The sequence below is a fragment of the Pristiophorus japonicus genome, chromosome 16 (assembly GCF_044704955.1).
Source record: "Pristiophorus japonicus isolate sPriJap1 chromosome 16, sPriJap1.hap1, whole genome shotgun sequence".
In the NCBI taxonomy this organism is placed as follows: domain Eukaryota; kingdom Metazoa; phylum Chordata; class Chondrichthyes; family Pristiophoridae; genus Pristiophorus; species Pristiophorus japonicus.
In genome coordinates, this window is record NC_091992.1 from 88,682,001 (window position 1) to 88,754,089 (window position 72,089).

A 72,089-nucleotide genomic window follows, 5' to 3' on the forward strand; every position below is an offset into this window, starting at 1 on the left:
ATACTAACCTTTCCATATAATTCTGTAATGTAATGTCATTCAGGGAATAATATGGGTAAATTCCATTGATTCTTTCTCATTAAGTAACTAAAACCTAGTTCCAGTAGAGTATATCCAATGGGAGTTGTTGCTTTTCATGTTTTATTTCTGATCATTCAACATGTGGGGCTAGATTTTCCACTTTTTTTGCATGCTTAACGCCCATTTTACCGCTGAAATGACGTATAACGCCCATATATCGCCCATTTAGCCACAAAATGGAAACCGACGGGCATTTTTCGGAAACTTATCGCTGAGTGTTACTTTTCCCATGGGAAAAAATAATACCACCCGTCCACTTTTTTTGGGCGGAATTATCAGAATGGGCAAAATCAATGCCCATAATATCACCCAGCATTAATTTCCGCACTGATTTAACGCCGAGACTCAATAATACTGCCTGCCCACTTTTTTTGTCGTAAAGAGCATATTTACCAAAACTAGCAGCTTTGAGATCGTTCAGCATCACTTTCACCACCTTGCACACATATCGCCCACAATATCGCTCGCCCAAAAAACCGCCCACAAATAGTGGAACTAACCGGAACGAATCACAGCGTTATAGACGCCATGTTCTACATCACATGTTGCATCCTTTAAAAGGCTGCTGTGCTTCAACCTCGAGGGAGTTCGGATGTACTCTGGAGGTCGTTGGAGTTGATGTGAACATTTGTACAAACATCTTGACCATAATGTGACTGATTGGAATTTAATAGGTGTCTTCGTCGGGACATTCATTGTTTGTGGAAAACAGAGAGCTATTGCAATGGGGCCTGTCCTTTCTCACCCTCTCTATATGCAGCAGACTCGAGATCACCGAAGGTACGCTCCACAGCATTATGTGTCCAATGTAAGACGTGCCAGACTGATGAGGAAAACCAGATGTTACACCCCCTGCAAGTACAGGGAGAAGCAATCATACCTCGGCTTGCCCGACACCACTTGCCTTCGGAGACAATGCTTCCACAAAGAGGTTATCACTGAGGTATGCCAGCTGAAAAGGGGAGATCTGCAGCCTGCCAGCACCATCAGTACTGTACTGTCCATCGAGGTCAAAGTCACCACGGCACTGTCGTTCTACGCGTCGGGTTCTTTTCAGGCCACAGCTGCCGACATTTGCGGACTATCTCAGCATGCCACACATTGCTGCATTAGACAGGTCACTGAAGCCCTGTACGCACACAGTTTCCCTATGACCAGGGAGGCACAGAGTGAGAGGGCCCTAGAGTTCTCCAGAATTGCAAACTTCCCCAAGGTGCAGGGAGCAATAGACTCTACGCACATCGCGATGTGGGCACCTTTTCAGGATGCAGAAGTTTTCAGGAACCGTAGGGATTCCACTCCCTGAATGTCCAATTCGCTGTCGACCACCAGCAAATTATTATGGCAGTGAATGCTCAATTTCCAGGCAGCACCATGATGCTCACATCCTGCATGAGAGCACTGTATCTGATTAGTTTAACAATCAGCCACAAGGTCAATGCTGGCTGCTTGGTGACAAAAGATATGGCCTCGCCATATCTGGCCATCTGGCTGATGACCCCACTGCGTGACACCCACACTGAAGCCGAGAGGCGATACAATGAGAGCCACAGAGCCACTCGCAATATCATGGAGAAAACCATTGGAGTGCTTAAGCAACGCTTTAGATGCCTGGACCACTCAGGAGGCGACCTCCAATACTACCCTGAGCAGGTAGCTCAATTTGTGGTGGTGTGCTCCATGCTGCACAACTTGGCTATCAGGAGGGGACAAGAATTGCCTGATGAGTCTGACTGTCCACCTCACCAGAGAGAGGAAGAGGAGGACGAGGAGGTGGACGCTGACATCGGCCCAGACAATCAGGCTGATGCTGAAGCCATGCCCCTGCCCCCCTGTAAACCACATGAAAGGATCCATGGTGGCATGATAGCTGCAAGAGCCTTACGTCCGGAGCTCATCAATGATCACTTTGCCTGAAAGAACGTTGGTGTTATTTACAAGGCTGAACTACTGTTGGGTGTGCAGGTCATACATCAATGGTGGGCATCACCTTGGTGACAGTTAAAGTTTAAGTTGATTGAAGTTAAGTGTCATTATACCCTTTGATGTTAAGGAATCACCAGCGTGTAACGGTGCAGCTATCTGAGCCAATGTGCAACAAGGTTTTGTTAAATAAAAAACATTTAAACTGAACATAGTCTGAAATCATCAGTTTTTCTGTAAAAAACAATCCTTACCCGCCTCCCCCACCCCCCCCCCCCCCCCCCGCTTCTCCTCCCCACCTCTATCCCTTCCCCTTCCCCTCCAGACTCCAAGCCTCCTGGCCGAGGAGCTCCTCAGGCGATGCTTCATTGGGGTGGGGGGGTTGACGGCCGAAACGCTGCTTGGACGGATACAGGGGAGGATGGTCCAGAGGTGGGAACATTCTCTGAGCCAGAAGCAAGATGTTGCCCTCTGCCACCAATGTTCCTGGCTACCAGCTCCAGGGCCTCCACCATCCCTTCCATGTTATATCTTATTTGTTGGACATAAACTTGGTGCCAACTATGTTCTTGGTTCTTAGTAGGCTTTTTGCTGCTGGTGAATCTCCCTTGTGCCTCCCACAGCAGCCAAAGCAGCCACACCACACCCACACATGCCTTCAGTCCCTCTCAGCTCCCTCATTCTCTGTCTCCTCTTTTGCACATGTCATGATGACCGTTGATCTCCTGAATCGCGGGAATCGAGCATTGCCATGCCGTTGCTAAGGACGGCGACACTTTAGGCAGAAGGTCAGCGAGATTTAACGCTACCGCCCATTTCATATCGCTCGCGGTAAATCCCATTTTCAAAAATGGAGATTAGGTACTTTGAGAATGGGCGAGAAGCCGACGATTTGAAAACCCATTTTTAGCATCCACGATGGAAATAATGCCCATTTTTGGGCGATATGACAAAAGTGGAAAATTTAGCCCGTGAACCCTCCATATCGTCGTTTATGAAAAGAGTGTTATAGTTTTCCATTTCTGCCACCTCTCCATTGATACCTAATTGCCTAGTTAACAGTTTGTGCCATAGAGCCATTTGTTTTAGCCACAACTGTAATTTTAATAATGTCATTACCATTCCTATTTTTCCCTGTAGTTAGCATCATAACCCAATTCTGTTTGTCATAAGATATTACAATGTCTTCTTTCTTCATAATTTCACATGCTTTTGAAATGGAATATTTTATACTCAGGTTCAAAATTAACAGTCACTTGGACAAGTGTGGATTAATTAAGGAAAACCAGCATGGACTTGTTAAAAGCTAATTGTGTTGAACCAACTTGATCGAAGTTTTTGATGAGGTAACAGAGAGGGTTGATGAGAGCAATGCGGTTGATGGACTTCCAAAAAGCATTCAAAAAAGTGTCACATAATAGGCTTGCCAGCAAAGTTGAAGCCCATGGAATAAAAGAGACAATGGTAGCAAAGATACAAAATTGGCTAAGTTGTAAGAAACAGAACGTGTCGGTGAATGGTTGTTTTTCGGACTGGAGGAAGGTATACCGTGGTGTTCCCCAGGGGTTGGTCACTGCTTTTCTTTATATATTTAAATGATTGGATATGGGTGTGCGGGCACAATTTCAAAATTTGTAAATTACACAAAACGTGGAAGTATGTCAACAGTGAGGAGGACAGTAATAGACTTCAAGAGGACATAGACAGGCTCGTGGAATGGGCAGACTCATGGTAGATGAAATTTAGTGCAGAAAAGTGCAAAGTGATATATTTTGATAGAAAGAATGAGGAGAGATGAGGTATATTCTCTATGACATCATAAGCCCACACGAACAAGATGGCTTCAACTCAGGAACTTGTCAGGTGACCTGACATTTTATTATTTTACACGAGCAATTGCATTACCACAGTAGTCCCCTAGGGGGAGTAGTAGACCACTAGATGGAGCTATATATTACACTTTTCCCTCCTTAATGAAGAAGTAATTATAACAAAATAATCAGCATACATAACTTGCATGGTTATACATAACAAAAGATATTGACTTATTTTGCCATATTTACAAATCAAACTTAACCACTTGTTTTCTGTTTCGAAGATGATACCTTCGTTCTCGAACAGAACTTTCCAAACATGGTAGCGAACATAGATTCATTCTAGGCTGAGCCTGAGTTTTCCTCCAAGAGATACCCTTGATTTACATTTGGACTCTCTACAACTTCAGACTCGGACTCAGACTTAAATTCTGACTTTCTCTTGGACTTAGAAGCATAGAAACATAGACGATAGGTGCAGGAGTAGGCCATTTGGCCCTTCGATCCTGCACCACCATTCAATATGATCGTGGCTGATCATGCATTTCAGTACCCATTCCTGCTTTCTCTCCATACCCCTTGATCCCTTTAGTCGTGAGGGCCACATCTAACTCCCTTTTGAATATATCTAACAAACTGGCCCCAACAACTTTCTGTGGTAGAGAATTCAACATGCCCACAATTCCCTGAGTGAAGAAGTTTCTCCTCATCTCGGTCTTAACTGGCTTACCCCTTATCCTTAGACTGTGACCCCTGGTTCTGGACTTCCCCAAAATCAGGAACATTCTTCCTGGATCTAACCCGTCCAATCCCGTCAGTATTTTATATGTTTCTATGAGATCCCCTCTCATTCTTCTAAATTCCATTGAATACAAGCCTAGTCGATTCAGTCTTTCTTCATATGTCAGTCCTGTCATCCTGGGAATCAGTCTGCAGAACCTTCGCTGCACTCCCTCAATAGCAAGAATGTCCTTCCTCAGATTAGGAGACCAAAACTGTACACAATATTCAAGGTGTGGCCTCACCAAGGCCCTGTACAACTGCAGTAAGACCTCCCTGCTCCTATACTCGAATCCTCTCGCTATGAAGACCAACATGCCATTTGCCTTCTTCACCGCCTGCTGCACCTGTATGCTAACCTTCAATGATTGATGTACCATGACACCCAGGTCTCGATGTACCTCCCCCTTTACCAATCTGTCACCATTCAGATAATAATCAGCCCTCCTATTTTTACCATCAAAGTGGATAACCTCACAATATCCACATTATACCGCATCTGCCATGTATTTGCCCACTCACCTAACCTGTCCAAGACACCCTGCAGCCTCTTGACATCCTCTTCACAGCTCACACTGCCACCCAGCTTAGTGTCATCTGCAAACTTGGAGATATTAGATTCAATTCCTTTGTCTAAATCATTAATGTATATTGTAAATAGCTGGAGTCCCAGCACTGAACCATGCGGTACCCTACTAGTCACTGCCTACCATTCTGAAAAGGACCCATTTATTCCTACTCTCTGCTTCCTGTCTGCCAACCAGTTCTCTATCCACGTCAGTACATTACCCCCAATACCATGTGCTTTAATTTTGCACACTTTTCTCTTATGTGGGACCTTGTCAAAAGCCTTTTGAAAGTCTAAATACACCACATCCACTGGCTCCCCCTTGTCCACTCTACAAGTTACATCCTCAAAAATTTCTAGAAGATTTGTCAAGCATGATTTCCCTTTCATAAATCCATGCTGACTTGGACCGATCCTGTCACTGCTTTCCAAATACGCTGCTATTACATTTTTAATAATTGATTCCAACATTTTCTCCACCACCGCTGACCAGTCTATAATTCTCTGTTTACTCTCTCCATCCTTTTTTTAAAAGTGGGGTTACATTAGCTATCCTCCAGTCCATAGGAACTGATCCAGAGTCTATAGAATGTGGAAAAATGACCACCAATGCATCCACTATTTCTAGGGCCACTTCCTTAAGTACATCTGAGGTAGGATTTGCTACTGGTACTCTACTTATAACAAAACTCTGAATCTTCAGCAATAATCGAATAATTCCAACTTTCAACTCCTTCCACATCTGTAGGTAAAATTTGAGTAATATGAACAAACCTAACCTGTCCACGATCAAACATCTTGACCAAATATGTGCGAGGACCACATATCATAGAATCATAGAAATTTACAGCACAGAATGAGGCCATTTCGGTCCATCGTGTCCGCGCCAGCTGACCAAGAGCTATCCAACCTAATCCTACTTTCCAGCTCTTGGTCCGTAGCCCTGCAGGTTATGACTCTTCAAGTGCACATCCAAGTATTTTTTAAATGTGGTGAGGTTTTCTGCCTCTACCACTCTTTCAGGCAGAGAGTTCCAGACCCCCACTACCCTCTGGGTAAAGAAATTTCCCCTCATATCTCCTCTAAACTTCCCCCCAATTACTTTAAATCTATGTTCCCTGGTTGTTGACCCCTCTGCCAAGGAGACAGGTCCTTCCTATTCACTCTATGCAGTCCCCTCATAATTTTATACACCTCAATCAGGTCTCCCTTCGGTCTCCTCTGTTCCAAAGAAAATAGATTCAGCATCTCCAATCTTTCCTCATAGCCAAAATTCTCCAGTCCAGGCAACATTTTTGTAAATCTCCTCTGCACCCTTCCCAGTGCAATCACATCTTTCCTGTAATGTGGTGACCAGAACTGCATGTAGTGCTCCAGCTGCGGCCTAACCAGTGTTTTATACAGTTCAAGCATAACGTCCTTGCTCTTGTATTCCATGCCTCGACTAATAAAGACAAGTATTCCATATGCTTTCTTAACCACCTTATCTACCTGGTCAGCTACCTTCAGGGATCTGTGGACCTGCACTCTAAAGTCCCTTTGTTCCTCTACACTTTTCAATGTCGTACCATTTAATATGCATTCCCTTGCCTTGTTAGCCCTCCCCAAATTCATTACCTCACACTTATCTGGATTGAATTCCATTTGCCACTGTTTCACCCACCTGACCAGTACATTGATATCTTCCTGCAATCCGCAGCTTTCTTCTTCATTATCAACCACACAGCTTATTTTAGTGTCATCTGCAAACTTCTTAATCATACCCCTAACATTCAAGTTTTCACTGCTCTTCCTGGTAACCACTTTAACCAGTTATGGTGATGGTTCTTCACTCTCACCTTCTGATTTAATTTCACACCTCTCTCTCTTACTCTACCTCTATCATTATTCTCTTTCTGTCTTAATTGTTTCTGTATTGGTTGGAGCTAGTTTAATTCTAGACACAGTAGGTGTCATGAAGTACTCTAGCCACATAGTGGTGTCTTTCTGGTTGGATAGAAAAGAACAAAGAGAAAGCAAAACCAAAGAGAAAACCAGCTGCAGCAAAGAAGCCACAAGCATCCATTTTAGCTTACACTGTCTGTAGTTTTAGTGATTAAAAATGAATCTCCTGCAATATTAATCCTTCCCAGAATTACAGTGATGTAAGTAACTTCTTCTCATCCAATTGATCTGGAATTGTTCTATTTGTATGTGGTGTACAGAAAGAGATAAGTAACTTCTCTTGATTACTGCTTATATTTGATTGTTAATGTTGAGTTACAAGAATGTTAGATCTATCTTTTATTCTTTATCAACAGTTTTCACACTACATTATTAAAGGATTTGGATTCTGAAGCTCTGACCTTTGGCCATATTTCTTGGTGTAGTGTTGAAGCTAGCTGGAGAATCAGAGCTACACTCACGGTGTTCTATCCTCTGACTGAAACCAATACAGTTTCTCTTCTATGGACCGTGCCAAGTTTGGCTTTAACGACGAGAACCTGGTTCATGGCTGTCGTTTGAGAAACAACTCTGCTGGTGTTCTACCAGTAATTGTATGAAGAGTATTATGATATGTAATTAGAAAATTAGCCAATTTGTGGTCCACGACAACTGTCATTTCTTTGGATTTGGATCCAACATTTGCTTGATGAGAGCAGGTTTTACAATTTGTACTGTGTGCTCTGCTGCACCATTTGAAGCAGGGTGGTATGGTGGAACCTTGGTATGCTTCACACCATTTCTGCTCATGAATTGTGCAAATTCCTCTGAACAAAATTGTGGCCCATTATCAGACACGATTTCTTCTGGGAGTTCATCTGAAGAAAATAATCTTCACAAATTTTCTAGTGTTTTACTTGTTATTTTCCGCATCAGAAACACCTCTACCCACTTTGAATGGCCATCAATCACAATGAATACTTGTTGTCCTTCTAACTCAGCAACATCTATTTGTAACCTTTGCCACACCCAGGGAGGCTATTTCCATGGCTGTAATGATGCCAGTGTTGGTTGCTTGCTTACCGATTCACATGATGTACACTGACTAATTATGTACTCTATATCTTTATCTCGACCTGGCCACCATAAGTAACTGTGTTCAAAACTCTTGGTCAAGCTCATTCCCAGGTGCCAGTCATAAAGATCTCCTGATAATTTGGACCTGAATTTATTTGGAATAACTACTCTTGCACCCCACATGATACAATCTTTATCTACTGATAATTCATTCCTACGAACAAAGTATGGATGAATATCTTTCTCTGGTACCTGGTTTGACCAGCCATTTGCAAAGTAATCATACACCTTTGACATAACTGGGGCACGTTTGGTTGCTCTACCAATTTTGTCAGCTGTGACTGGCAGTTCATCAATGTATGAAAAATAGAACAATTCTTCCCTATTTGGTGTAATGTGATGGGGATGACAACCTAGACATAGCATCAGCATTACTGTGACAGCTGATCGTCTCAATGTCACACAAATATGCTGACAAAATAGAAACATAGAAAATAGGTGCAGGAGTAGGCCATTCGGCCCTTCTAGCCTGCATCGCCATTCAATTAGTTCATGGCTGAACATTCAACTTCAGTACCCCATTCCTGCTTTCTCGCCATACCCCTTGATCCCCCTAGTAGTAAGGACCTCATCTAACTCCTTTTTGAATATATTTAGTGAATTGGCCTCAACAACTTTCTGTGGTAGAGAATTCCACAGGTTCACCACTCTCTGGGTGAAGAAGTTCCTCCGCATCTCGGTCCTAAATGGCTTACCCCTTATCCTTAGACTGTGACCTCTGGTTCTGGACTTCCCCAACATTGGGAACATTCTTCCTGCATCCAACCTGTCTAACCCCGTCAGAATTTTAAATGTTTCTATGAGGTCCCCTCTCATTCTTCTGAACTCCAGTGAATACAAGCCCAGTTGATCCAGTCTTTCTTGATAGGTCAGTCCCGCCATCCCGGGAATCAGTCTGGTGAACCTTCGCTGCACTCCCTCAATAGCAAGAATGTCCTTCCTCAGGTTAGGAGACCAAAACTGTACACAATACTCCAGGTGTGGCCTCACCAATGCCCTGTACAACTGTAGCAACACCTCCCTGCCCCTGTACTCAAATCCCCTCGCTATGAAGGCCAACATGCCATTTGCTAAATAAAAGCCCATCTCTGCATTCGAGCTGCAGCTAAGGTTGGAACTGGATGGAAGATTGCTGTTCGGGGCTTATGGTCCGTAACTATGGTAAATTTATGACCATACAAGTATTTGTGGAACTTCTTGACCCCAAAAATTAATGCCAAAGCTTCCCTATCGATCTGTGCATAATTACGCTCACTGGCACTGAGAGTGCATGAAGCAAAAGCAATTGGTCTCTCCTCCCCACTTCGTAGTACATGAGAGATCACTGCCCCAACTCAATATGGAGAGGCATCACATGTTATCTTGATCTCCTTAGAAACATCATAGTGAACTAACATGGTGCTCTCTACCAACTGGCTTTTACATTCCTTGAATGCTGCGTCGCATTCTTCTGACTACTTCCAATGGACGTGTTTTATCAACAGCTCATTCAGTGGATATAACATTGTAGCCAAATTTGGTAGGAACTTCCCATAATCGTTCAAAAGACCCAAAATGATTGAAGTTCAGTGACATTCTTGGGAGTGGGTGCATTTCTAATTGCATCCAGCGTTCCCATCTTTGTCCACTCTGCGACCTAAGTACTCCACTGAGTTTTGAAATAACTCACACTTGTGAGCAGTCACTTGTGCTCAGTGCTTCTCTAGCCATTTGAGCACTTAATTCAATATGTTATTGTGAATTTGCCTGCTGAAATCTAAATAACAAACCACCCCTTCAATGCTTTGCAGAATCTGGTTCATCACTCCTTGGAATATAGCAGGGGCAGAAGACACTCCAAATGGTAGCCTATTAAACTGATGTAGGCCTAGATGAGTATTTATAGTCGAGCATGACTTGGACTCCTCATCTAGTTCAAGTTTAAAGTAGGCATTTGTGACATCTAACTTTGAGAAGATCTGACCACCTGTCAGTATTATGAACAAATCTTCTACATTTGGCAATGTATTGGGGAGATTACCCTCTAGAACCTGATTTACGATTACTTTATAATCACCACACAACCTTTCCTTACTATCAGACTTAGGTACAACAACAATGGGTGTAGCCCAATTACATTGATCTATCTTAGAGATTATATTCAGTCTCTAATCTTTTGAGTTCTTGCTCAACTTTCTCCTTGAGTGCGTATGGTATGGGACGTGGCTTGCAGTAAACTGGTCTAGCATCCTTCTGTGCTCTAACACTCTCCTTGAAGCCTTCGATCGGACTGCTTGTTTTACAGAACACCTTTGAATACTTCTTGATGGCATCATCCTTCGATACAAATCTTGTTTCAACACGAAAAATCTCATTCCAATCTAGCTTCAGTGATCCCAACCAATTTCTACCTAGTAAGGCAGGCTTGTCTCCTGCCACTACTAAGAGAGGCATGCTCTGAAATTGATCCTTATATTTCACTGGTACGGTGATACATCCTACCACAGGGATTTTCTCACCTGAGTGGCCTCGCAGCTCTATCTTTGACTTCTCCAGTGGAATATCACTCAACTCGTCAAGATATAGCGATTCTGGTACTACGCTCACGGATGCACCAATGTCGATTTCCATGGATATCTTGGTTCCTGCAACGTTTACTTGGATGACGATACATCACGAATCGTTGTTAGATACCCTCATGCTCCTGATGATGTGTATCTCCTTGTCTTGTTGCTTTTCATCCATGCTATGCAGTCTCTGGGAATTTCTACGAATAGCCTTGAAAGTTGGTTTACTTTTCAGTCGGCATGCCTTCGCAAATGCCTAGTTTTCTTGCAGAAGAAACACTCTGCCTTCACATATGGACAACTTTGAGCAATGTGTTGTCCCAGGCACTGATAGCACAACTTCAATGCTCTGTTACCTTAGCCAGTTGCTGAGGCCTTGGGACCCAACTGCCTTTTACTTTTAACCTGCAGGTGATTCACCTCGGTTGTCTTGATGACTAGAAATGGTATGAAATTCTCAGCAATATTGATCGGCCATATCCATCGACATAGCTGTCTGACAAGTTAAATCAAAAGTCAAGTTAGGGGTTGTCAACAACTTTCTTCTGATCATTTCATTTTTCATCCCAGAAACAAAGTGATCACGCAATGCTCGATCCTGAAAGTTTCCGAAATGACAACTTCATTAAAACTACAATTTACTCACTGATACTTTTGTCAATGAATTGATCTTGTTTTCCAAAATGATAACTTTCAGCAATTTCCATGGGCTCACACTGCAATGCTTTGGGTTAGAATCTCCATAAGTGATGTGTCCTTTGGCTTGATGGCAACAAGAACATTTTTCGGGGTTTCGTACATCTCGGGGCCTGCTTCAGTCAGGAAAATAGACTGTTTTCTTTCTAACACCATCCAGTTATGGTTTTCAACATCCGGGGACTTTGATTGTACTATTTGCAGTGAAAAACATTTTGAGCCGCTGCACATATGCTCTGAAAGTCTCTCAGTGGCATTGGAACTCCCCCAAGTGCCTATTATTCCCATAGGTGCAGCCATCTGGACTCTTTAGTTCAGCCTAGTGTACTTGTACTTTACTTTGGATTGTTAGCTGATTTGCGAAACAAAGTACCTCTCTAGTCTCTCTGTTGTTTGGCTGGATCATCCACCAACAAAAATTTCAGCTCGGGAATATAATTATCCTATCTTCATCGCCATGTGGTATATTCCCTACGACATCACAGACACACACTTACAAGATGGTTTCAACTCAGGAACTTGTCAGGTGACCTGACTTATTATTATACATGAGCAATTGGATTACCATCGTAGTCCACTAGGTGGAGCTATATATTACAAGAGGGAATATAAACTAAAGGGTGCAATTCTAAAGGGAGTGCCCGAATAGAGAGACCTAAGGGTATACACGCACAAATCATTGAAGTTGGCAGGGCAGGTTGAGAATGTGGTTAAAAAGGCTTATGGGATCCTGGGCTTCATAAATAGAGGTATAGAGTACAAAAGTGTGGAAATTATGATGAACCTGCATAAAACACTATTTCGGCCTCAACTGGAGTATTGTGTTCAATTCTGGGTACTGCACTTTAGGAAGGATGTGAAGGCTTAGAGAGGGTGCAGAAAAGATTTACAAGAAAGATTCCAGGGATGAGGAACTTCAGTAACGTGGATAGATTGGAGAAGCTGGGGTTGTTCTCCTTGGAGCAGAAATGATTGAGAGGTGATTTGATGGAGGTGTTCAAAATCATGAGGGGTCTGGACAGAGTAGATAGAGAGAAACTGTTCCCATTGGCAGAAGGGTCGAGAACCAGAGGAAACAGATTTAAGGTGATTGGCAAAAGCACCAAAGGCAACATAAGAAAAACATTGTTTACGCAGCGAGTGGTTAGGATCTGGATTGCACTTCCTGAATGGGAGGTGGAGGCAGATTTGATTACTGCTTTCAAAAGGGAGTTGGTTAAGTACCTGAAATAAAAAATTGCAGGGCTACGGGAGTGGGACTGGCTGTGATGCTCTTGCAGAGAGCAGGCACGGGATCAATGGGCTGAATGGCCTCCTTCTGTGCTGTAGCCATTTTATGATTCTATGATTCTACTCTGTAAATTTCAAAAGGCTGATGTATTGGTATCACTACATGCAATAAAAAAAATATAGAATATCCAAGGGAAGGTAGCAGCAATATCACAGGTGCAAGGCAGCTGAATACCCCAAGTTGTCAGCCTCTGGTGACATTGGTGCCGTTGGAAGGTTTATTATTAGATAAACGTAAACGGTGAGTATTTTCCTAAATAACGTGGTCATCATCATTGGCAGTCCCTCGGAATTGAGGAAGACTTGCTTCCACTCTAAAAATAAGTCCTTAGGTGGCTGAACAGTCCAATATGAGAACCACAGTCCCTCTTACAGGTGGGACAGATAGTCATTGAAGGAAGGGGTGGGTGGGACTGGTTTGCCGCACGCTCTTTCCGCTGTCTGCGCTTGGTTTCTGCATGCTCTTGGCGATGAGACTCGAGGTGCTCAGCACCCTCCCGGATGCACTTCCTCCACTTAGGGCGGTCTTTGGCCAGGGACTCCCAGGTGTCAGTGGGGATGTTGCACTTTATCAGGGAGGCTTTGATGGTGTCCATGTAATGTTTCCTCTGCCCACCTTTGGCTCGCTTGCTGTGAAGGAGTTCCGAGTAGAGCTTTTGCTTTGGGAGCCTCATGTCTGGCATGCGTTCGATGTGGCCTGCCCAGCAGAGTTGATCAAGTGTGGTCAGTGCTTCAATGCTGGGGATGTTGGCCTGGTCGAGGATGCTAACGTTGGTGCGTCTGTCCTCCCAGGGGATTTGTAGGATCTTGCGGCGACATCGTTGGTGGTATTTGTCCAGTGATTTGAAGTGTCTACTGTACATGGTCCATGTCTCGAAGCCATACAGGAGGGTGGGTATTACTACCGGTCTGTAGTCCATGAGCTTGATGCTGGATTTGAGGGCCTGGTCTTCAAACACTGTTTACCCCAGGCGGCCGTCGTCAATGTCTGCTCTTGTTGATGAGAGGCTCCCGAGGTATGGGAAATGGTCCAAGTTGTCCAGAGCCGCGCCGTGGTTCTTGATGACTGGGGGGTGGGGGGAGTGCTGTTCGGCAAGGACAGGCTGGTAGAGGACCTTTGTCTTACGGATGTTTAGCGTAAGGCCCATGCTATTGTACCCCTCAGTAAATACGTTGACTATGACTTGGAGTTCAGCCCCTGTATGTGCGCAGATGCAGGAGTCGTCCGCGTACTATAGCTTGACGACAGACGTTGGGGTCTTAGACCTGGCCTGGAGTCGACGAAAGTTGAACAGGTTCCCACTGGTTCTGTAGTTTAGTTCCACTCCAGCGGAGAGCTTGTTGACTGTGAGATGGAGCATGGCAGCGAGGAAGATTAAGAGGGTTGGGGAGATGAATCAGCCCTGTTTCACCCCGGTCCGGACGTGGATTGTGTCTGTGTGGATCCATTGGTAAGGATCACGGCCTGCATGTCATCGTGGAGCAGGCGGAGGATGGTGACGAACTTTTTGGGGCATCTGAAACGGAGGAGGATGCTCCATAGGCCCTTGCAGTTGACAGTGTCAAAAGCCTTTTTAAGGTCGAAGAAGGCTATGTATAAGGGCTGGTGCTGTTCCCTGCAATTTTACTGCAGCTGTCGCACTGTAAAAATAAGTCCATTGTGCCCCGTAGGGGACGAAATCCGTACTGTGATACTCAGCACTGGCTTGCACCAAATGATATGTGTCCCAACTACAATTCACTGAAAGTTTTCCTTTTTTTTAGCCAATTGTATGCCATGTCCAAAAAGAGAACCTGTTGCTGAAGATCATAAATTTAACACTTACTTTATTCAGGCCTATCATCATCATCATAGGTGATCCCTTGAACGAGGATGACTTGCTTCCACAAGAGTTCACAGATGTTTCAATGAAGGACTCGATGTTCCAGTCCTGAACTCCAATTGAGGGGGTGGAAGATGCCTGTGTGTGGATTTTTTTAACATGTGGTGACTGTTGCACACCAGCCACCACACGGGCTCGACAGAGCTAGGCCTTTATCCAGTGGCAAGGGTAAACCAGGACGACTGGAAATCTGCTCTGCTGCTATAAGAACCGCAGATCAGTCAAACCAGTGCTTACAACCAACACTTTAATTTTTTATTGGAGAAAATTATTAAAGTATCATAGCTAAATCTGTGTGTTTAAAAAAAAATATTGTGGCACATCCAATATTGTAAACACTTAAAATTAATTGAACACTATAGCATTATGCTAAAGTTAATTTTGCCTTTCTCCAGCTCTCCCACGTCAAGGTAGAGAACGACTAAAACAAATTAAATGTTTGAGTTCTGAAAGATGAGGTTTAACGGTAAGATATTGTGCTAGATTATCCACAGGCAATATAACTGAATTGCTCAATGTGGTCAGTAATGAAATTTTTTTTTATTTTCTCCTTGTTTCTGACTCTGACAATAAGAACATCTTTTTTGGGGCTTAAGAGGAACAAGAAAAGGTTCAAAGCAGCAGTGCAAACAGTGAAGAAAGATCACCAAGGTTTCATTCAAGGAAAAGTTTAGAGTCTAGAGTGAAGGATCATCAATAGATGGCATTTTAATGGATTTGAGCACATAACCTAGGTTGACACTTCAGTGCAGTACTGAGTGCTGCCTTATTGGAGGTATGTCAGCCAATTGAGATGTTGACTAAGACTCCATCTATCTGCCCAAGTGAATGTTATGGATCCCATGGCACTCTGAAGAGCAGAAGTTCTGGCCAACATTTCTTTCTTAACCAGATCAACAAAAACAGAATATTTGGTGATTCATTCATTTGCTGTTTGTGGGACTTTGCGTGGCACAAATTGACTGCTGCATTTGGTCACTGAACAGTAATGACGACACTTCACAAATAAAGTGATTTGTGGATGTCCTGAGGTTGTTACAATGTTGTATTTAGGTAGAAGTTTTTTATTTTCTTTCTAAAAGAACTTCCCAAATAAGAAGCAGCAGTCAAGTCTTGGACGGACTTGGACTTTATATGGAACTGTTGACAGAAAAGAAAGAACACTCAACTATGAAATGGGAATGGCACCGCGGTGAAGTATGACATGTCCTTCTGATGTTGCGATTGGGTTTGGCGTCTGATATGAGGTTTCTAGTTCTGGTACAAGTTACAGAGAAAACTTAGATTCATTTCATTTGAATATATACAAAATTCAGAAACAAATAATTCAAATGAGATTAACTTGCATCCACTATTTCATGGAAGTATGCTACTAACACTAGTTCATTTCCCATGGTTGAAGGAAAAAAAATAACAAAAACAGTGGGCTGGGTTTTGCAGGGGGGTCAGCAGGCGTGATCAGTGGCAGGTTGGGTGGGAAAGTGTTGTTTTTCCCCAGCAGGTCGGAACCCCGCTCTGAACCCACCACCGCGTGCCTTTCCCCGATGTCGGGTCTGTCAGCGCTGAGCAGACCAGATACACAGCGGTGGGTTCACAGCAGGGACTCAATTCAGGTAATTAGTGGCTTGTTTAGAGCCAATTAAGAATAAATTTCAGCTCACCTTCTGCATTTGACAGCTCACCCACGGGATCCAAGCTGGTCGTGGACCACATCTGTCAAGCTGAGCTAGGAGTTCAGTGGCCATTGAATCAGCTGTTGAGTTAACAGCTTCAAATGTACAGTAAAACCTCCCACCTTACAGAGATATCTTCCCTCAACCACAAACTCTTCCTCACTGCATTTCCACAACACATTCACCATGCTGCAAGTCTTTACACAAGTCTCCATCCAGTCTGACCTCATTACCTCTCTCACCATTGACAGATCGCTCTCACCTTGGTCCTCAGAATCCTATCACAATCAGCCCCAAAACGACCAACAGCAGGCACACCAGCAGCACCAACAACACCAAACATCTCCACAATCACCTGATGCTGCACAGGGCACAGGGCATCAGCACCCAACCACATTGCTGCCTGGGATGTCAGTGATGGCCTCATCACAGCCATATTTACTTCATCTGAAGCTGTACACCCTGGCTGCCACATGATGTGCCAGATTGGCACCATCTCACAACAACACCATAAAGTATCCCATACAATGCCCATGTCATTCCTTTCATACTCATGACCATTGCAGTGGGGGTGGGGGGGTACGGTTATGTCTCATCATTCACTGCAACTCACTAGGCCACTTCCAAAGGTGCACACAAATCTCTCCAAGAACGCAAAGTGTTGAAAATAAACGCTTCAGTGTTTGACACCACATTAATAGTAACTTTACATGAACATTGCATAAAACAGCCAAGTGCCTACCCTTGTGTGTTGTTAGTTGGTATGATTGCACTAGAATGAGGGTGAGTGTGAGGGGTGGATAGTGAGATGGGGATGTGATAATGTAGAGAGGTATGGGTGGATTTGGAAGGTAAGTTGGTGTGAGTAAGGATGTGCAGGAGTAGGGTAGGGAAGGCAGAGTGATGGGGATGTGATGAGAGGGATAGCAGGATGAGATTAAGTGTGGCTTTGTACTAACGTTTTGTAATCTACTGAGATCATTGAAATGTTTGCTGCATTACTCTCAAGTCCTCCTGACCACATCTCTGCTTATGCTCTCCTTTGCAATGTGCAACCAGGTTTAATTGATCTCCTGGGGAGGTCTCTTCTGTCTATGGGAAGGGAAGAGGACCTCTCTGCGTGCTGTGACATCTCCATAAGTATATGAAGGGAGCCATGGGAAAGCCTGGGTGCAGCCCTGCGCCTCTGTGCAGTGCTTGTCAGTGTTTGCAACACCTCAATGCTGTAGAACACTGACAGCATAACTGTCAAAATAAAGTTAGCCATGGTCCCTTTAAGGAAATCAGCTGATGACGCATCATCAAATGACATCACCATACGTGCTTCCTCTAATTGGCTGGGAAATGCACTGGGTGGGTTTAACAAGCCCAATCTCTGGAAATTAATTTCAGAGGCCAGGATGGAGCCAGCAGCGGGATTGGGAACGACATCGCCCGCCATGGACCCGCTGACGTTCGTAAAATCGCAGCCTATATTTCTTCTGGCAACTTTCTCTGCTTGACGCCCAAGGTTTTTTTTACTCTTTATTTGTCTTTCTCTCACATACACATTTTTTATAGTTGTCACGTCTGTATTTCTTTGCTTCTCTCTGAATCATTCTCCTCATTCTTTCTATCCCCCTCCGCCCTTCTTTTAAATGAATCGGTAAACCTTCCTGGGATCTATAAAAAAATTGCTGTGGAAATGACTGTGTAAGTTGCTGCAAAGGGTTTCTCTTTTGGAATAACTGCAGGTAACTGGCTCAGCAGAATTTTTCTTTCAGAAGTAAGTAGTCGCCAAACATCCAGATTAGTAACGGATCAGTTGTATGCTCTTCAGCAATATTAGTTGTATGAATAAGGTAAGCACCTTGGAAAACGGCCATCCTATGGCATTGCAGCCAACCTCTTGCGAGGTGTTCTTAATAAAAAAAGAGCTACTACTTGGGGTTTGAATGGCAACAAAATCGCACAGCGCTAGAAATTTGTTATAACCAAGGACTGGGCAATGCTTAGACTAAAAATGGTTAAGTAGCACCACCTGAAAATCATCTGGGCTGCACACAAAATTCATCCTCACTCCTCATTAAAATGATTGCAGTCATGATTCTCATTTAAAATCCCAAGCTCATTGCCGTTACACTGAAAAGATGGACCGCCGCCGCCACCGACACCACCACCACCACCACCTACTACTACTACTGGAAGGTGGCAAACCACATCACAGTCAGCCTGGAGGGTAAGGTCCATTGCCAGCATGGCCCACATGACTTTGAGCAAGTGTTATTGGTTAGAACATAAGAGTTAGGATCAAGAGTAGGCCATTTGGCCCCTTGAGCCTGCTCCACCATTCAATACAATCATGGCTGACCTTCTACCTCAACTCCACTTTCCTGCATTATCCCCATATCCCTTGATTCCCTTAATATCCAAAAATCTTTCGCTCTTGTCTTGAATATACTCAACAACTGAGCCTCCCCAGCCCTCTGAGGTAGAGAATTCCAAAGGTTCACCACCCTCTGAGTGAAGAAGTTTCTCCTCATCTCAGTCCTAAATGGCCGATCCTTATTTAGAGACTGTGATCCCTGGTTCTAGACTCCTCACCCAGAGGAAACATCCTCCCTGCATCTACCCTGTCAAGCCCTGTAAGAATTTTGTATGTTTCAATGAGATCACCTCTCATTCTTCTAAATTCTAAAGAATATAGGCCTAGTCTACTCAATCTCTCCTCATAGGACAATCCCCCCATCCCAGGAATCAGTCTGGTGAATCTTCGTTGCACTCCCTCTATGGCAGGTATATCCTTCCTTGGGTAAACAGAGCAAAACTGTATACAATACTCCAGGTGCGGTCTCACTAGGGCCCTATATAATTGCAGTAAAATGTCTTTACTCTTATAATAAAAGCCAACATAACATTTGCTTTCTTAATTACTTGCTGAACGTGCGTGTTAACTTTCAGTGATTTGTGTACAAGGACACCCAGGTCCCTTGAACACCAACATTTCCCAATCTCTCACCATTTAAAAAAATATTCTGTTTTTCTATTTTTCCTACCAAAGTGGATAACTTCACATTTCTCCACATTATATTCCATTTGCCAGGTTCTTGCCGACTCACTTAGCCTGTCTATATCCCCCTTGAAGCCTCTTTGCATCCTCCTCACAACTTGTAATCCCACCTAGCTTTGTATCATTAGCAAACTTGGATATATTGGGCCATAAACTGCGGCCTCTCCGGGTGTGTACGATGTGCGCTTGCGCCCGAAGAGACCCCACAAGTTCCGGGTTTAGGCACGCAAAGAGTATGCGCCTAAACCCGGCACTTCCCCGGGAGAAAGGCCTTCGCGGGCGGAGATTTGGGCTATTTGCCCAACTCTTGCCCAGCGAATGTCCTTAAAACTCTTACGCCTAGTAAAAGCAGTCGTAAGACCTATTTTTACCAGCGTAAGAATTTTAAAAGATAGAAAAATTTAATTTTATCACTAATTTTTATATCAAAAACCCTGTCCATTAAAGTAAGCTTATTTTTAACAACACAACTTGTAGTTATATGGCGCCTTTAACGTAGTAAAACGTCACAAGGCGCTTATCCTATTAAAACATTTTTTAAACATTTTCAAAATATCAATGTTTTCCTAAAACATTTAATTTAATTCAATTTCAATTCATTTAAATATGTGCGGTGTTTTTTAAAATTTATTATGTGTGTTTCTGTGTTTTTTGGGGGTATTCTCATTGAGAGTATTGAGAGCTCGTACAAACAGAACTCACCATTATTATCAACGAGAATATTACATTTTGATTGGTATTCCAGGCCATCGTGATCCCAGAATGTGTTTACGTTCCTGGGATGCATGGGCCTCTGCGCTGGGCTGCGCATCGAGGCCTCGGACAGGAAGTGTTCGTTCCTCCAGGACCTCCAGGAACTTGCATAAACGAAATTTGATCAGCAGCATCTGTCTGTGGGAAGACTCTGACCACAATTTTTGACCCATTACATTTGGTCTCCTCATCCAAATCATTGATATAGATTGTGAATAGCTGGGGCCCAAACACCGATCCTTGCGACACCCCACTAGTTACAGTCTGCCAACCCGAAAATGACCCGTTTATTCCTACTCTCTGTTTTCTGTATTAACCAGTGCTCAATCCATGCTAGTATATTACCCCCAATCCCATAAGCCCTCATTTTGTTTAATAACCTCTTGTGTGGCACCTTATCGAAAACCTTCTGAAAATTCAAATACACCACATCCAGCGGTTCCCCTTTATCTACTCTACTCGTTATAACCTCAAAAAACTCTAACTGATTTGTCAAGCATGATTTCACTTTCATAAATCTGTGTTGTTCCCTGTTACTACGTCCTTAAAATAGATGCTAACATTTTCCCTACTACTGATGTCAGGCTAACTGGTCTGTAGTTCCTCGTTTTCTCTCTCCCTCCTTTCTTAAATAGCGGGGTTACTACCTTCCAATCTGCCGGAACCGTTCTAGAATCTATGGAATTTTGGAAGATGACAACCAATGCATCCACTATCGCTACAGTCACCTCTTTCAAAACCCTAAGATGAAGGCCATCAGGTCCAGGGGATTTATTGGCTTATAGTCCCTCTCTGCCTCTCTGCCTCTCTTTACTCTTTCACGATTCTCCTTAAAACCTACCTCTTTGACCAAGCTTTTGTTCACCTGCGCTAATTTCTACTTATGCTGCTCGGTGTCAATTTCTTTTCTCATAATACTCCTGTGAAGCGCCTTGGGACGTTTCACTATGTTAAAGGCACTACATAATTACCAGTTGTTGCTGTTAATACCAAAGAACCTTGAAATGAATAAAGAAAACTCTTCCATTAGCAGGAAGTAACACACAGCCACTCAAACTTCTAAAACCTGTCAGGTCCAATTGATTAGTGATGATCCCTTTAAAAAGCATTGCTGGAGCCGCCTTCCTGCTGCTGCATGCCACCTGAAGATGTTGTTGCTTTCTCCAGCCGGTAAGTTCATTGGCTGTAATGAAATTGGGATATCGGGCATCAAGTGAGCGTTGCACACTCACTGACGTCACAATCTGTGTGAGCTCTCCGACAATCGCGTTCATTTGGCATTAAATCTCTCAAAGGCATTTTAATGTGTAGCGCAAACTACGAAATTTCTCCCCTTTGTGTTTTACCAAGATTTTAGTTGAGTATTTTCAGTTAATTTATTGAATCTTTGATTGGGATTGTTGATCACTATTCATAACTGTACTCTAAATTTCTCCTGTGTAAAATGTGTAAAAATTGACAGATTAGAATATGGTGATATTTTCTGCTAAATCCTCAGTAGAATATTGTTTAATTGGGAAAGAAAGATTTGATATAGATATGAAAACCCCTAATATTCTACAATTTCTCTGATCTGTTGAACCATTTGAACCATTCCAGTTGTAAATCCTTTCCACAGCTCTGCATTTGCCTCCTCAGACTGCTCTGCGTTGTCACTGTGATTTTTTTTTCCACTTCCTGTAACTAATATGTTTTACTGTCCTTTCACTTTTGGCACTAGCTTCATATTGAGTCAATACTGATACCATGAATAGCTTTTCTTCTTTGCTGGCTTTGTAAGGGACCTGCATGAAATAAGTTTTGTCAGCCTCAATGTAGTTTTGGGTGGGTGCCTTTCTGAATTTGGGATTGATGTACAGTGTTGAGCAGAGTAGACATAGCTTCATGCTGTAGACAATCTGGACATGTTTGACGTTTACATGGAGTGCCCAAGTTGGAAAAAATGAAGTTGCATTTCCCCACATTTATATCCTATGCTTTCTGGAACAAAAGTACACCATTCATTTTAGGAAAAAGAGAATATCCATTATTTTTGAGTTTAGATGCTCTGCGAAATAAATACATTCTGAAAAATGTATATTATTTGTATCTTGGCCAAAAGTGACCTTTTATTCTGTCCTTATCTTTAGTTGCTGTTTCATTCCTAGTTAGTGTCAATTTATATGGGTAGCAACCCATTTCTAAATAGTAAATTTGATATATCAGGAACAGGTAAATCAATGTCACCTATTTTGCACAGCACCTTCTTTCAGAAATTGTTCCATTGTTTTCTTCTAACATATATTAAGAATATCTGAAGTATTCTCACAAGCGCTAAGGTGTGCTGTTATTTTGCTATTGCTGGACCTGTAATGGCTAGCAGTTTGTTCATTTGAATTTCAAAGCACTTACCAATACAAAATAGAAAATGATACAAATGCTTATGGTGAATATGATTTAAAATTTTGTTTACTTTCAGAATGGTCAGCATTACCATGTGAACGTGACTCGAATCATCGGCTATTGTCAGATCAGATTCTGTAGCACCATGTAGATATAATCCGAGCCATAGGCTCCAATGCTGCAGCAATGTCTTTTTAGTTAGGTCAATATAGTTCACAGATATGTGAACATAAACAAATGTAATGACTGTAATGTATGCACCTGTGAGTATGCTCAGCTTAGCCAGTCAAGTGATGGTCACAAGACTCATTAAAACCCCAGTCAATTGGTTCTAGGTCATCCACGATGAGGTATCCAGTTGTGAGCCTAGTGAATGAACTAGTAATGTGTAGTGTGATTGTTAAACCTTTGCTAATAAACCAACTAGTTCTTAACAACAATGTGTTGCTATGAATTTTTAAGCAAAGAACCCATGAAGCAAATACATTACAATGACTAATCATATTGTAACACAATATCCAATATTTGTCCCATATTAGAGCAACTAAATTCAACTTTCTCCAAATAAGGCATCAACTATTACCTTCCTCCACCTCTAGCACCCGTTCCTTCTGTCCCTTACCAAAGCTATCTCTGATAACTTCTGTGAATGCTCCTTCCCACTCTCTTCCATCCTGATGATACAGTTGCTAACTATTCTAAAGAAATAGCTGACTTTCCAACTCTATTTTCAATGATCTTGGTAAAGATCTTCACTCTTTGGCTTTATTCTGTTTGACCACTATATAACCAACATCATGTTTTAGCCTCACCAGTCTTGTTGAGTCATCTGCTCTCATAAGTAGTTCTGATTGTAAACCTTACATTGTCCTCAAGATGTGTGCATCTGGAAGAACCTCTGTCCTCCTCTACATCTTGAACTTTTACTTAACCCCTAATCAACTCTTCCTTCCCATCGAAAATCATGCTCATTTTGTTCCAAAGATAGGTGATTCTTCTTGCCTTTCTAAGTTACCGCCCTATTGCCCTTATGTTGGTACTTTTTAAAAGTTATGGTAAATTTCTGTTAATCTGAAATTATCTATCGCCTTGAAAATAATGGCCTCAATCATGATTGAGAGTACAATTTTCTACATGGTTATTCCACTAATGATATTGGTGTACCCATTATGTACCCATGGAACTCTGCTCTTGAACATTTTAATGAATAATTCATCATTGCATTCACCAAAGACTTTGACAGGGTTTGGTACAGTGCATTTCTAAACTAGCTACCAACAAAGAGCCTCCCACTAAAGCTACATTAAAAACTATCTAGTTTAGTCCCAAATTATTCTATCTGTGTTTTAGTTAATGGCTCATTCTGTGATTCATTTTCAATTAACTCAGGGCTCTCTCCCTCTGCCACTTTGTTCCTTCTTTCTATCAATTGCACCTTCCAGTCAGCATTCAACCCTATCCAGTTCCCGTTCAGAAAAAAAGGCACATAGGGCCTAATGAGCTCTAGTCCTCTCAAAGTGCAATGGTTGTACCGTGGTCATTTTAACCTAAATCACCTGGCCGGAAACTGATGCAATCGGATCAGCTGTCCATTTTACAGCTCATCGATTTTACTTTTCTTTGACTTCAATGGGCAGTATAATCGAGTGGACTGCAAAATGTATGACCGATCCCATCCCAGCAGTTTTCCGTCAGGTGGGTTAGGATTAAATGATCCCTTTTATCTTAATCTCGTCAAAGTCCTTCAACAGGACAATGAAACTACCACTTCTTTCAATTTTTCAACCCAATAAAGATTTATGAGGCAGTAGTTGCCAATTACATTGGATTCGTAGTTAAACTTGTACAGTTTTTTCAACTTGTACGTTGACTGAGAAGCACTGCAAAACATTGTACGTGTACCCAGCCTTATGTTGGTTTTACAGTATTGCCATTCTTAATACTCATAGTTTCATTGTATTATATACTAACACTACTGAATACAACTTGCTGTCTTGGGGTGCTTTTATAATGATGGAAATGTCAATATCTGGTGCTGGCTACAATCAGTTTATTTTTTTCCCTATTTTTTTACTACAACAATTGAATTTTGTTACTTTTAAGATACAACTACCACAGCAAAACATGATGAGAAATTCACACTGTGTGCATTTCGTCTTTACGTTGCTGAGCTGCAAGTTGGTATTCATCCTTCAGAATACATTATTTTCTGTGAAAGAAAATTAAACAATATGGTGTCACATACGCTAGTGAAAAGGAGATGTCAAATTAATAGCCAGAAATTCAGAACTACAATATATTGAAACTCAATCCTTTACCTTGCTGGTAATAACGCGGTTTTTAGCCCTCATTTTATTGACCTGTGATTCAGCAATATCTGCACGCTCCTCAGCTTCCTCCAGCTCGTGCTGTGTCTTCCTGAATTTGGACACGTGAACATTGGCCTGCTCCTCCTGGACAGATAATTAAACACAATACTGTTTATGTTTGACTCGAAATCCAAACTGACAAAACTACAGCTTCGTAACGATATGCTTTGCTCAAATAATGGGCCGGATTTTGCTGTGGAAATATCAACGCTCACCATTATTAAAGTGTAAATCAGACAGCAACGTCCGGTGACCACACTTGAGCAGTTAAACACAGAAATCCGGAAGATGCTGTCCAGGTTGCCCTGCCCTTCCAGAAGCTATGCAAGATGGTATCTTGCTGAGAAACTCGGCATTGAAATGCATGGAACAGTGTGACATTGTTGTACTTGCGTGATAGATGCCCACTAAACTCGCCAGAAAACATTAGGGCTTGTCCATTCCAATGTAAGTAAATGTTTCATGGCATGATGAATCTTATTTACTGCCTCTCTGACACTGAAAATTAATTTTTACAAATGTGGAGTCTCATTCCTTCAGATTTTAATTATTGTTGGAGATTGTAATAATAATAATTGTTTTCTTTTACTTTCAGTCTATTTTATCTCTCTTGTTTAATCACATCTTTCTTTCCCTCTCTTTATTTTGCATTCTGTACCTGATTTGACATTGAATTAAATATTTGAACTGACGTTTCCTGATTCAGACTCTGCGCTACTCATTAAGAATTCTTTAATCTGATTGGTTAAGGAGCTATACAGTTGTTTGTCCTGTTCACACAGGTCCCAGATCTCCTGTAGAGGGTGCGATGTTTTTTGGCTCTCTAATTTACAGTAAGTTCCAGTTGTAAACCCCGTAGAAAGTCTGTAGGCAAGTGTAAGTTTAATGAACAGCTGACAACATTTGTTTGCTACTGAGAGCAAAATCCAGCCCAATGTTTTTCGTATGATAGCAAAAGCATGTGCTGTTTTAGGGTCAAGAGGCGTAGGTTTCGAATGGCTTAGCTAATGTATTCGATATTTCTGACCCATCAGGTTATACATTTCTGTTTGGTTCAAAATGCATGTTTTGCACCCATGTTCCTAAAGAAATGGGTATAAAGCCAAAAGCAAATCTGATATAACTACATCATTTTACAAATCATTCAATGAAAATCTCATAAGTCAAGATGAGTAACTTAAAAATCCCTTTAAATTAAGATTTATCAAGTCATTTAAACTGACTGCATTTGATATGAGTTATTCACTTACAGCATCCTCGACATTCCTCTTGTAGGATTTTACTTTTAGTTGCAATTTGTCCACCAAATCCTGCAGTCTCACCACATTTTTATGGTCTTCCACTGACTGAATGTGAAAATAAAAAAGAATGAAAAGTCTCTTTGTTAAACAAGAACTCAAAATAAAATTTACTAATAAGACCTCTAAGTAGTTAGTCCTTACCTGGAATGTCATTTCTTTGACCCTTCTTTCATACTTCCGTGCACTTTTAATTGCCTCTGCTGCACGTTTCTGTTCAGCATCGAGTTCATTCTCTAATTCACGCATCTATGAGAGCAAGAAATATTCCAAAATTGCAATTCTTATTGAATCATTCTAGTTGTGTAAATCATTGAATAATGCTTCGCAATGACACTATATTTAAATAATCTCATAGATTTAAGTTGCTCAGTTATACACAATTATAGCTGCACTTACTACAGATACCAACATCTGGCCAGTACCTGTAAAGTGCACTGCAGTTATACTGCCTGCTGCACCTTGCCCTGCGAGCAATGGCAATGGAGCTTTGTGCACATGTGCTTGGATGCATGTGTGTGGCTCCACTTCTGGGTAGCTAAATTTTAATGTTGCGAGGGACTGATCAACAATTGCTTCTCTCATAATATTAGGCAGAGTCAAAAGTAAGCTTACAAAGTTCACAAGATGTCCTGTGGACCACCTGGACACTTTTAAAATATGGTTGTGCATGGGCCTGGAGTTACATTACAACCTGTGTGAGATTCCTTATCACACGTAGTATTGCACCATTAGTTATGTGTAAATGGGAAATCAACTTCAGGCGAGGGGCTGATGTACGGTTAAATGCAGATATCCAAAGGTGGCTGTCAGGTTGCGTCGCTCCGCCATTAGCTTTGCGAAAGCAGCATTTCACCGACTGGCTCACCATTGACCTGCATTGAATGGCATGAAGTTGCTATATTTGCACAGTATTTATGAACTAAACCCAACATGATTAGGGCTAGTAATTAGTAGTGTAAGTACGCTTTTATCAACTTGGTAATTATTAATTTTTGCCAATCAACCTCTCTGCCACCAAAAAGTGTGGCGTCTCAATCCTTCAGGTTTTTAATTTTTGGGGGAGATTTTAAAAATTAAATTTTTAATTTTATTTTTACTTTAGCTTTCTGTCTCTTTTTCCTCTCTCTTAATCCAATCTTTCTTTCCCTCTCTTTTATTTTTCTTTCTGTACCGGATTAGGACATTGAATTCATTCCCTTTAATCCACCCTCCTCCTCCATCCTTCCTCTGTTTATTTCCCACCCTTCAATCTCATTGGTTATGGAGATACCCCGCAGGTTGTCCTGTTCACTCCGGTCCCAGATGCCCTGCTGTCCTCGCACTTTCAGCAACTTAGTGGGCAAAACAGTTTTTGAGCTGAAGGATGCAGGGGCAAGTCTAACTAATGGCAGGCGCTGTTAGATGAGCTGCTACAGCAGAATCTGGCCCAATATCTTCTTATTTTTAACTCCAGTTTTCAGAAAACAAGCTGCCATCCTAAGGGAAAACAGTCCGCTTTTACAATTCCAAATTATAATGCTTGATGTAATGAGGTGACACAAAGCAGTTGGATTATAGGGTGCGGGTGTAGTTTGGTTCTGGACGGATGAGCGACAAGGCCAAATTACTTTCCTACACTGTACCTACCTTATGTTTCATCTCCTGCTTTCTATTACTGGTCTAAATTCATATTACATAAAATATTCCTATAGAATAAATCATAAGCTGTGGATTAAGAGTACAATTTCCTCTGTGTGTCATGTTAAAGAAAAATGATTTACTAAATGATAACTAAAAACTAATGGCACTATATTAAAGATATTTTCTTTACCTTTACACACAGAGGAAGTATGCCCAAGGGTGCAGCTATACTGCCAATTTTGCACCAATATGAAGCGGTTTTGGGTATGAGTTGGCAATATGATTCAGTAGTGGCATATCTGATTTTTGAGTGAATTAAAGCCTAATGCTGTGGACTCCCTCCAGGCAGTCACTTCATATTGAATTCACATAAGGATCAGTTTAATTCGAGCCACGTTATAAAAGTGAACGGGGTGGGTGGGGGGTATATTTGAGCTCCTAGGTACTTTATAAACGTACTTTTCCATGATTTTATTACTATAAGAAACTGAACATTGCCAACCACACTCTAACATTCAATATTAGCAACCAATGGAGCATTTGGTTTGATTCTACACAGTGACTCCTTAAATATCTTAATGGCTCACTTGTAGGTGCTTGGGCAGTTGATTAATCTGCAGGTACTGATGTACTACAAATAGACTCTAAGCAATCTTCAGTTTAAAAAATAAATATTTGCACAACTCACCCTCGCCTCCAGTTTTTGAATTTGTTTCTTTCCTCCTTTCAATGCCAGTTGCTCAGCCTCATCCAGACGGAACTGCAGGTCCTTCACTGTCTGATCGAGGTTCTTCTTCATTCTCTCAAGGTGAGAACTGGTATCCTGTTCCTTCTTCAGCTCCTCAGCCATCATTGCAGCCTGATGTCATCATTAAAATACAATGGAAATTACATAGTTATGCTCAAATGCTATTAAGTAGAACATAGGAACAGGGGTAGGCCATTCAGCCCCCTCGAGTCTGTTCCGCCATTCAGTTAGATCATGGCTGATCTGTATCTCAACTCCTTCTGCCCACCTTGGCACCATAACCCTTAATACCCTTGACTACCAAAATCTATCAATCTCAATTCTGAAATTTTCAATTGACCCCCAGCATCAACAACTGTTTGGAGAAGAGAGTTTAGATTCCCACTACCCTTTGTGTGAAGAAGTGCTTCCTGATATCATTCCTGAGTGGCCTAGCTCTAATTTTAAGATTATGCCCCCTTGTTCTGGACTCCCCCACCAGAGGAAATAGTTTCTCTCTCTTTACCCTATCAATTCTTTTAAACACCTAGGGACCGAAATTGCCCCTCTCCTTAAGGCCTGTTACCAACGCAAATCGGCAGCCACACTGCGGAGTGGAGTGGACGCCGACTTTTCGTGGAATAGCCGCTGATTGCCCTCCCGAGGTTTTCCGGTGGTGCCCCGATCCCCACCCATACTGCTCCGCTGCTGCCGATCCGTGGTAAGTGGGTCATCACCGTGCGCACCGTTGATCTACCCCTCTGATGGCAACATTCCCCTCTGAAAATCTTTGGCCCACCCGGCAGTGCCAAAACCTGTTTTTTCCCACTGGTCCAGTGAGGCTGTGGCCTTCTGCAACAGCAGTGCGGCTTCCCTTAAAGGGGAGGATGCAATGTCACTGCCGCCATTTTTTTTTTGTCGGCCAACTGCCATGTCGGCCTGGCAATTAGGCCCCCGGGTTCGGCCGGGCCGCCAACAGGCAACCTGGCACCCCCCTCTTGGGTGCCAGGCCATTGGCCCAGCTGATACCCTCCCTGGTGGCCCAATGGGCCGAAGTTTTTAAATCGCGGAGGCTCTTCCTTTTAAGTGAAGGGAAGAGCCGTGGTGATGTCATCGCGGCTGTCACTCCACACCGCCCCCAACTTCTGCCCCTCAGGTGTTGCCACCACCGTGTACCTGCCCCTGAATTGTTGCCTCCGCCCCCGTTAAGAGTGGCTTCCGGATCCAAGGAAAAAAAACAACAAAGAGCGGAATGTCGCTCAAGCAGCGACGTGAACCGCAGCTGCGGTAAAAGCCATCCAAACGGGGTGGGAGCGCCCCGTTTCAGGCGGGGGTCAATTTCTATCCCCTAATGTATTGACACAAATGTACAACTTCTTTTGGTTCTCAAAATAGCCGTCATCTTACATCAGTGATTGCCTTCTTGGCTTTCTCGTCGGCATTCCTTGCCTCCTGAACGGCATCTTCTACCTCAGCCTGTATCTGGGAAATATCAGTCTCCAGCTTCTTTTTGATGTTGATAAGGCTAATGTTCTAAAAAGTGTAACAAAGATGTCATTGGTATTATTAGTTGAATAAAACATTTAAACACAGTGACTTAAGAATGACTTGTGTTTCAAGCTACCTGAGAATGAAGTAGCTGAACACGTTCATTGATATCGAAGACCTCTTGTTCAGCAATTTTGCGAGATCTGTCCGTCTGCTCCAGAGCTACTGTAATTTCTTCCAGTTCTGCCTGTAGCAGGTTGTTTTTCCGCTCCACTGAGCTTAGATAGTCCTTCAGGTCCCCTTGAACTCTCAAAGCTTCATCCAGTTGCAGCTGTGTTTCCTGAATTGTAAAATATTCAATTATATGATTAAATGCAGTTAAAACCTCTACAATGAACGTATGTTGAAATAAGAAACTACTTAAGCAAAATACTACGGATGCTGGAAATCTGTAATAAAAACAGAAAATGCTGCAAACACTCAGCAGGTCAGGCAGCATCTGTGGAGGGAGAAACAGAGTTAACTGTAATTAGTGACTTACCTTGCAGATTTTTGTTCTCTCGTTTGAGAGTTTCAAGACGATCCAAAGACTCTTCATGAGCATTCTTCATTGACCTGAAACGTTAACTCTGTTTCTCTCTCCGCAGATGCTGCCTGACCTGCTGAGTATTTCCAGTATTTTCTGTTTTTTATTACCTAATTTTACTTACCTTGAGTACTCCTTGTACGGTCCTAAGATTTTTCTGAGCTTCTGTGGCCTGGCGGTTTGCATGACCCAACTGAATCTCCATTTCGTTGAGATCTCCTTCCATTTTCTTTTTGAGCCTCAAGGCATCATTTCTGCTCCTGGTTTCAGCATCCAGAGCACTCTGCAATGAATCTATGATTCGTTGGTGGTTTCTCTTTAGTTGATCAATTTCTTCATCTTTCTCAGCAATCTTTCTGTCAACTTCTGACTTGATCTGATTCAATTCAAGCTGAATTCGAAGCATCTTTTCCTCTTCATGTTCAAGTGATGCCTTTGGCAGGTGGTTAAGATATAAGGAATATCGATCAAAATGCATCCAATATCAACTTAGTTACTGGATTATTGATTTATTATACTGAGTTAAACTTTGCAACTGTAATCATATTTGACCATCGGCCAAATTACTATGTTAGATGTAAAAAATATACAAAGTTTACCTCTGCTTCCTCTAAAGCACAGTGAATTTCATATTTTTCATGTTCAATTTGCTTTTTTGCTTTGTCTAGCTCATGAACTGTCTTTCCATATGCACCAATTTGTTCAGTAAGATCAGAAATCTCCTCTGTTCAGAGTTCATAAAAATCAGAATCAATAAGCAATCCTTCGAACTATATTCTTTAAAAAATCAAGCGTTTCATGTTAAATATCCCTACTTAAACAATACTGTCATTAGAGACTTACGTTGCAGGTTTTTGTTCTCTCGTTTGAGAGTTTCCAGATGATCCAAAGACTCCTCATAAGCATTCTTCATCTTGAACAGCTCAGTGCTGAGAGACCGAGATTCCTTCTGTGCTCCCTCCAGCTCAGACTGACATTCCTCATATTTTTGTTTCCATTCTGCCAGAACCTATAATGAAAATGGAAAACAAGTTTTATTTTGACTACTCCTGCAAGCCTATTTAATTTACCATTTGATCCTGTGGAAGTTATCTTTCAAAATTAAATTCTGTGTACCTTGTCAAAGCTTCTCTGTTTCTTATCAAGTGCGGCTGCAGCAGCATTTGCTCTCTCCACGTCGATCATTAGATCTTCCACCTCTCCTTGCAACCGCAGCTTTGTCTTTTCCAGCGAAGCACATTTTGAGTTTACTGCCTCAATGTGCTCCTCTGCATCCTGCAGTCGCTGCGCAAGTTTTTTCCTAAATAAAAGTAGTCAAATTATTGTCCTGCCAGGACATAAAATAATGGGACTAAGAAAATAAAAACTTTTATTCATTCATGGGATGTGAGCGTCGATGGCAAAGCCAGCATTTATTGCCCATCCCTAATTGCCCTTGAGAAGGTAGTGGTGAGCCGCCACCTTGAACCGCTGCAGTCCGTGTGGTGAAGGTACTCCCACAGTGCTGTTAGAGAGGGAGTTCCAAGATTTTGACCCAGCGACGATGAAGGAACAGCCGATATATTTCCAAGTCAGGATGGTGTGTGACTTGGAGGGGAACGTGGAGGTGGTGGTGTTCCCATGTGCCGACTGTCCTTGTCCTTCTAGGTTGGTAGAGGTCGTGGGTTTGTGAGATGCTATTGAAGAAGCCTTGGCGAGTTGCTGCAATGCAACTTGTAGATGGTGCATACTACAGCCACGGTGCACTGGTGGTGGAGGGAGTGAATGTTTAAAGTGTATGGGGTGCCGATCAAGCAGGCTGCTTTGTCCTGGATGGGATTGAGCTTCTTGAGTGTTGATGAGCTGCACCCATCCAGGCAAGTGGAGCATATTCCATCACACTCCTCTCTTGAGCCTTGTACATGTTGGAAAGGCTTTGGGGGGGGGGGGGGGGGGGAGGTCAGGAGATGAGGCACTCACCACAGAATACCCAGCCTCTGACCTGCTCTTGTTGCCACAGTATTTATGTGGCTGGTCCAGTTAAGTTTCTGATCAATTGTGACCCCCAGGATGTTGATGGTGGGGATTCAGCAATGGTAATGCCGTTAAATGTCAAGGGGGGGTGGTTAGAATCTTGCTTGTTGGAGATGGTCATTGCCTGGCACTTGTGTGGCGTGAATGTTACTTGCCACTTCTCAGCCCAAGCCTGAAGGTCATCCAGGTCTTGCTGCATGTGGGCATGGACTGCTTCATTATCTAAGGAGTTTCGAATGGCACTGAACACTGCAGTAATCATATACGGTCAAAGGTTTCAAAATGAGAAAACATATATACATATTTAATATTTACTTGGCCTCCTCCAATTCCTCGGTGCGCTGGATTGCGTCAGTTTCATACTTTGTTCTCCACTGTGCAACTTCGCTGTTGGCCTTGGACATGCCACGCTGGAGCTCAGACTTTGCCTCCTGTTCCTCTTCATATTGCTCGCGGAGCAGATCACAGTCATGGCGGGAAGCTTGCAGAGCATGTGCCAAGGCATTCTTAGCCTTTCGATAGATGACACAGAAAGAAGAAATCACAAGTGCTGCCAAATGCAATACTTGAGAATGAAACTGAAAATGCTTAACATGACAGAAGTGACAGCTTTACAAGCCAATGCAGGATAACAAAAAATAATATCGATGCGTTATTTTATACATGAGTGATATCCGTATTGCCACAAAAGAGTGGCTATGAAAAGTTTCATTTTGACTGTACTGGCATTCTCTATTGAGTTGACTATGGGCCCAGGTAATTAGCACATTGGAATATGAAGGTGTCTGCAGTTCTTACATTACTCATATGTTCATTATTGTTCTTGTAAACTAGAAAAAAATGTTTTGTAAAAACAAAACGTTATTAGATTGATAATACACAGCCTTGTGTTCTTTTGAAATCTGATTTTTTTATGTGCAGTCTGCTAGAGAAATGTTGAATCTTAAACCCACAATATTACCTTCATTTCTTCTTCATATTGCCTCTTTAATTCTTCTATTTGATGCAGAAATCCCTGTTTACACCTGGTGAGTTGGGATACCATATTCTCCTTTTCTTCCATCTGTCTGGAAAGTTCACCTTCAGGGAAATAAAATGAATTCTTTATCTTTTTATTACAGGCAGTAAAAGACTATTCTCCAAGTGGTTGTTAGTAAGCAATATGAAACCTAAATGTTGCGCATGGTTAATATTATTTTAAAGACAAATCGGAAAAATTGACGAATAATACTCACTTTGCTTAATCCACACTATTCATGTTACAGCAATAACTCACCGTTTTCTGTATGTAACCGGGAAGACCGAGTAGTCAGGTCATTAATGGAACGCAAATACTCATTATTCTTTGCCTTCAATTCATTTAATTGATCTTCCTGGCTACGGCATGTTTTTTCAAGGTTGGCCTATTTTGGAAATTAAAAAAATACGTCATTTATTTTGAAACATTACATTGAGAAATGTATTCAAAACTATCTGAGGCAACAACTGTCATCGTCAGGTGGTTCCAAACTATTCCTTTGGTGTGGTTTTATCTTCACTGAGACTTCAATCATGTGACTGCCGTTCATTTTATTCGGCACATCTATCTCCCGTGGGTAATCATGGGGCTGGAGCAGGGTTGTGATGGTTAAGTGTCAAGCTAGAGCTGTGTTTTAGCTATTAAGCCTCTCTCAGGCCAGTGGGCTGGTACTCTGTGTGTGGAACTGGTCTATATAGGTGTGCACTAAGGTTCATTTGAGCCAATTGCTCAGGAAAGCTGATGTCGTTTAGTATGTCCCCGCAAATAGCCAGCTTGGGGAGAGACCAGGTTATCAGGGTCATAAAAAACAGCAGGAAAAGACTGATTACTTTCTTCTTTTTTTATAGAATGTTGGCACACATTTCGTCTTATGTGTGACAGTCGCATAGTAAATGCCAAATTTTTATATACATGAATATTTGTGAATTGATCAGATCAGATTTTCGGTATAATAAACCAATCCTCTATCATTTATTTGGACTTACTTTTGACTTTGACACAGATTCCATGTTGCTAGCAAGGTCATCGATTTCCATCTTCAGTTCATTCTTTTCCTTCTCAAGTTTCTGTTTCACACGTTGCAGGTTATCAATTTGTTCCCCAAGTTCTGCAACGCTATCAGCCTGCTTCTTACGAAGAGCAGCAGCTGTGGCTTCATGCTGCAGGGTTGATTCTTCCAGATCGCGGCGCATTTTCTGAAATTCTGCTTCACGTTTCTTGTTCATTTCAATCTGTGCTGCAGACGCACCTCCAGCTTCTTCGAGTCGCTCACTGATCTCCTCCAGTTCACGGGCATAGTCGGATCTCTGCTTCTCCACCTTCGCGCGAGCTGCACGCTCAGATTCAATCTCCTCCTCGAGTTCTTCAGTGCGGGCCTAGAAATGTGAACACGTTAACTGGCATTCTGAGAATCGTATCCAGTGAAAAGAGCTATTTATTCACACTTTCAGTTTACCTGGAGCTCTTTTATTTTTTTATATAACTGTATGCTTAGGTTTTGTTCATCTTCGACTTTGCTTTGAAGCTGGCTGATTTCAAAATCCTTCCTGTTTGGGAACATTAAAATTAAAAATAAGCAGTAAGACTGGTTAGAGAAATAGGCATTATAAAGCTACATTTATTACATTCAAATCTTCTCCATTGAAAATATGTACCTACATTTGGAAAAAAACTATAGAATCATAGATCCCGGTGTCAGTGTGTGTTACACAAGATTTTGGTTTGTATATAGGACATTGCACTACAGTGTTATCAAGGCAATTTTGGACAGATACATTACAATATTCTGATGCCTGATCATACTAATTGCGCATTATGACTAACCTGGTCCGCCAAATTAACTTTCACTTGATTACTATTTCACATTTGAACAAAGTTGTGTATGGACTTCACCATCCTAATATACAAGGAACTACAACTCTTCCAAATACAGACGTGAGAGTGTAAATGTTTCTCACTTCTTAAGCCTTTCTTCCATTTGTTGTTTGTCATTTTCCAAATCCATTATGGAATCTTGAGCCAGTTTCAGATCACCTTCAAGTTTCCTCTTGACCCGTTCAAGTTCCAAGCGAAGTTTTTTCTCTTGTTCCACAGACCCTTCAAGCTATGAAAGACAGCAGTCAAAATATATCAGAAACACAATATTATGGGATCGGTGTAAAATTTCAGAGAAAATACAGATTTTTTTTTTACTTATTTTATGGATATTTACATCATCGACTTGCTGTTCCAGCTTAGCCTTTGTTTTGGTCAGAGTGTTGACTTTTTCTTCCTCAGCCTGGAGATCATCTAGGACCTGCTGGTGGGCCTCCTGCAAGACTTTCTTCTCTTTTGTGAGCTTGACAATGGATTCATCAAGGGTCGCCATTTCCTCTGTGAGATTCTTAACCTGTGTGCAGTGACAATATATCAGAAACACATCCCACAGTTTGTGCAGCCATCAAATGTGTAAAACATCTTACTGCAGGGGTACACATTTATACAGACTTCATCCATTGTGGCTGCCTTGTTCAGAAATTCTGCCTTAAGGTGAATTGCTTTGGTGAATTGGAGTGCAGATCAAATGTGTAACAACAATTTAGACATTGTACACTAAATTCTGCTGCTTCATGCATCACAGGCCTGCGCAAGAAGCTCTTATAATAAAAGTTGGCAGTAGAATGGTGTGCAAGGCTTGGTGAATGATTTTGAGAGACATATGTCAGTTTTTCCTTCATAGAAATACATTTTTTTTTACCTGAAAATGCTATCATTTATTGTTTTTTTTCCCTTTATTTTTTGATATTCATATTTCTGCATGTATTAGCAGTGTTATTTTGTAATTTAATTTTAACCCTCTGAAATTAATTTTCCCTACCTTACACCTTGGTTTATTTTTCTGCTGAACAGTCATGGGACACAAGGAATTGAGTGTAATATCTCCAAGTTTGCAGATGACACTAAACTGGGTGGCAGTGTGAGCTGTGAGGAGGACGCTAAGAGGCTGCAGGGTGACTTGGACAGGTTAGGTGAGTGGGCAAATGCATGGCAGATGCAGTATAATGTGGATAATTGTGAGGTTATCCACTTTGCGGGCAAAAACACGAAGGCAGAATATTATCTGACTGGTGGCAGATTAGGAAAAGAGGAGGTGCAACAAGACTTGGGTGTCATGGTACATCAGTCATTGAAAGTTGGCATGCAGGTACAGCAGGCGGTGAAGAAGGCGAATGGTATGTTGGCCTTCATAGCTAGGGGTTTTGGGTATAGGAGCAGGGAGGTCTTACTGCAGTTGTACAGGGCCTTGGTGAGGCCTCACCTGGAATATTGTGCTCAGTTTTGGTCTCCTAATCTGAGGAAGGACATTCTTGCTATTGAAGGAGTGCAGCGAAGGTTCGCCAGACTGATTCCCGGGATGGCTGGACTGACATATGAGGAGAGGCTGGATCGACTGGGCCTTTATTCACTGGAGTTTAGAAGGATGAGAGGGGATCTCACAGAAACATATAAAATTCTGACTGGACTGGACAAGTTAGATGCAGGAAGAATGCTCCCGATGTTGGGGAAGTCCAGAACCATGGGATACAGTCTAAGGATAAGGGGTAAGCCATTTAGGACTGAGATGAGGAGAAACTTCTTCACTCAGAGAGTTGTTAACTTGTGGAATTCCCTACCGCAGAGAGCTGTTGATGCCAATTCATTGGATATATCCAAGAGGGAGTTAGATATGGCTCTTACAGCTAAAGGGATCAAGGGATATGGAGAGAAAGCAAGAAAGGGGTACTGAGGTGAATGATCAGCCATGATCTTATTGAATGGTGGTGCAGGCTTGAAGAGCGAATGGACTACTCCTGCACCTATTTTCTATGTTTCTATGTTTTTATTCCCATGAAGCCGGAAGAGTTGATCATAGGTAGCAATAGTTTCATGCTCATGAAATCTAATTTCATTGGAATCTGTCTATAATTGCCATTATGCAATCCAGGGGATATATTGTTAAAGCACGTTGAAATAGGGACAGTCCTCAAGAAAGCTGCAGCTAACTGAGGCAATCTGCTGCAAGAAACTTACAGCTATGTTCATCAGTCTGCACAGTACAGCCAGCAGCAGTTCCAGTCATAACTTTACATTAACTTTTATGCTACTGGTACTTTGCAATTCCCCACAGGTGCAACATCAGTCAGTTTGCTGCCCACCACTGCATCAAGAAAATTAGTGACCCCCTAATGCATCATGCAGCCAACTACATCAGCTCCTTCCACCCCCAGAGCCGCAACAGAAATATTGGAGGGAAATAGGCATTTACTACACACTTAGCTTACCAAGAGTATGGGGAATGATTGATTTCACTTGCATAGTCTATAAAGCTCCATTCACAACCACAAGAAATTCTGCTGTCTCCACATCCAGATGGTTTGTGATATTCAACAGTGAATCACACGCGCCAATGTGTAATTCCCTGGCAGTTGGCGCAGTGGGGGTAATTTTAACCTCAAGGAGTGCGTGGGTTTGGGTATGGGTCGGGGGTGAAGACCGGGAAAAATGCGAGCGGGTCAAGAAGCCGGCTCCAACCCGACTTCCTCGTTTAACTGGAGCCTGTTAGTCCGCTTGCACACAAACCCCTCAGGACAGACTGGTTACCTATTAACATATGCTAATCGCTCAATTGGAGCAATATTTCAACTGACTTTCAAATTTAATGGTGCATCCATGGGTTTCCCGGGCTTCCTGAAACTCGCCACTGAAAGCAAGGCGAAAAAACAGCGCCAACTGAGGGGGCTGACTCGTAACTCATGGAAATACTGCACCAAATAATCAGTACTCGCAGCTGCTTGCCTACCTACTACTGGGAAAGGGTTGGTTCACAGTCTGTTTGCTGAGCATTTACTTTCTACACGTTGGAGGTTTCTTGAATCAGATCAGGTGGCACTTTGGCTGCCTTAGATGGCACCTCAGACAAGGAGCAATATGACCAACACCATCAGCAGCACCAGAGGCATCCTGCTTTTGCACACATCCTGTAGTTGGACATCAGAGAGGGGAGCATACGAGGAGTGCAGCTCGCAGGAGGCACTACCCGTGACACGGTGGATGGGCAGAGGCTGAATTTCCTTGAAATGTTGGAACACCAGTATGTCAGGAGGCTCAGGTTGTTGGGTCAGGTGTTGGCAGACCAATGGCTCATGTCCCCATTAAGAAGCCTACTTACTGAGCCAGAGAAACAATACAGTGAAGCACACATCAAAATGAAGACCATAATGGAGAAGGTAGGGTCTCCCTGGATGAGTCAGGGGTGCCTGACAATATACCCTCAGTCAGCGAAGCGCTAAGGGAGGCGTTGCACATCTCTTTTAGGGCGCTAAGTTGACTGAGCAAATGAAAATCCTGAGTTAAACAGCTGGCTGGGGGGGGGGGGGGGGTGGTGGAGTCTGAAATAAAGCCTACCAAAAACATTTTCAACAAATAACTGGCCACCACAACATAAATTGCAAAAAAGAAAAATCAATCGCACTTACCTCAGGTCGATATTTCTTACCTCACTGTGGCTGCTACAGCTTGGAACGTCAGTTTCCATAGAGGTTCCCGCCAGGGTACTCTACGAAACGCTACAGGTCAGGCCTGATCCAAATATCGAGCCAGTGTCGCAACCAGGGGCGTTACACACTGGCTCGCCACTTTCGGGCAGTAATGCTCTGCACCCTCTTGAAACCAGCACCGGCTGACCAGGCAGGGCGCCGGAGGCTGGCCGCCCACCCAAAAGTGTTTACCGGCGCTATTGCCACCCCCCTCCCTAACAGGGGCGGCAAAAGACTGAAAATCCAGCCCAAAGTGTTCATGAAATATGCTAATGCTTAACTATAGCAAACAAAAATGATCGTGCGTACTTTGTTTTCGGTGGAATGCATCTCTTTTTCCACTTTGGCCAATGTGAGCTCCAAGTCGTCAATGTCTTTCTTCAAAGTTGTGCACTCATCTTCAAGTTTCCTTTTCTTGGCTGTCACCTCCGCATTCATTTCCTCTTCATCCTCCAGTCGTTCATTCATCTCTTTAACCTTAGCTTCAGCCTGAATTTTGTTTTTTATTAGCTGGTCACACCTTTCCTCAGCATCTGCCAAACTTTCTATTTCCTTAAAAATATAAAATATATACTTTCAGTGCAACTAATTTTTGATTACCACAGAGGTAATTTAACTTTGTAAAATGTTAATTTACATACCGCTTGCACTTGCATCTGTAGGTCATTCTTTTCCTGCAGGAGGCCAACCATTTTCTCTTCTAATTCCTTTCTTCTTCCTTCAGATTTTGAATATGCTTCTTTAAGCTTCTCAAACTCCTCTTTCATGTTTTGCATGTCCTTTTCAGCCTGTGCGCTTTTCAGAAGAGGTTTGATCTTGAAATACAGTTTCATCCAAGGCCAATGCTTGACATTCATAAAGGAACGGATGTTGTACTGGAGAGTGAAGATAGCTTCCCTGTGGAAAGCAATTAATAAGGAATTTGTCTTAACAAAGTTTATTCATTATTTAAGTTAAGGCTATCACGGGTTGTGAACAGTTCTCTTGTACCTTCTTTGCATCATCCTCTGAAATTCTACTCGCATTAAGTAACCACGGCATATAGCTTGTGTGCGGGTAATAAGTGAAGCCAACCTCATGTCTCTCATCTCTTCAAGAGTACCCAAGATACCAGCTTTAAAGAATACCTGAAAGTGCAGAAAATATCTTCAGGAGTTACATTTATTTTTTTTTATTATACAGCTATTTATGAAGTTTAGTTATTTTACTAATCTAAATTAGGACTTTACCTTAGTGTGCCCAAATTTGTATTGGCTGTGATCAACATCAATGGAGCTTAGGAGTTTCTCCGAAGCCTTCTTGCTGTCAATAAACTGACCCTCTGGAATAGCACTTGCATTCAGTACTCTGTACCTGTTTATTTTAAAATAAATATAGTCATATTCCTACATTTACAAGTGTAGCCTTTTTCACATTTAATATATGTCCAACAGATCTTTGGGTGCAAAATATTATAACTTGCAAATTAAGTTACTGGTGAATTGTGAACAACTTCCTTCGAAGCAGAATAACCTGGGTGTGCCACTGTTTCTATTACACCTTCTGTTTAAGTAATGCATAATATTTTATGGTGTTAGATATGGAATGTTATAAACTCCAACTAGTTACCTTTGCTTAAAGTCTGCATAGAGGATTCGGCTTGGGTATCCTTTTCTACAAATTCTGATCCCCTCAAGCACCCCGTTACACCTTAGCTGGTGGATGACTAGGTGATTGTCCATCGCACCTGTGTTGCGGTAAGAATGCAATTATGTTTTTGTAATGCTTCTTTTTTCACAAATAAGGAGAATGAAGAATAAAATTGCTTGCTGGAAATTACCTGGAGTTTTTGTTTCATTTGGAATAATGCAACGCACAAAGTGGGGGTGAGTGCTTCTCAAATTAGACATCAGCTTGTTCAGATTTTCCTATATCAAACAAGGAGTTTAATAATCAATAACAGTTATTTTCATGACTGAGCCTCACATATAACCGTAAGCAGCCAACTACTGTCAATGTCTCTGAAGTTGGGGTCTCCGTGATGATGTATTCTCACATTATGCCACCATAATCCATTTGAAAGGCCCCACAACAGCTGGGTTTCCACATGCGTGAAATCCAGAGCTTGCGATCTGTCAAGGTACGCCTTGACAGATCATTCGAACTGCATGGAAACTCAGTATTGCTGGTGTAGAGTTGGGCTATTTGCCCAACAACTGCTCAGCAATTGCTTACAAAACTCTTATGGCTGGTAACAGCAGGCTTAGGGCCTGCTTTCATCAGTGTAAGGGTAAATGTAAGACTTAAATAAAACATTTAAAATTCTACAATGTTGCACATTCACTTTAAATTAGTTTATGAAAATATAATGTGTTTAAAATTATTTATCAAAATTTAATTTTTATTGAGGTTGGTATAATGAAGGAACAAAACTGTAATTCAGTATATTTATAATCATTAGAATTGTGTAAATTGGATCATTATTTGGGTATTCCATTGCATCTCATAACGGGATTGCTTTCGTAAATGATTGCAATTGAATCCTCCTTCGTAATTGGAGGACTGGGCCCACATGATCCCAGGTACGCTTCCGAATCGCCTTCGTCTCTGGGATTCGTGGACCTTTATGCTGACATCCACCTGGAGGAACGAGATCGCTACTCCTTGCAGCCTGGACGCCTAGTGGTAGGTTCGGATTTGTTTCGAGGGCTGGAGGTGTACACTGGAGGTACGCCTCCAACCGCAGTTTATACCCCATTGTTTTATTATCATGCTGCAGGTATGGACTTATATAGGAAGATCGGAGTTAACAGTGCAGCGCGAAGAAAGTTTTCAAAAAGAACTTACCCGAAAGAGAGCAGACACTGTTTGGAAAGAAGAACCCTTCTTCTTGGCACCTTTCTTTACTCCACCTTCTACAAAGTATATATTTTATTGTCATAATCAATTCATATTATACAGTTGCAAGATAAATTAACGTAATATAGTAAAGAATGCAGAACTTAAAAAGCTCTTCTAAGTTAGAAATTCTATTAATAAAGTAATTGATACTGAAATGATTTTTATCGCCCATTTCCTGTTGCCGTGAGAAGGTAGTGGAGTGCCACTTTTTTGAGCTGCTGCAGTCCTCACTGTGTTGGCGTTCCATTGATGGTATTTTCCATAGCAGAACTACGTGGCATTAATTATCTCAGCACCTAATAGAGAGATTAGTGAACCAGTTTGATTTTGACAACATTGTGGTGCAAGCCTACAAATGACCAGATTTGCTACCCATGGCAGAATGGTGGGGGGGACACAGGGGGTAGTGGAGGGGGGGGGGGGAGGGCGTGGGAGTAGTAGGGGGGGTGGGGGTAGTGGGGGACGGGGGTTTGGGGAGGGCGGGTGTAGTGGGTTTTGGGGGTGGGGGGAATTAAACTCACAACTTCTAGGTTACTGTTTAGGACCATGGTAACGACAACAACGTAATATGTATATAGCACTTTTAACATGGTAAAATATCCCAAGGCGCTTCACAGGAGTGTTATAAAACAAAATTTGACACCGAGTCACATAAGGAGATATATGGGCAGATTGGTCAAAGATGTAGGTTTTAAGGAACGTCTTATAGGAAAAAAGAGGGGTAGAGCGGCAGAGAAGTTTAGAGAGGGAATTCCAGATCTTAGGGCCAGACAGATGCCACTGTCACCAATAGTGGAGCGATAGAAATTGAGGATGTTCAAGAGTCCAGAATTAGATGAACACAGATATCTCGAAGGGTTGTAGAGTTGGAAGAAATTACAGAGATAGGGAGCGGCAAAGCCATGAAAGGATTTGAAAACAAGGATGAGAATATTTAAAATCAAGGCATGGCTTAACCAGGAGCCAATGTAGGTCAGCAAGCACAGGGGTGTTGGGACAGGACTTGGTGTGAGTTAGGATATGGGTAGCAGAGTTTTGGATAACCTCAAAAAGGGTCAAATATGACACCAAGGTTGCTAACATTCTGGTTCAGCCTCAGACAGTTGTCAGCGGGAGGGATGGAGTCTGTGGCTAGGGAACAGAGTTTGTGGTGGGGACTGAAGACAATGGCTAGGGAAAATTTCTGCTCATCCAGTACTGGATGTTTGATAAGCAGTCTGACAATTTAGATACAGTGGATGGGTCGAGAGAAGTGGTGGTGAGGAAGGGCTGGGCATCATCAGCGTGCACACAGAAACTGATGCTGTGTTTTTGGATGATATCACCAAGGAGAAACATGTAGATGAGAAATAGGAGGGGGCCAAGGATAGATCCTTGGGGGACACCAGAGGTAACCGTCTAGGAGCAGGAAGAGAAACCATTGCAGGTGATTCTCTGGCTATGATTAGATAAATAAGAATGGAACCAGGCGAGTGCAGTCCCACCCAGCTGGATGATGGTGGAGAGGAGTTGGAGAAGGGTGGTGTGGTCAACCATGTCAAAGACTCCAGACAGGTCAAAAATGTGAAGGGATAGTTTACCTTTGTCACAGTCACATAGGATGTGGAATTTGTGACTTTGCTAAGAGCCATTTTGGTACTGTGGCAGGGGTAGTAGCATGATTGGAGGGATTCAAACATGGAGCTCCAGGAAAGATGGGCACGGATTTGGGAAGCAACAATATGTGCAAGGACTTTGGAGCGGAAAAGGAGGCTCGGGATGGGGCAGTAGTTTGCAAGGCCGGAAGAGAGGGGCGATGACAACAGATTTGAAGGCAAGGAGAACAATACCTGAAGAGAGAGAACGGTTAACAATATCAGCTAACATAAGAGCCAGGAAGGGAAGTTTGGTGGTCAGCAGTTTTGTGGGAATAGGGTTGAGGGAGCAGGAAGTGGGTCTCATGGACAAGATGAGCTCAGAGAGGGAGATTGGAGAAAAATTAGTGAAAGATGCGAGTTCAGGGCTAGGGCACGGGAGAACTTTAGAGGAAGTTTGGCCCCGTGGGCTAGGGAAAGCGAGTGAAGTCTCAGAAGCAACTGATAGGATTGTCTCAATCTTGGTGGCAAAGAAGTCCATGAGCTGCTTACACTTGTTATTGGAAGTGAGGGTGGAGGGGGCAGGGGAGAGGTGTTTAAGAAGACCGTTTTCAGTAGAGAAAAGAACCCAGGGGTTATCTTGGCATTCCAGGATGATCCTGGAATTGTGAGCAGTTTTGGCAAATGAGAGCAGGACCCGATAGTGATTTGTGGGATCCAGTCAGATCTGGCGGTGAATGGCTAAACCAGTTGCTCTTCATATCGTTTCAAGTCTGCGTCCCTTGGATTTAAGGTACCAGGGGGAATGGCTAGAGTGAGAATACCACTGAACTGCTGTACCATTGTTGTTGTCATTTTTACCTAGATTTATAAATAACTTTAGAAATGCTTCCAAACTCTTGGGTGGATCACTGCCTTGTAACTCACTCTATGTTTTAATTATTGTTATGCCCTTCAAAAGGCAATGTTTATTGGCAATATACAATTGATCTACCTTGCATTTGTTTTAATGTTGATGAACTATTCAGCAAAGGTTGATATTTCTGTCCTGTCAAACATTATTTCACAATTTTATTGTATAATGCAAAATATGTTACCTGCAGATGATCCATAACTAGCATACAGGTGTGAAAGAACCTTCATTGAAGATTTCTGGTATAATCCAATTACTGTCTCATTCAAAGGATCCTTATTCTTGTCCAGCCAAGAATTAGTATTATAGTCCACAATGCCAGCATAATGGATTAAGGAGAAGTGAGCTTCAGTCTTTCCTTTGGTAATCCTGGGCTTCTGGAAATTTACTGATTTTCCAAGATGCTGATCATATAATTTGTTCTTGAATGTCAGATCTGAAGCCTTGGGGAACATGCATTCCTCCTCAAGGATTGAGAAGATGCCCATAGGCTTTGAATTTATTTAAAAAAAGAAACAAAGTACATTAATTATCTCTATTCATACAGTAAGAAATCCATATTAGAACTTTACATGAAAGTATATCCACTTGACCAAGTACCAGTTGGCACCTAGCATCCATGAAACCAAACCTTGCAAAGTGAACCAAATGGGGAGAAGGAATGAGTTGAACGTTGGTAAAGAAAATGCTGAGAAAAAAAACTACAAAATATCTTCTCACCTTTTCAATAAGTTCAATGCAAGCAGCCAGATCCATACCAAAGTCAATGAAATCCCATTGAATCCCTTCCTTTGTATATTCCTCTTGTTCTAAAACGAACATGTGATGGTTAAAAAACTGTTGCAGTTTTTCATTCGTGAAGTTGATACAAAGTTGTTCCAGGCTGTTGTACTGGGGAATGACACAATGTGTTGGTATAATAGTCTTTTAGATTTCACATTTCATTAATATTATTATTGTCAGACTATTACTGAGATTTTCACCTCAAAAATTTCAAAGCCTGCAATATCCAAAACACCAATGAAATGGTCTCTCGAAAGTTTTGTATCCAATTGCTGATTAATTCGTTGCACCATCCACAAGAATAACTTCTCATACACTGACTTTGTCAGTGCACCCACCGCAAAATTTACCTAAAAAAAGGAAAATTAATGTTTCAGTTTCTGTGAGGCCTATTGCTCAAATTGTGCAAACTTTCTCTCTCCCAGCAAATGCATTACCTGTTGTACAGTCTGACCTTTGGTAACAAACTCATTGCCGACCTTTACTCTTGGAAAGCATAATGCTTTGAGCAGATCTGCTGAGTTTAGCCCCAGAAGGTAAGCAACTTTGTCAGCAACTGCAAAAGAATAGAAACTGGCTGTTAATACCAATCTTGACATGTTTCTGTTTATCCCTAATTGTAACCATTCAGCAATCATTCTCCATATGATCTCCATTTATGCATTGAAAGTTGCATTCTTTATCTGTTACCGACATGCCTCCATTGGTGTCAGCCATGGTTTAATGATGGCACTCTTGCCTCTGAATTAGAAGGTTGTGGGTTCAAGTCCCATTCCAGAGATTTGAGCGCAAAATCTAGGCTGACACTCCAGTGCAGTACTGGGGGAGTGCTGCACTATCGGAGGTGCCAAGTTTCAGATAGGATGTTAAATCAAGGCCCCGCCTGCCCTCTCAGCTGGATGTAAAATATCCCATGGCTCTATTTCGAAGAAAAGCAGAGGAGTTCTCCCCAATGCTCTGGTCACTATTTATCCGTCAATCATAATCACCAAAACATATGATGTGGTCATTATTATATTGCTGTTTGAGAGACCTTGCTGTACTTCATTGGCTGTAAAGTGCTTTGGGACATCCAGAGGTCATAAAAAGCACTATATAAATGCATGTCTTTCTTTTTTCCATTGCTTTTATGTTTTATTTATTGTTACTTTGGGTCTTGGATAACATCTAGTAGGGGAGCTCAATGGCACAATAGGCGAAGATATTCTTTTCACTTTTGGGTTCAAATCCAGCCCAAACTAACCAGATGTTGTTATGTTATTATACAAATTGAGACCAGCACCTGTTTACAATGATTCAGAGCTGCAATTGGCAAGTTGTATGCTCTGCTCCATACTGCCTGCAGTCAGCATTTTGTCCATACACGTTTAGAGCACTGCTCAGCTATGTCAAAATACCAGTTAAGTTTTTAATGTTAATAATGAGATGCTTGGACAATGAATATGGGAAAGCTAACAATAAACATTGATTAAGACCAGTTGATATTATGCTGTAGCTGGTATGAAACAAAACTGGTGTAGGACTATCTCCTCCAGGTGATCTCATGCTTAATGCACAATACAATATGCCATTGCTTAATTGATTTCAAATTCAAATTATACTATAGTTTTTGGATGGACATTGAAACAACAATTTTCTTTGGTATAACTAGGCTAAATATCTCTGCTGTACGGTGACTATTGGGTGGGTTTGGAGCATAAGGGTAATTAATTGTTAAATGTGGGATTCCTGACCTGATCCCACCTCCAACCCGCCCACTTCCAGTTTTAATGGGGGCGGGGGACGGGTGATCAACCCACACCCAGAGGTGGAACATCAATTTAAATATAATGAGGCTGGAAGCCTTTTTTTTAAACTTCCATTTTGTTTTTAACTGCATGTGCATGGGTTTCACACAATTCGTGAAACCCGGCAATTATAGGAAGACGGGGACTACTGGATCCAGGAGTTAAATGCCTTTATACCTACCTTCTGGATCCAGGATCCCTGCCTAACCCACCCCTTTGTGATCGGAGACCCCCCCCCCACTATCATCCAGCCCCGATCTTCTCTCCTCCCCCCTCACGATAATGCTCAGGCCAGCCACGATCCTCAGGTGGCCAGCCCCGATCTTCCCCCCCCTCCGTCACTACTATAATCCAGCCCCGATCCTCTCTCCTCCCACCGCACCCCCGAATTTCTGCCCAATCCCCCCGCCGCAACCCAATCCAGTTAACCGTCCAGCCCAACCCCCGATCCTCTACACAACCGCTTGATCCATCCAGCCGGCCAGCCTCTCAATCTGGCCTGTTGTGGGCGGGAAACTGCACCCTAGCATTCAAATCGGGCCTTGCTGTTATCGTTGGCAAGGCCTGTGGGAAACCCAGACTCTCTAGTTTCCTGACCTTCACGGAGCCCCCTACAGTCTCGTAGTTTCTAACAGGTATGAAGCCACAGTGCAAAACTCCCCCCAGTTAGGCACCCAATTAATTAGCTTATCCTAATAGGCTATAAGAATGGCTGGTATTAGAGCTGGCAAAATTACATTAATGACAGGGTGTGATCTTCTGAGTTGGTGTATAGCACATTATTAGCACATCTAAAGTTTTACTCTGCAGCTGACCATTATGTATCTGACTTCACAATGCTTGATCCTGACATTATATAATTAAAGTGGATAAATTGTTCCACTCACCAAAATATCCCGCACAAAATTCACCCCTTGTTAAGAAAGCCAGCAATATAATTTCTATGCAATGTTTCACTCATTGTTTATCATGTTGCATCTAAAGTAATCATTGCATATTTGCGAGCATTCAGTCTTTAGAAATATATGAACAATAATGGACAAGTAAAGACCCTCTGGTCTATCGAGCATGTCCCATAAAATTGTGATAGTTTGTGGATCACAATATACACACTCCACCCCACTCAAAACCATGTGATCCCCTGGACGAGGCAAAAAAAAGCAGATAACGAACCCAGGTCAATTAAATTCCTCTCCGATGATCGAAACTAGTCCAGGAGATCACTCTGCCCTGAATTTGTGGCAGTACCTCCCTTCTGGAGGAGGTGATCTCCACCCCTGCCAGAAATGGGTCCAGCTCTCACTTAAAGGAATTCAGCGAGTTCGCGTCCACCACACGAGACGGCAGCCTGTTCCAGAGGTCCACTATTCTCTAGGACAAGAACCACCTCCTGACATCTAAACTAGATCTAGCCTTATACAACTTAAAGTTGTGACCCCTGGTCCTCCCTAACGTATTTAATTGAAACAAACTGTCAACTGGTACACAATCTATTCCCTTCATTATTCTATTCCATTCAGGGTCAGTTGTAGCTCAGTGGGTAGCACACTCGCCTTTGAGTCGGAAGGTTGTGGGTTCAAGACTTGAGCACAAAAAGTCTAAGTTGACACTCCAGTGCGGCACTGTTGTGAGATGCTGTCTTTTGGATGAGATGTTAAACCTCTCAGGTGGATGTAAAAGATCCCATGGCACTATTTTGAGTTATCCCTGGTGTCCTGGCCAATATTTATCCCTCAATCAACATAACAAAAAAACAGATTATCTGATCATTATCACATTGCTATTTCTGAGAGCTTGCTCGTGCACACTGCTGTGTTTCCTACATTACAACATTGACTACACTCCAAAAGTGCTTTATTGGCTGTAAAGCACTTTGAGATGTCCAATAGTTGTGAAAGGCGCTAAATAAATGCAAGTCTTTTTTTCTTTCATTATCTTATAAATCTCAATCAGATCACCACTAAGTCTACACTTCTCTAAACTGCAGAGTCACAACTCTTTTAGCCTATCGTATTCTAGTCTAGTGGCCCTCCCCTTTCCAAAGCCTCAATATCACCCACCAGGTGAGGAGACCAAAACAGGACACAGTATTCCAAGTGTGGCCTGACTAAGCTCTTGTTCAAGGACAAAATGGCATGCTGGTGTTTATTTTTGTCATCAATTTTAACTAATTTAAGAACAAAGCACTTTTCACGTAAAATATATCAAGTGTTTTGAATGAATATACCTTCTGTGCAATCAGGCTCAGCCTGTTCTTCCCTTTGCTTCTGCTTGAACTTCATGTTGCTATGGTGCATTGTTGCACCAGTAATTTTGTAGATACCATTTTTCTCATCATTGGTGAAACCCAAGATATCAATAGCTTGCTATAAATTCAAGGAGATAATATTATAAACAGTTTCTTAAACTCAACTGCTATCATATTAATGATGTATATCATACTTACATCAGTAGCCAGTAATTCATCTTGATCATCAATACTCGGAACAGTAATCTCACCCTGACTAATATAAGGATAATCATAGGGATTGGTGGTGATCAGAAGCATTTCTAAAGCAAAGACAAAGTAGATGATAGGGGATGTTTTAAAAGGAATAACACAATGGAAAGAAATACAGATATGCAAAATGCATACATTGGTTCCAAAAAGTATAAAGGATTAACAGGCTCCTTACCAATAAGTTCTGGCCTTTTGTTGGATGTAATCTGGTAGAAAATGTGATAGCTTCTTTCAGATGGTTGTTGATATGTCACTCTGGATTTTTCCAACAAGTCTGGATGGGTATTACAAATTCAGACCAGTTAAGTCTCTGTCACTTGTCTGCCATTATATTCATTTATTTTTAAATTAATCAGATTTGAAACACTTACATGTTTCAATGTCTGCTGAAGCCAATTTTCCTGTGGCTCCAAAGTGGATTCTGATAAATTTGCCCTTCAGAATAAAACAAAGTGAATTCAGCATTGTAATACTTTTTTATTTCATATGGAGATGGTTGAATGCCATCAGTTTTTTCACAAAAATAGCTTTTATTTGTTTTTGTATTGTCTTTATATATGTATTTCCATTTCAACTTACAAAGCGAGATGAGTTGTCATTCCTTATTGTCTTGGCATTACCAAAGGCTTCCAGCAAAGGGTTAGCCTGGATGATTTGATCTTCCAGGGTTCCCTAAAAGGTACAGTTTGTTTGCAGTTAGCAGCTAGACAATGACTAAACTACATTGACACAAACACAATGAAATACATTTTTATATTAAAATATGATTATCTTTGAACATACTTTCGCCTTTACCATTTCATCTTTCTTCTTGCCCATGTCACCAGCAGCCGCAATTATTGCAAAGTACTGTATGACACGTTTGGTATTCACAGTCTTTCCAGCACCAGATTCTCCGCTGAAAAGCAGAAAAATGTTCATACATCCCATGCCGTTCCTTACAGTGAGTTAGAGGACAGGCTATTTTATATCAACAACATCCATTTATATAGTGCCTTTAACATAGTAAAATATCCCAAGGCACTTCACAAGAGCATTATCACAAAAAATTTACACCGAGTCACATAAGGAGATATTAGAACAGGTGATCTAGCAATGAAAATTAGGGATGCGCAAAGGACCAACCAGAATTGGAGGAGTGCAGAGATCTGAGGTTTGTAGGGCTGGAGGAGGTTACAGAGATGGGGAGAGGCGAGGCCATGGAGGGATTTGATAACAAGGATGAGAATTTTAAAATTGTGGCATTGCCGGACCAGGAGGCAATGTGTATCAGTGAGGGCAGGGGATGGATGAACGGGACTTGGTCTGAGTTAGGACACGGGCAGCAGAGTTTTGGATGAGTTCAAGTTTACTGTAAGGCTTTATCAACAAAGTGTAGTCGAAAGTGTTACAGGAACTAAGTGTGACACAGGAGTGTTTGCTATTTGCAAGACTTTAAATGTAGTATTAATTATATATCTATACATAGATATATAGCTCATGAGAGAGATTCATAGACTTGTGTAAATCATTTACTTACGTGATCAGGACAGATTGGCTTTCACGATCTGTAAGATAAAATACCAAAAGGGGGAGTATTGTTAGAAATTCTATTCCACTCGATTTTAAACTAACGTTAAGCTGTAAATGGTGCACCTTTCTTGTAATTATTAAATAAAATATATAAAAATAGATATACAGAAACTTAGCAAATATGTAATATTTTAACAAGTTACCTGTTAACATGGCCTGATAAGCGTTGTCGGAGATGGAGAAGATGTGGGGAGGAGCCTCTTGTCGTTTCTTCCCTTTGTAGCCATTCACAACCTCGGAACTGTACACTGGTAACCACTTGTAGGGGTTTACAGTGATGCAGAACAGCCCAGAGTAGGTCTTAAAAAAACAAGAGGAATCGATTCATGTTGACACTTTGTGACTGAAAACTAGATTTTCAAAAATGAATATTAAAGATTTACTTACGTAGATCATCCAGGCTGCATAACGCTCTTTGAGGTTAAACAGCACTGCTGGTTCGCTCAGGTGGGTCATCATGGCCATGTCCTCAATTTTATCGAATTTTGGCGGATTCATAGGGAAGACATCAACGGGTTTCAAGACGACTGTCTGAAATAAGATAATATAGTAAGAATAACTATAATGTGGTTTTATAAGGTGAGACGCCGAATTTGGAAATGGGATAAACAGTTCTATCTATTAACAATTGCTTGGGTTCACCAACCTTTCCATCTGCTTTTTCCACTTCGACCTTGGTGCTATCTTGGCTCTTGATTTTGCCTTTTGCAAACTCCAACCTGGCGTCAACCACATAACAAGCTGTTTTCGCATCGAAGGGCCTGTTCTGCGCTTCAATTCGCTCTTTCTCAGATTTGCGGAGATATGGAGCAGCCGCTCCGAAAATTTTCTTGTCTTCGTCAAAACTCATGGTCGCTGTGTTTCACTGCGTGTAAAAGTACAGTAATTGCATTGTATTGTAATCACAGGCAACATTGCGGAGATGAACACATTCAGCCGTTAAAGTGTTTGGCCGCGAGTTCGCCTCTTTTCTCGAGTTAAGTCAACGCAATCCGGGCGCAAGCGGCCTGAGCAGCGCGAAAGATCACGGACCTTTAAGCGTAAGTGAGTTACGCACAAGACTCGCCAGCATTCGAGTTTCTGATCTTTAACGCCGGTTTAAAAATCACTGCGCCTGAAGCCAGCCCCGCCCACAAAACTGGCCAAGCTGCCGGGTCAAAATAATGAGCATGGCGAATTTCGCCCCCGATTGCTCCTGTTTGCTGCCATTCTTCGAATTGGCCTTTCTTTTTAACTGTTCAATATAACACTCTCGCTTTCTCCTAAAATACCTTCTTGTTTCGCAAGTAAGTTATATAACATACGTTACACAGGGTCGCGCGCTCCTCACATTAACACGCAAAAAAGAACCCCCTGGAATAACACCTGCCCATCTCCCTTTAAAAGGGCACTGACAAAAGCTCATAGAAACAGAGAAACATAGAAATTTACAGCGCTGAAGGAGGCCATTCCGGCCCATCGTGTCCTCGCCGGCAGACAAAGAGCCACACGGCCCTTGGTCAGCAGCCCTAAAGGTTACATATAAACCTATGAACAATGACGGAAAGGCAAAGAGCACCCAGCCCAACCAGTCCGCCTCATCACAACTGCGACACCCCTTATACTAAAACATTCTACACTCCACCCCAACCGGAGCCATGTGATCTCCTGGGAGAGGCAAAAAACAGATAAAAACCCAGGCCAATTTAGGGAGAAAAAAATCTAGGAAAATTCCTCTCCGACCCATTCAGGCAATCCAGGGGGTTCTTTTTTGCGTGTTAATGTGAGGAGCGCGCGACCCTGTGTAACTAGTCCAGGAGATCACCCTGGCCGTATTCTATTCCCTGCAGTACTTACCATTATATCTGCTCCGTCCAACAAAAGGTCATCCAGTCTAATCCCACTTACCAGCTCTAGGTCCGTAACCCTGCAGGTTACTACACTTTAAGTGCCCATCCAACCATCTCTTAAAAGTGGTGAGGGTTTCTGCGTCCACCACTCTTCCAGGCAACGAGTTCTAGATTCCCACAACCCTCTGCATAAAGAAGCCCCCCCTTCAAATCCCTTCTAAACCTTCCACCAACCACCTTAAAACTATGCCCCCTCGTTATAGACCCCATCACCAATGGAAATAGACCCTTACTATCCACTATGTCCAGGCCCCTCAATATTTTGTACACCTCAATGAGGTCTCTTCACAGCCTCCTCTGTTCCAATGAGAACAAACCCAGCCTATCCAATCTGTCCTCATAGCTAAGATTCTCCATTCCAGGCAGCATCCTAGTAAATCTCCTCTGCACTCTCTTCAGTGCAATCACGTCCTTCCTATAATACGGCGACCAGAACTGCACGCAATACTCCAACTATGGCCTAACCAAAGTATTATACAATTTAAGCATAACCTCCCTGCTCTTATATTCTATGCCTCGGCCAATAAAGGCAAGCATTCCGTATGCCTTCTTAACCACCTTATCCACCTGGCCTGCAACTTTCAGGGATCTGTGGACAAGCACTCCAAGGTCCCTATGTTCATCTACACTATTAAGTTATACCGCTTAATGTGTATACCCTTCCTTATTAGCCCTCCCAAAGTGCATCACCTCACACTTTTCTGAATTAAATTCCATTTGCCACTGCTCTGCCCACCTGACCAGTAGATTGATATCCTCCTGCAGCCCATGACTTTCCTCTTCATTATCAACCACACAGCCAATTTTAGTGTCTTCTGCAAACTTCTTAATCATACTCCATATATTCAAATCTAAATCGTTGATATATACCACAAAAAGCAAGGGACCCAGTACTGAGCCCTGCGAACCCCACTGAAAACATCCTTCCAGTCACAAAAACATCCATCAATCATTACCCTTTGCAATCATTACTCATCGACCTGAAACGTTCGCTCTATTTCCATCTCCACAGATGCTGCCTGACCTGCTGAGTAGTTCCCGCATTTTCTGCTTTTATTTCAAATTTCCAGCATCCGCAGTATTTTTAGCTTTGCTTTCATTTAAAAGGATTGTGTCTATTTTATATTGTATTCACGCCAACATTAAAAGTGCCCCAGGATGGCAGCTATAAAAATGGTGGCCCTCTGCCCATTATTCTCGGTATGGCCACTCCACATTGTTGTAAACTTGATCTCATTGAGTTACTGAAAATCGGGAGGAGGTGTGCAAATAATGACATCTTTCTGTCGGGGGATAAAAAGGCATCTCTGAATGAGCTGTGCGCGGTATAGCAAATCGATCTAAAAATAAACATTCCGCAAGCAGGTCTTGTAAAATTGTATCTTTTACAAATGTTATTAATTAGACACCAGAAAAGTCACTTGATACCCAATCAGACACCAATTTCACCCTTTCGGATGTGGCGTTCTTTTCCATTTCCATGGAAAATCAACCGTAACTGCTTTCGTATAAGAACATTTTCAAATCATATGGCTCAGTCGGTGAAGCCAGTCAGTAACTGGACCCCACAAATCAACATGTCTAGACTAGTTTCGCAATAAGGGCATTACAACTGGCATCAGCCAATGTGCCTTCCCCCGAATTCCTGCTTGAAGATCAGCATGTGTGGATTTCAGATCAGGCAAGGACGGGGTTCAACTGTTTCTACAAGATGGGCCAACATTCACAGTGAAGGCTCGCACATCAAGAATCGTCACCTGGCAAGGGTAAGGAGGGGCTTTAAACGTTGGTTGGCCCATATTCCAGTGGGAATCAGTGCCTTCTGGAGAGAAGGGAAGGAGGAAAAATGGAAAGGAAAACTAACAAAACACACCAAAACTCCCAGAAAACGTAAGTGCAAGCCCCTGAGTTTATACGGTTCAGTAAAATGGTTCCTGTTACATTGTTGTAACGCAATCACATCCTATTTATCTGCAAGGTTCTAAATATCCTTGGTCACATTGTAATAACATGTTTCTCGGCCAGTTTTAAGGTGCTCGGTTAACTCTGGCTAAAACTAAGCGTATTGCTGGCTTCTGAAAAGAATTGTCGACCGAGTTTTGTGAGTCATGTTTGCTACCTCAGTGACTACTTTGAAAAAGAAGAGTTCGGGGTCGATTCGTTTCTTAGGAATCTTAAATTCTTCACCCTGTGGATCCACAACCAAGAAGAACTGTTGGCTGGCTTCTCTGGCTGAGGAGAAAAGTAGAATCGAGACCAGGTTAGTATCTTGCACTTGCAGTTACATCTGTCATGGAGTGGAATCTGTACTGCAACCAGTGCTTCAATATTTCCAAAACTAATAACAGTTATGGCAGTGGTTATATTTCTGTGCCAATACATTAACCTTGTTTTTAAGTTGTTTAAAGAATGTAGCAAACATAATCACATATTTCTAAGCAACAGAAATTAAATGAATAAACATAAGTGTTATAGATGCAACGAAAGAACTGTCACTTCAAAACCCTTTTGTCTACACGGAAGTGCTCCAGGTAACTGCAACTCACCAGAGTCTACTGCGGACTGGATAAATCACAGGGAGGACAGTCGGATTTTTATAAGGAGTCCGGTGCCTTCCCTGGCATGTGATATCTCTATATTTGGTCAGCTGAAATCTGGCTGTGGATAATACTTTGGTGGTATTCTCCCAATCATATCTAAATATAGGACGGTGATCAATTGTAAGTATTTCGATATTTTTTTGGCAAAAAAACTATAGAACGAGATGCGCGATTTACATCTTTCGATACAAACACATAATTGGACTGATGTGCTGGTAATGGGGAATATGATTCAATGGCAGATGGAGAGAACAATATCTGGATAATCGACTTTGTTCATTTGGATACTTAGATTTTTTAAACTCAGTACTCACTCTTTTTTTGTCAAATGTGATGCATTTAAATCTGTGATGCATTTTAATAATCATTTTGTTGTCCTAATATCGGTGTGTTATGGACTATAGAAACATAGAAAATATGTGCAGGAGTAGGTCATTCGGCCCTTCGAGCCTGCACCACCATTCAATAAGATCATGGCTGATCATTCCCTCAGTACCCCTTTCCTGCTTTCTCTCCATGCCCCTTGATCCCTTTAGCCGTAAGGGCCATATCTAACTCCCTCTTGAATAAGGACAGCGTAGTTAAACGTTGCAATAACCAACTTCCCTCCAGCTCCATCAGGCTGCTAATATTATTTCTGTTTGCTTCATACTTCAGCAAGGCTGCCTGAAAAATAATGTATACAACTTCTAAAGGAAAAGGTTTGGAGAAAGAAAAAGAAAGACTTGCATTTATATTGCGCCTTTCACGACCACCAGACCAAATGACCTGTTTCGGTGCCATATATCCTACATAATCCGATGTAATACTTAACAGTTCCTGTTGCAATTTTGGCTTTTCTAGGCTTGGTTTAAAATAAGAGGTTACTGTATCAGGGAGTGGCCTGATGGGTTCATGATCTCGTCCAGAGTGTTGAGGCAGGCACAACGTGGAGTGAAGGACAGAATGGTAGTGGGCCTCTCATGCCCAACCTCTATCAGACACCTCCTAACTGGAGATCTTGGTCACCCAGCGCGGGGCGTGGGGGGTTTAAAATATGGAAGAAAGTAATGTTAAACATACAGAGAGGAAGCTTCTTCAAAAGCAAAATACTGCAGATGCTGGATTCTGAAATAAAAACAGAGAATTCTGGAAATTACTGCGGATGCTGGAATAAGAGATTACTGTCAGCTTCTTGATGGTTCAGTGGGTAAATACATAGAATGGTGTGAAACTGAGCATTACAGAGCAGGAATGTCCAATCTGGTTCAATCTGCCTTAACCTATTCACTAGAATACTCACCGGTGATATTACAGCTGGAATAGAAAACTCAACAATGGTCCTGATCACAGTCTAGTAACCCCAGTTGAGAAAATATGCATGTGTAGATGTTGTCAGATATTGAAATCACACTCGGTTGTGATGCCTCATGGGCTGAACAGTCTTCCCACACTATCTAGACCCTTCCATGAAGAATGACCACGTGCACAGGTGCAGCAGCACTGTCACAGCCTAAAGTGACACACCTCCAACTTTAACTTGCTGTTACCTAGTTTCTTGCAGATACTTATAGTATTAGAGCCCAAACAATATGATTTAGACTGAAATTACTTTGAAATCTAATTATTCTGCAATTTACAACTACATATTGAAGTAAAATAAACGTATAGGCACCTCTTTGGCTTTGTTTAATAATTTTACCTGCAAAAAAGAATTTGAGTTCGCAAAACTCACATTATTGGGGAAATTGTAACTGTCCTTTCAAGAATTGAAGATTGTGCTGCAAATAGCTAGTGTTCGATTACTTTGTGCTGACAAAGTTCTGGTGGGTTATTGATGCCCCTTATGTACAATTGTAAATTTCCCATTCCCGCTGTATGTCTGGGAGACAACCATTGCTGTGGGCTGTTGCCGCAATCTTCATGCTGAAAAGGTTTGGCATTTGGTCTAAAATGCCATCTGCCGCTCATCTGCTGAGGCTTCAAGATTGTGCAGATAACCAACAGTCAGGGGATAAAGGATATATGAGGCATCTGCTGCTTAGAACACCGGCTAAATTTGACTTTAACTTCTTGGCCCAAACATGACTTCCTCTAGCTGAAAACCCGATGCCGATATAGGAATTGAAAGACAAACTTTGAAATGAAATTTCTAATTTTTCATATTTGTCGGACTTTTTCATATTTCAAAACCACCCAAGTCCCCAAGCCCCCCCCCGCCAACGCCCCCCCCCAAAACAAAATATTGCCCCTTAGTTAAGTGTTTGTGATTAGTGACTACACTCCAAAAGTATTTCATTGGCTGTAAAGCACTTTGAGACGTCTGGTGTTCATCTCCTGATTTCCCAAAGCCTTTCCACCATCTACAAGGCACAAGTCAGGAGTGTGATGGAATACTCTCCACTTGCCTGGATGAGTGCAGCTCCAACACTCAAGAAGATCAACACCATCTAGGACAAATCAGCCCACTTGATTGGCACCCCATCCACCACCTTAAAGATTCATTCCTTCCATCACTGACGTACCATGGCTGCAGTGTGTACCATCTACAAGATGCACTGCAGCAACTCACCAAGGCTTCTTCGGCAGCACCTTCCAAACCTACGACCTATACCACCTAGAAGGACAAGGGCAGTAGGTGCATGGAAACACCACCACCTCCACGTTCCCCTCCAAGTTGCTTCATCATTGCTGGGTCAAAATCATGGAACTCCCTCCCTAATAGCAATGTGGGAGTACCTTCACAACATGGACTGCAACGGTTCAAGGGCAATTAGGGATGAGCAATAAATGCTGGCCTTGCCAGCAATGCCACATCTCATGAACGAATAAAGAAAAAAGAACAGGAGGGTATTTCCAGAGTCTTGGTCAATATTGATCCCTCAACCACATGCTAAAAACAAATTATCAGGTCATTTATCTCATAGCTATTTGCGAGACCTTACTGTGAGTAAATAGTCTGCCACCTTTGCCTACATTATAAGAGTGACTAAACTGTAAAAGCACTTTCAGATGGTCTGAGGAAAATGGGCGCTACCTAAATGGAAGTTCTCTATTTCTCGCAACAATACTTATACTTGTATGGTCGGCTGGATCTGATGCCTTGAAGAGGGGAGAAATATTCATGAATTTATTTACATCATCATCATAGGCAGTCCCTCGAAATCGAGGAAGACTTGCTTCTACTCCAAAAGTGAGTTCTCAGGTGACTGAACAGTTCAATTCGAGAATTACACAGTCTCTGTCATAGGTGGGACAGACAATCGTTGGAGGAAAGGGTGGGTGGGGAATCTGGTTTGCCGCATACTTCTTCCGCTGCCTGCGCTTGTTTTCTGCATGCTCTTGGTGACAAGACTCGAGGTGCTCAGCGCCCTCCTGGATGCTCTTCCTCCACTTAGGGTGTTCTTTGGCCAGGGACTCCCAGGTGTCAGTGGGGGTGTTGTACTTTATCAAGGCGGCTTTGAGGGTGTCCTTGAAATGTTTCCTCTGCCCACCTGGGGCTCACTTGCCGTGTAGGAGTTCCGAGTAGAACGCTTGCTTTGGGAGTCTTGTGTCCAGCATGCGTATAATGTGGCCCGCCCAAAGGAGCTGGTCAAGTGTGGTCAGTGCTTCGACGCTGGGGATGTTGGCCTGATTGAGAACACTCATTGGTGGTATTTCTCCAGTGACTTGAGGTATCTATTGTATATGGTCCATGTCTCTGAGCCATACAAGAGGGAGGGTATCACTACAGCCCTGTAGACCATAAGCTTGGTGCCAGATTTGAGGGTCTGATCTTCGAACACTGTCTTCCTCAGGTGGCCGAAGGCTGCACTAGCACACTGGAGGCGGTGTTGAACCTCATCGTCGATGTCTGCCCTTGCTGATAATAGACTCCCGAGGTATGGAAAGTGATCCCCGTTGTCCAGGGCCGTGCCATGGATCTTGATGACTGGGGGGGCAGTGCTGTGTGGTGGGGTCAGGTTGGTGGAGGACTTTTGTCTTACGAATGTTTAGTGTAAGACCCATGCTTTCATACGCCTCGGTGAAGATGTTGACGATGACTTGGAGTTCAACCTCTGAATCTGCGCAGACGCAAGCGTCGTCCGCCTACTGTAGTTTGACGATAAGGTCACCGAGGCAGTCAGGACCCGCTGGAAGGAGCACTTCGAAGATCTCCTTAATCGAGAATCTGCCTTTTATTTAAATAGGCTGTTAATACCAGACATTTAGTTATTAATAGATCAGAGGCTTGAACTTTCTCCATGTAATAATTTAATCAAAATAAATTAGATATTCTTAAAAAGTGGTGTTTTAACAAAAAGGCTATTTTTTGCATCTTGTTAAAGAATAAATGAGGACAACTCTTGAAAGATTGAACAGTGTTGGATGCACTCCAAAAACTGATCATTTGATTTTGCCAGACCTGGCAATGGGGAGATTCATAAGGAAGTGGGGGAGGTGGGATGACATTTTAAAGTGGAGCAGACAGGAATGAGAGACATAGACAACCAGCGGGAAAGCAGAGGCCAATACAGAGTCACTGAACGGTTGGACTAAATCCCAGCCTTTTCTGATGAGAAAGTATTGCCAATGAAGGAAACACTGTCCTTGATAAGTGCCCAGAATTTTGCAGTGATAATAACGGTGAGGCTAACAGAGCCTACTGTTATTAAGGAGTAAATCAGACAGCAGCTTCCAGCATCTGCACATGCAGTTAAAAGTGGAAATCATTAAGTTGCTGTACAATTTGCCCTGCTCTTCCACAAGTGTCTCTACACCTGTACCTCGCCGAGAGATTCGATATTCAATTGCATGAAGAATGTGAAGTTGCTGTACTTACACACTAGATACCCACTAAACTCACCAGAAAAAATTAGGGCTTTTCCATTCGACTGTGATTTTTTCAACGGCGTGATAAATCTTAATTAGTACCAAACAACCTCTCTAGCACTGAAAATTTACTTTTACAAACGTGGAGTCTCATTCCTTCAGATTTTAATTATTGTTGGAGATTTTTAAAACATTTTAAATCTAAATTTAATGTTTTTTAAATTTTTCTTTCTGTCTCTTTTATCTCTCTCTTAATCACATCTTTCTTTCCCTCTCTTTTATTTTGATTTCTATACATGATTTTAAATTGAATTCAATATTCTAACTGACACTTCCCAGTTTTGCGGCTGGAATCTTGCAGGTGCTTGGGTGGGGTGGGGGGTTTGAAGGCGGGTTCGCTGTCAAAATCTAAAAGTTTGACAGCGGGATCCTGCTGTGAACTCATCTCTGTGTCAGTTTCCCAAGTGCAGGGTCTGCCTGCACTTTACAGATCTGGCACTAACCATTCAAATGGTTAAGAGGTTGTTAAAAGGTACTTAAACAGCATTGTAAGATCTACTTACCATTTTTCCAGCTTTTTGACGAGTTTCATGGCACTCGGGATTATGTCAAGTAAGTAGGTCGGGTTTTCAATTACTCTCCATCGCTCTGAATAGGTGACAGCTACAAAAATGGTATAAAAGCTACCATTTCACAGCTGTTCACTTTCCAATGTTAGAAGCTGGAGCCTTCAGGATTTGGAATAGAGCTTTCAACTTTAAAAAGGTTGGAAGTATTTGGAGTAAACTTTCTATCTACTGTCACCTCCTTGGAGCAACCTCTCTCATCAATGACAGATTGCTTCTGTCATCTCAATTTCAGCTGCCATCTATTCCATCAGCATCAGAGCACTTGAAAAATCTCACCTTGGTCCTCAGAATCCAATCACGATCAGACCCAACACCAACATCACCAGTCACACCAGCAGCACCAACAACAACACCGACCTGCTCCGCAATCACCTGTTGCTGCACAGGATACAGGGCATCAGCACCCGACCACATTACTGCCAGGGATGGCCACACCATGGCCAGATTTACTTCACTTGATGCTGCCACATGATATGCCAGGTTGGATCACCCCACACCAGCACCATAAAGCATCCCTACAATGCCCAAGCCATTCCTTTCACACTCATCACTATTGCGCTGGGTACTGTTACATCTCACCATTCACTACAACTCACTAAGCCACTTCCAATAGTGCACACAAATCTGTCCAAGACTGCAGAGTGTTGAAAATAAAGATTTCAATCTTTGGCAACACATTAACAGAAACTTGACATGAACATTAGCTAAAAGACCCAAGTGCCGACCCTTGTGTGTTGTTAGTTGGTCTGATTGGAGAAGGATGAGTGTAAGGGGTGGCTAGTGAGATGGGGATGTGATAATGTGGATAGAGAGAGAGGGATGGGTGGAGGTGCAAGGTCAGTTGGTGTGAGAAAGGATATACAGGAGTAGGGTAGGAAGGCAGAGTGATGGGGATGTGATGAATGGCACAGCAGGATGAGGTTGAGTGTGGCTTTGCAGTAACATTTTACTGGGATCATTGAAAGGTTTGCACCATTGCAGCCAGGTCCTCCTGATGACATCCCTGCTTATGCCTTCTTGTGCAATGTGCAACCAGACTGTGTGGATGCCCATTGGAAGGGAAGAAAACCTCCCTGCGTGCTGTGACTCCTTCCATAAGCACATGGAGGGAGTCATGGGAGAGCCTGGGTGCAGCCGTGCACCTCTGTGCAATCATTGTCAGTGTTTGCAGCACCTCAATGCTGTACTGGCAGCACAACTGTCAAAATGTATGTTGGCCATAGTCCCTTGATGGAAACCGACTGATGACTTGTCATCAGATGACGTCATCAGACCCGCTTCATTTTAATTGGCCGGGAACACCGCAGTGTGGGCTTGACAAGCCCAATCAAGGGAAAACCACGTCGGAGTCCCGGATCAACACAGCTGCGGGGTCGGGACTCGCCAACCACCGACCTGCCGAGGTTGGTAATATCCAGTCCATGCTGTTGTTTGCCCTGTTAACACAAGTCCCATATTCTCTGTAGAGGGCGCCGTGCTGAAACAGATATCTAATTACTGTAAGTTGCCACACAAAAGCCCACTAAAAGCCTGTGGGCAGATGAGCGCCATTCATTCGCCATTGACTGAGTCCTTTATATGAAAAGTTGTGCAATAACAAAAGCTGAATTAAGTTTGGGACATTAATTGGAATTCACCTGTTTGAGTAACACATAATCATTATTGGAGGCAACTGGTAATTGGTTGGTATTTGAGGGCAAACATTAGCAAAAGTTTCTTACAAGCACATATTTTTGGCAGCTGATCCATTTATGTCTCATAAAATCAGGTATCGCTCACATCGTAAAGAAAACAATTTTGGTGACTAACGTGTTAGTGAATAGGATCATTAGTGAATTCCAAACTATATACTCATTCCAATGTAGAGTGGACAAGAGTGTAATTTCAGATTACCCCGGGATGAGGTAATATACTGGGTTTTCCACATAGGATAAATAACTAAATTATGAAGGATTCATTCAACATCTTCAGGGATACAATCTTTGTCTCATTTCTACTTTCCTGTGGGAGCAAGTTCCACATTCTCAGGTAAGCTTGTCACTCTTTCGGAATGTTCCAGCGTTGTTCCAGGATTGTCTGAAAGCAGATACTGTTCCAGTTTTGATGGCTATATTAAGGCAGTCCTCAAATTGGCTTTAGCCATGCTGACTCATTTTGTGCACGCTAGGAACAAACTTGTGAAAACCAGTAAGGAGAGAGATGTCTTTTGAGAAGAGAATGGCTTAGTGAAACGCTGGCTCATGCCATCCCAAGACCACAGTCTGACATGGTGTGGTCTATTATGTTCAGAATAACTCCACAAGTCTGTGTTGTAAGCTCAAACCATTGTGACCTTTGTCTCTTTAATGTAACTCCAATGAGGAAGCAGCATGATGGATTGCCTTTTATACCTGCTTGCCCAGGGTGCACAGGTGACCCTTAGGTCTCCCTTAGGTGTGCCCCCTGGTGGCAAGTCTTACACATTGGTGAGGTTTGAATACATGACATCACTCCCCCCCCCCCCCCCCAAAGTCTTATGTACAAGTTATTTACAGGTTGAGGCAATCTGGCGCTGTGCGTTCCCGGGTCGATCGCCTGTGTTGAAGTCATGACATGAGTGAGTTGGTCGGATCTTTGCTGCATGGCAGCGCAGCTGGTCTGATCGGACTGTCAGGCATGGTGGGTCCATCCTCGTAGTTGACAGTGAGGTTGATTGCTGGTTGGATGTGTGTTGGTGGATCATAGATGGTAAAGTCTTCTTCAAACTGTTTTTGGTTGTCAGTGAATCGCAGTTTGGTCTGATCCAAGTGCTTTCTTCACGTTTGCCCATTCAACAGTTTAACAACACTCTAATCTCCTCCTTGGCTAAAACAGTGCCAGCAATCCATTTGCAACCATGACTGTAATTGAGAACAAACACAGGATCATTAACCTCAGTGTCACGCGATACAGCCGCGTGATCGTGGTACACGTTATGTCAGTGCCGCCGGGTTTCTACGTGATTATTGAGATCTAGGTTGACTAAGGAGAGCCTGGTTTTGAGTGCTCTCTTCATTAACAGTTCTGCAGGGGGAACCCCAGTGAGCGAGTGGGGACGCATCCGGTAGCTGAGCAGATAACCGGGTCTGCAAGGAACCGTCCGTTACGCGTTTCAAGCTCTGCTTGATGGTTTGGACTGTCCGTTCCGCTTGACCATTGGATGCGGGCTTAAATGGGGCAGACCTGACATGTTTAATGTCATTATGGGTCATGAACTTGTTGAATTCCGAGCTGGCGAAACACGGTCCATTATCACTAACAAGGACGTCAGGCAAACCATGGGTGGCGAACATGGCCCTGAGGCTTTCAATGGTGGCAGTGGACATGGTGACATTATTATACATTCAATCCATTTAGAGTAAGCATCCACTACAACTAAAAACATCTTACCAAGAAAGGGGTCAGCAAAATCTACGTGGACCCTGGACCACGGTTTGGAGGGCCATGACCACAGGCTCAGTGGAGCCTCCCTGGGTGCGTTGCTCAACTGTGAGCAAGTGTTGCATTGGTGTACACATGACTCCAATTCAGAGACAATGCCGGGCCACCAAACGTGCGACCTGGCGATAGCCTTCACCATGACCATGCCTGGGTGGGTACTGTGTAGGTCACGTATAAACGTTTCCCTGCCTTTTTTTGGCAAAACCACGTGATTCCCCCATAGGAGACAATCTGATTGGATGGACAATTCATCCTATGTCGATGGAACGGCTTAATTTCATCTTGCATTTCCCCGGGAACCACCGACCAGCTCCCATTAAGGATGCAGCTTTTTACTAGTGATAGCACAGGGTCTTGGCTAGTCCAGGTCCTGATCTGGCGAGCTGTGATGGGTGACCCCTCGCTCTCAAAAGCATCCATTACCAGCAGCAAGTCTGCGGGTTGCGCCATTTCCACCCCGGTGGTGGACAATGGTAGCCGACTGAGGGCGTCAGCGCAGTTCTCAGTGCCTGGTCTGTGGCGGATTACATAGTCATATGCAGACAATGTTAGTGCCCATCTTTGGATGCGGGATGAGGCATTGGTGTTGATACCTTTGCTTTCTGAGAGAAGTGAAGTAAGCGCTTTGTGGTCGGTTTTGAGTTCGAACCAGAGACCAAATATATATTGGTGCATTTTCTTAACCCCGTATACACATGCTAACGCTTCTTTCTCAACCATACTGTAGGCTCTTTCAGCCTTGGATAAACTTCTGGATGCATATGCAACCGGTTGCAGTTTGCCTGACACATTTGCTTGCTGTAACACACAACTGACCCCGTATGACGACGCATCACAAGCTAGTACTAAATGTTTACATGGGTCATACAATACAAGAAACTTGTTAGAGCATAGCAGGTTTCTGGCCTTATTAAAGACTGTCTCTTGAGATTTACCCCAAACCCAGTCATCACCCTTGCGTAGCAATAAATGCAAGGATTCCAGCAAAGTGCTCAAACTCGGTAGAAAGTTACCAAATTGTTCAGAAGGCCCAGGAACGAACGCAGCTCTGTCATATTCTGTGGTCTGGGTGCATTCTTGATGGCCTAGTCTTAGAGTCCGTGGGTCTGATGCCGTCGGCCGCAATCTTTCTCCCCAGAAATTCGATCCCTGGTGCCAGGAAAACACACTTGGAGCGTTTCAACCTGAGTCCCACTCTGTCTAGTCGCATTAGAACCTCTTCCAGGTTGTGCAAGTGTTCGGTGGTGTTGCGACCAGTGATCAAGATGTCGTCTTGGAACACCATGGTGCATGGAACCGATTTCAGCAGACTCTCCGTGTTCCTCCAGGAAGAGCAGTGCAAGGAAGGTAATGCAGGGGTCCCCTGCGGTCATCCCCCTGCAAAGCAGATACACCGCTTTGGGTACTGTTGAGGGGGATGATTCATCAGGGGAGGGCAGCAGCAGCCAAGTTCATGGCACCGTGGGTGGCTCTGCTGCACAGGAGGGCAGGAAAAAGAGTGGGAGAGCTATAGTGATAGGGGATTCAATTGTAAGGGGAATAGATAGATGTTTCTGCGGCCGCAACCGAGACTCCAGGATGGTATGTTGCCTCCCTGGTGCAAGGGTTAAGGATGTCTCTGAGCGGGTGCAGGACATTCTAAAAAGGGAGGGTGAACAGCCAGTTGTCGTAGTGCATATAGGTACCAACGATATAGGTAAAAAACGAGATGAGGTCCTACGAGACAAAGTTAGGGAGCTAGGAACTAAATTAAAAAGTAGGACCTCAAAAGTAGTAATCAAAGGATTGCTACCAGTGCCATGTGCTAGTCAGAGTAGGAATCGAAGGATAGCTCAGATGAATACGTGGCTTGAGGAGTAGTGCACAAGAGAGGGATTCAAGTTCCTGGGACATTGGAACCGGTTCTGGGGGAGGTGGGACCAGTGCAAACCGGACAGTCTGCACCTGGGCAGGACCGGAACCAATGTACGAGGGGGAGTGTATGCTAGTGCTGTTGGGGAGGAGTTAAACTAATATGGCAGGGTGATGGGAACCTAAGCAGGGAGACAGAGGGAAGTAGAATGGGGCCAGAAGCAAAAGATAGAAAGAAGAAAAGTAAAAGTGGAGGGCAGAGAAACCTAAGGCAAAAAGCAAAAAGGGCCACATTACACCAAAATTCTAAAGGGGCAAAGTATGTTAGAAAGACAAGCCTCAAGGCTCTGTGCCTCAATGCGAGGGGTATTCGGAATAAGTTGGACGAATTAACTGCACAGATAGCAGTTAACGGGTATGATGTAATTAGCATCACGGAGACATGGTTCCAGGGTGACCAAGGCTGGGAACTCAACATCCAGGGGTATTCAACATTTAGGAAGGATAGACAGAAAGGAAAAGGAGGTGGGGTGGCATTGCTGGTTAAAGAGGAAATTAATCCAATAGTAAGAAATGACATTAGCTTGGATGATGTGGAATCGGTATGGGTGGAACTACGGAATATCAAAGGGTAGAAAACGTTGGTGGGAGTTATGTACAGACCACCAAACAGTAGTAGTAAGGTTGGGGACAAGAAATTAGGGATTTATGCCCCACAGTTTCTCAAAAGCCTTCTGGCTCATGATTGATTGACGCCCCCGTGTCCAATTCCATGGAGACTGGAATGCTGTTAAATTTAACTTTTAACATTATTGGAGGGCTTTTGGTGGTGAAGGTATGTATCCCATACACTTCTTCTTCATCCTCAGGTTGAATTGCCTCTCCTGGTCGTTCAGCGTGATCCACGCTGAATCGGTCGTCTTTACTGCAGTTGTATAGGGCCTTGGTGAGGCCTCACCTGGAATATTGTGTTCAGTTTTGGTCTCCTAATCTGAGGAAGGACGTTCTTGCTATTGAGGGAGTGCAGCGAAGGTTCACCAGACTGATTCCTGGGATGGCAAGACTGACATATAAGGAGAGACTGGATCAACTGGACCTTTATACATTGGAGTTTAGAAGGATGAGAGGGGATCTCATAGAAACATATAAGATTCTGATGGGACGGGACCAGTTAGATGCGGGTAGAATGTTCCCGATGTTGGGGAAGTCCAGAAACAAGGGACACAGTCTTAGAATAAGGGGTAGGCCATTTAGGACTGAGATGAGGAGAAACTTCTTCACTCAGAGTTGTTAACCTGTGGAATTCCCAACCGCAGAGAGTTGATGCCAGTTCATTGAATATATTCAATAGTGAGTTAAATATGGCCCTTACGTCTAAGGGGATCAAGGAGTATGGAGAGAAAGCTGGAAAGGGGTACTAAGGGAATGATTAGCCATGAACTTATTGAATGATGGTGCAGGCTCGAAGGGCCAAATGGCCTACTCCTGCACCTATTTTCTATGTTTCTATGTTTCCTCTGGAAGATGGCCGCAGCCGAGCGAATCCCAAAGGGGCATCCGTGGTACACGAGCAGTCCTTTGTGCGTGTTGATGCAAGTCAATTTCTTCGATGGTTCATCAAGCTCCTGTGTCATACAGGCAGAGATTAGATCTAGCTTGGTGAATGACTTTCCCCCTGCTAGCATTGCGAATAGGTCCTCCACTTTAGGTAGTGGGTACTGGTCCTGTAACGAGACTCGGTTAATCGTTACCTTGTAGTCCCCGCAGATTCTGACCATCCCATCGCTCTTTAGCACTGGCACGATTGGACTGGCCCACTTGTTGAACTCGACTAGCGATATGATTCCCTCTTGTTTAAGTCTGTCCAGTTCGATCTTGACTTTCTCTCGCATCATATATGGGACTGCTCGGGCCTTGTGATGAACGGGCTGTGCCCCAGGAACAAGATGGATCTGCACCTTGGTGCCTGTGATGTTGCCGATGTCTGGCTCAAATAACGGCAGGAATTTGTTTAGCATCTGGGTGCAGGAGGTATTATCCATTGAAGACAGTGCTTTGAAGTTTTCTCAGTTCCATCGGATCTTTCCTAGCCAGCTTCTGCCGAACAGCATTGGGCCATCGCCTGGTACAATCCATAGTGGTAAATCATGCACCATTCCGTCGTACGAAACTTTCACTGCCGCACTGCCGATAACAGGTATGAGTTATTTGGTGTAAGTGCATAGCGTTGTGTGAATCGGGCTCAGTTTTGGCCTTTGTGCCTTAATGCCCCACAGTTTCTCAAAAGCCTTCTGGCTCATGATTGATTGACTTGCCCCCGTGTCCAATTCCATGGAGACTGGAATGCTGTTAAATTTAACTTTTAACATTATCGGAGGGCTTTTGGTGGTGAAGGTATGTACCCCATACACTTCTTCATCCTCAGGTTGAATTGCCTCTCCTGGTCGTTCAGCGTGATCCACGCTGAATCGGTCGTCCTCTGCTGACTCTGCCACATGGTGAGTCAGAGGTTGTTTGCACATTCACCGGAGGTGCCCCATTGTTCCACAGCCCTTGCACACATTGTGCTTGAATCGACATTGATGGGCTCTATGACTGCCCCCACAGCGCCAACATGGTGTTAATGGATAAGCATCCACACCCCACAGCGGCCTCTGAGTCACCCTAGGCCTGGCCTCCGCAGTCGTGTGGGCCCTACCATATACAGTTCTGCTTGCTGAAGGCATTATTTTAGGCACAGTACTTGCCGGTGAGCTTCGATGCTGTGAAGATATCTGTTTCGTGTTGTCGCTCGTGGATATGAAAGCCTGGGCTATTGTGATGGCCTTGCTTAGATCCAGGGATTTGGCAGACAGCAGTTTGTGAAGAATGACTTCATGGCCGATTCCAAGCAGGAAAGTCCCGCAACATTTCCCCCAAATATCTGGCAAATTTGCACTGTCCCGCAAGGTGTCTTAGGTCGGCGACAAAGCTTGCCACGTTCTGGCCCTTGGAGCGATCAAACGTGTAAAAGCGATACCTGGCCATTAGGATGCTCTCCTTCGGCTTGAGGTGTTCCCGAACCAGCACGCACAGCTCTGTGTAAGTCTTGTCCGTTGGTTTGACCAGTGCGAGCAAACTTTTGAGGAGGCCATATATCGAAGACCCACATACAGCGAGGAGAATTGCCCTGCGCTTGACCGCCGTCTCAGCCATATCCAGCTCGTTGGCCACAAAGTACTGGTCGAGACGCTCAACGAAGGCTTCCCAATCATCACCCTCAACAAATCTCTCAATATTAACGGCAGCCATTACCGCATGAAAGCTCGTGATCTGTAACTCATCGCCAATTATTATGTTCAAAATAACTCCACAAGTCAGTGTTGTAAGCTCAAACCACTGTGACCTTGGTCTCTTTAATGTAACTCTAAAGTGAAGCAGTAGCATGGTAGATTGTCTTTTATACCTGCTTGCTCAGGGTGCACAGGTGACCCTTAGGTCTCCCACAGGTGTGCCCCCTGGTGGCAAGTCTTACACATTAGTGAAGTTTGCATACATGACATGGTCAATGAGTTCATTTGGATTAAGACAGCACTGAATTTGACTTCAAATGGCAATCCACTGAAGTCTACAATGGATACAAGTTATCTTTAATAAGAAAGCACCAAACACAGGTAACTGGTACGACTTACCACAAACAATTCAACGATGGCACATATACCATCATAGAAAGAAATAGCACAGAAGGAGGCCATTCGGCCCACTGTGCCTGTGCTGGCTCTTTGAAAGAGCTATCCAATCAGACCCACTCCCCTGATCTGTCCCAACAGCCCTGTAAAATTTCCCCTTCAACTATTTATCCAATTCCATTTTGAAAGTTAGTATTGAATCTGCTTCCACTACCTTTTCAGGCAGTACATTCCAGATCATAAAAAATTGCTGCGTAAAAAAATTTCCCCTCTTCTCACCTCTATTTCTTTTGCCAATTACCTTAAATCTGTGTTCTTTGGTACTGACCCTCCTACCACTGGAAACAATGTCTCCTTATTTATTCTATCAAAACTGTTCATGATTTTGAACACTTCAATCAAATTGCCCCTTAACCTTCTCTGCTCTAAGAAGAACAACCCCAGTTTCTCTGGTCTCTCCATGTAACTGAAGTCCTTCATCCCTGGTATTCTAGTAAATCTCCTCTGCACCCGCTCTGAGGCCTTGACATCCTTTCTAACATATGGTGGCCAGAATACCCCAGCTGGGGTCTGACCAGTGTTTTATAAAGGTGTAGCATAACTTCCTTGCTTTTGTACTCTATGCTTCTATTTATAAAACCAAGGATCCAGTATGCCTTTTTAACAGCCTTCTCAACTTGCCCTGCCACCTTTTGAAAGACTTGTGTATGTATACTCCCAGCACTCCCTGTTCCTGCGCCCCATTAGAATTGTACCATTTAGTTTATATTGCCTCTCATTCTTCTTATCAAAATGAATCACTTCACACTTCTCTGCATTATATTTCATCTGCAATGCGTTTCCCATTTCATCAATCTGTCTATGTCCTCCTGAAGTCTGTTACTATGCTCCTAGTAATGTTTGTCTCATTTTCTTCTCAATTTTTCTTGCCGCCATGCTCCACCTCACAGTCAACAAGCTCCCCGCTGGAGTGGAACTAAACTACACAACCAGTGGGAACCTGTTCAATCTATACCGTCTCCAGGCCAGGTCCAAAACCATCCCAACCTCTGTCGTCGAGTTACAGTACGCGGACAACGCCTGCATCTGCGCATAGACAGAGGCTGAACTCCAGGACATAGTCAACGTATTTACTGAGGCGTACGAAAACATCTGTAAACAAAGATCCTCCACCAGCCTGTCCTCGTCGCACAGCACTGCCCCCCAGTCATCAAGATTCACGGCGCGACCCTGGACACTGTGGACCACTTCCCATATCTCGGGAGTCTCCCATCAACAAGAGCAGGCACCGATGACGAGATCCAGCACCGCCTCTAGTGCGCTAGTGCAGCCTTCAGCCGCCTGAGGAAAAGAATGTTTGAAGACCAGGCCCTCAAAACTTCCACCAAGCTCATGGTCTACAGGACTGTAGCAATATCCACCCTCATGTATGGCTCAGAGACATGGACCATGTACAGTAGACACCTCAAGTCGCTGGAGAAATATCACCAATGATGTCTCCGTAAGATCCTACAAATCTCCTGAGAGGACAGGTGCACCAACATCAGCGTCCTCATCCAGACTAACATCCCCAGCATTGAAGCACTGACCACACTCGATCAGCTCCGCTGGGCAGGCCACATAGTTCGCATGCCAGACATGAGACTTCCAAAGCAAGTGCTTTACGCGGAGCTCCTTCAAGGCAAACAAGCCAAAGTGGGCAGCAGAAACGTTACAAGAACACCCTCAAAGCCTTCCTGATAAAGTGTGACATCCCCACTGACACCTGGGAGTCCCTGGCCAAAGATCGCCCTAAGTGGAGGAAGTGCATCCGGGAGGGCACTGAGCACCACGAGTCTCAACGCCGAGAGCATGCAGAATTTAAGCATAGGCAGCGGAAAGAGCATGCGGCAAACCCAGTCCCATCCTCCCCTTCCCTCAATGACTATCTGTCCCACCTGTGACAGAGTCTGTGGCTCTCGTATTGGACTGTTCAGCCACCAAAGAATTCACTTCAGGAGTGGAAGCAAATCTTCCTC

At 43.0% G+C, this 72,089-nt stretch overlaps 1 protein-coding gene across 1 annotated transcript; it reads right to left on the bottom strand.

Moving 5' to 3' along the window:
- Nucleotides 1-24,804: 24,804 nt before the first annotated feature.
- Nucleotides 24,805-52,034, bottom strand: LOC139227095 (myosin-4-like). Its single transcript, XM_070858167.1, has 38 exons — nt 51,831-52,034; nt 51,572-51,715; nt 51,328-51,484; nt 51,132-51,159; nt 50,396-50,510; nt 50,192-50,284; nt 49,984-50,047; nt 49,788-49,886; nt 49,559-49,662; nt 49,340-49,478; nt 45,763-45,881; nt 45,526-45,675; nt 45,263-45,433; nt 44,727-45,033; nt 42,002-42,069; nt 40,995-41,082; nt 40,784-40,901; nt 40,405-40,528; nt 40,166-40,302; nt 39,817-40,072; nt 39,485-39,727; nt 35,833-36,009; nt 35,579-35,724; nt 35,077-35,167; nt 34,607-34,996; nt 33,879-34,005; nt 33,564-33,682; nt 32,918-33,114; nt 31,706-31,889; nt 31,433-31,598; nt 31,189-31,313; nt 30,714-31,022; nt 30,140-30,343; nt 29,923-30,048; nt 28,477-28,647; nt 26,310-26,414; nt 26,118-26,213; nt 24,805-24,951 (listed from the first exon to the last, which is right to left on the bottom strand). Exons 1-38 carry the CDS (start codon nt 52,032-52,034, stop codon nt 24,805-24,807), a joined length of 5,808 nt encoding a protein of 1,935 aa, XP_070714268.1.
- Between the last annotated feature and the right edge of the window lie 20,055 nt (nt 52,035-72,089).

Excerpts from the sequence above, each read along its gene's own strand:
- LOC139227095 (XM_070858167.1), bottom strand. The coding sequence starts at position 52,034 with ATGAGTTTTGACGAAGACAAGAAAATTTTCGGAGCGGCTGCTCCATAT. Across the intron at positions 40,073-40,165 it reads CAGAGGATGATGCAAAGAAG|GGAAGCTATCTTCACTCTCC; the intron begins GTACAAGAGAAC and ends TGCTTTCCACAG. Across the intron at positions 30,344-30,713 it reads CCGTACAAGGAGTACTCAAG|GAAACACAGCTGCAACTGGA; the intron begins GTAAGTAAAATT and ends TTTACAATTCAG.